Below are 72,089 nucleotides of genomic sequence, written 5' to 3' on the forward strand. Positions count from 1 at the left end.
TCAGCATCTAATGGCTGATGCATAAGTACCAGTGGTTTGGTCCTGTCTCTGCTAGAGCTCAGGCCATCAGCCTAACCAGGAATATTGGAGTGGGCCTTTGACAAATTAAAAAAGTCTTGTTTCCGGTAGTCCTTCTTTCTCTGCTTAAATTAGCTAATATGAAAGTCAGGCTTTTTGTTTTCTCTACTAAAAAAAAAATGCAGGGAAAACGAATGTTTCCAGAAATTAAATAGCAAGTTGTGTTATTTTTAGGGAGTTAGATGACAGGAGGCATCACATTTGAAAGTACTCACTTGATCAAAGAGCCCTAAAAGGATTCAGCAGCACTGAGAACTATATATCAAATAGGATTATGACAGAATTAAGGGACTGAGCCATTTATAACTTAGGGCAGTCTCCCTCTTTGAAGCCTGCCTTGATAATTGATCCATTTTTCTATAAACCAGAACCATAGCATTGCATTAAAAATCTGTATCTATTCCAAAACTATTAGCTTTGTACAAGATAATCAGGGGAACAGGTAACATTTGTATGTGACACTAGAATTTTCACTTGAAAAAGAAAATAGTCATGACATCTAAATAGAAAGAACATTCTTCTATCAGTATTACCGTGTCCAACAAATTCTCTTCTACAGCATGTCAAAGCACCAGTTGTGCATTATGGAAACGTAAATCACACAACAGAAGTGGAAACTATTGTTTTGTGTTACACAAATTGAAAAGGACATGAATGCATCAGTGGCATTTATTTTACTTCTTGGGACATTCAAATAGTGCTGAGAGGAAATCTAAAGACACACTCAAATCAGTCCAGATGCTCTTACTCATGCAAGTTGTCCTTGTTCATGGGAACACTCTCCTCAGGAGAAATCCTGGCCCTGTTCAAGTCAAGAGCAAAACTCCCAACAACATCAAAAGCACCTACAGATGTCAATAGACTACATGAAGCAGTGCCTCCTTGTTTGGCACTAAGATATCCCTATACTTGTTAATTTATTAGATGCATTAGCGTAACTGAAGAGAAGGAATAATTCCAAGCTACAGACTCCAAAACCCATCACACTTATTAAAGCACTTTGCTCAGTCAAGTCGGGGTTTTAGTGAACTTAGCGGATGAAAGCACTGCCATGTGTCTGTCTGAAGACAGATCCTACCTTTTCAGATGATGCAGATATAAATAGGATCAATGTTAGCATGTCTGAAATTCAGAGAATATTTTCACCACCTAATATAGCTGCTACAAAAAAAGTTAATAGCCTAACTTGTTCAGGCACTTTGGTTTATCCTTTGGTGGCACTGACCTTCCTTCATTGACTGTAACAGAAACCTCATAAACCAAAGTTCAGAGTTAGCAACAAATACCCCCTCCTTTCCCTCTGCACGTGGCTTCATATTAGGAAGTCACCACTGCAATTAAATCCATGACACTGTCTAGACACGTCTCTGTATATGCACATATAAACATGTAAGACAGAGAACTACACAGCTCTTTTACTGAATTATGCATTCACTTAAATTCATATTCACTTAAATTTTCACTTTTATTAATGAATACCCTTGGTATGATTTAGCCCATTATATAGGGAGTATCTCACAGCTCCTTTATCTAAAGTGAGCAGAGGCTACGCTAGAGGAGCATATTCTCTCCTGCTATTAATAGAAGGTGCACCTGGCAAATTCTTAGCTGCTTCTACACATATATTTTATGCATGCACACACATATGCACACACACAGAGATGGAAGAACCTTTACTATAAATGTTCTTGTGAGGTGGCAAGGACATATGTAGACTAATTCATAGATTAATGGCAAGTGCAGATTATCTGCAGCTTTAGATCCCACCTTTTCCGTATTAAACTGTAGTATACTATTTTCAGACTTAAACTGCTCACCCACCATCAAAGATTGTAAGAGTCTTCTCTGCTGATTTAAATAGATCCAGAAACAAGATGTTAGGCAACAGCTAAGAATCTGTCCAGTGTGTATCCAGACTGAGATGGGGCATTTCACAACAGGCAAATACTCATCTCATTCTCCAGGTCCTCTTCCATAATAAAATGCTCCACCTCTTGCTTTTGAGGCGAGGAAAAAATACACATAAACACTTTAAATATATTTAAATATGAGGAATTCTGTGGCTCCTCTGATGGATTAAATATTCCCATTTTGAAAAATAAAAAGGAAATTTTGAATCTGAATACGCCTTCTACGCATTTCTAATGTTGGTAAAAAAGGAGGCTTTGGCTCAAAAAACACAAAAAATTGTAAGCTTTCTTAATCTGTGTCTACTCATTATTCATTTGGGTTCCCAGCCAAATTCATCCTGAAAGTCAGCAAAACCCACTCAACTTCATAGACTTACACTGCAAATGAATTTTTTCACTCCTGCCTACTCAGGGGGTAAACAAACACCATTTGACCTTGTATTGATTTCTTTGATTAATTTCCCATTTAAGCCCCATTCTGAGGGGTTTAAGTGGGATATATGAGATTCATGGCATTCGTACAGGCCCTTTACACAGAGTTGGATTTCTCCCTTACCGCATGCTACCACGCAAAATTATGAAAACAATCCGTTCTTAACCATTCACTTCAGTCCCAATTACCATAGACTCCATCACAGCCGGCTGAGTTACTCTAGCAGATCCAATCTCCAGCAAAATCAGCCTAAACTTTGCATTACATGTTGTCTATGTTCCTCCCATTTAAAAATATTTACATAAGCTTGGATTTCAGCAGTATTTACAGTTACAAAATAGCAATTTCTGTCAGGACAGTTCATCCCAAATCATGAAATGCTTTTCAAAATGTCACTGAAATTGTATGGCAAAGGTTAGTTTGCTAATTCTGCGTTCTGCTTGTTTCTTTTAAAATCAAATGAAACTTGACTTGTTTATTTATTTATGTTGCAAGAAGGCTTTGAAAACAACACTAACTCTTAAAGGGAAAAACCAAGGGTTGGTTTAACTTTTTCTGAACTTCTTACCTCAAAGCTTTACATAGCAGAACCAGTTCCCACCATGTGAGCGCAGGTCCACTAACCCTAAACCCGAAGAACTGTGTGGAACCGAGCTGGACAGCTAGTTCCCATGTTAGACCACGCACAGCATCTGCAGCCAGGGATGCAGGGACACCGCATGCGGACACGGTAGCAGGCCTCCCACTCCGTTTCTCCAGCGCAAGAAGGGATTTAGGGGGAAATCCCAGCCCCAGAAAATAATAAATGAGAGGTCTGCCTTTGACTTCCGTGAACTCAGTGATGAGTCTCCTGAGTGAGATTAGCCCACGTTTAATGGGCCAGCGTTAAGTTTTGTGCACTAATATTCAACAGGAGCAGTATGAAACTATGAGTATTGCAGAGGTCTGATTCAGTGGCAAAGCTGATGCAAATTGCAGGGAAATGTTGTTATTACACTACACACAATTACACTATCACCCAGAGACTCCAATTAACAGTATAGTCTCATTGTACAGTCCTGGCTTCAAAGGGAGTTTGATTTAAATAGACAAGGCAGGTAACTGAAGCCTTAGGATATACACTGTACAACTGAGAAATGAGGCAAAAGTAATTAAGTGACTTGACCAGGATCATACAGGAAATCTTTGGCTGAGCCAGACCCTGATTCCCATTATGCTTAGCCCTTGCCTGCAGCCATAATTACAGCAGCATTCTTCTGCTCTGACCTCAGCCTAGCTGCAAGTGCACGCACACGTCAAAGGCATGGCGCCAGTCCCTTCACCCCTGCAAGCCCTGCTCCACAGCGCTAGTCAGGCGTGAGTGAGTCCCAAGAAAGGCAAAAAAACGGCTTTCAAGTGTGTCTCCACACCCGCCGATGTCTATCCTACAAGCCCATGTGCCACTGCACCCCAGTGCAGGCACACAATCCCCCCCAGCTAACATCACACAGCTCTGGGTCCCGTACCCAGGCTGGCCGGGGTTTCAGCAGCCATAAACTAATCCGACAGTTTTAGTGTGTCAAAAACACTGTGTTTTATATGGTATAGATCCAAGAAGACATGATTTTTTTTTTTTGCATTTCTTTAGTGATTACATTTTCACAGGAAGTCTACTAAAAATTATTAGCGGTGGTTTGGATGAATGCAGCCTTGAAAACATTAACTGATGCTTGGAGCTGCCAACATTGTAAATGATCAGGACCTGCTGTAATTTCAGGAAAAAAAGGAATAAAATGGTGAATTTCAATAAGTTTTCTTTTTTTCTTTTAAAAATTACATTAGAATATAGCTGACATTTCTTTCCCCAGTTTCATCTTCTGATGCTGTCTGTAAGGATGCCAAATAAACTTAATTGAAGGATATAAATACTTTCCTCCCTTTTCCTTACTGTAAGTGCTACCAGAGAAAAAGCTCTTCAATGTAGCTTATTGTTAAAATTAGTATGAAACAGTCCACCCTAAAATCTGGGAGCACCAGACCGTCAGCTACTAGAAACTGTCATAGTTCCACTAGCACTTAGTGCAGCTGAGCTCTTCCCTAAAACCTCTGAAAAATACAACAAAACCAGACCTGCCAACAGAAGGTCAGTAGTCATGTGGAGAACTTGCCTATACAAATAGCACAGGCACAGTATCTCTCAGTTCCTATGAGCTCTTTCCTTTCTCTTACTGATTTTTATAACAACAGATAGGATATGAGTCCGTGGATCAGCAGGTTGACAGAGATCCATGAACAGATAAGTGTTTTTAGCTTGTTACCTCCTGTTAAACCAGTATGAATTAATTCACAAATTAATTCTTCTGAGATAGTTGATTGAAACAGAAGCATGTTGTCTTGTGTGGGGATCTCCATACCTTTTTATTTCAGACAGTATTTCCTCTCTTGGCGAGCATTCACTTGAAAATGAAGTCCTGGTAACTGGCAGGATGTTGCACGCAGTTTTGTGGCCCAGGTAGTCAGGAAGAGAGAAGCTTTGCAACGTGTCAACCAACTGTGAAGAAGCAGTACTGGGTTAACCATGATAATCTAACACTGTAATATATCTTTTCCCCACATCTCCACTGACAGAGAACTGTTTAAAACTGCAGCTGACAACGTCTCCTCCAGGCTGGGCTTGAACACACACTAATTTGCTCGAGTTGGTGAGGAGCAGGGAAACAGAGAGAAGGTTTTTGCCCAAGCTTTTCTCATTGAGCTACAAGTTCCCGTATACCCCTTCTCTCTGGGCTGTGCAAACTTCAGCACATCAGGAGGCTGTTGAGAACCTCACCCATGACTGCATAAATCAGTTATGATCCCAGGTCTGGAAATACTGAGTACACACTACCATGCATTCAGCTTCCCCCAGGCCTGTGAGCACAGGTGTAGGTATCTGTAACCATAAGAAAAAATATACAGATCAAAAATATACATATCAAGGATTTACATTAAGAAGGCAAGCCACCTAGGAGATGCATTACATTTTTTTAAGCAAGTGAGTAAGTCATTATGAATGAAAGGCAAAGACTGCAGATTAATTATCCAACTTGCTCTTCCACTGCTGCTTAGTGAGATTATGACTGTGACTCTTGCAGAAAGGGGACACTGCAGTATAATTGTCTTAAAAGCTCTCTGTAGCTTAGTGAGATTTAGCCTGTTAGTGTGATAAATCTGCATCAAACAGAAGCAGAGAGGGCACCAGCAGAGCTCAGGTAGCATGTGCTGCCTTGCCACCTTTTCTGAGGCGCTGTCAGCGTGCAACGGGGCTAAGATGGAGAGATCCTATGGTGATATTAATTTTGCATGTTGAAGGCAAAGACAGTCTGACTGATTACGTTGCTGATTTAACCTTAGCATTCAGACTTAGCATATTTCAGGGCTATCCTTTACTCAAGCTTCTGAAAGCAGGAACTGCATAAAAATGTTCACATTTTCTTAGCAGGCAATTTTTCTAAGATTTATAGTGACATTACAGTTTGTTTATCGATTGATTCATAAAGGAACGGAAATTAACACATTGCTTCCCCCCCACACCTATGCCCAGTGCCAGGTTAATACTTTGACATACCATCAGGTGAGCTGAAAGCATAAATTCCTTCAAAACTGAAAACAAGCAATATTGCCTCCAAACTTTTTAGATGAACATTACTTGCAAAGGAACAACTACTGATTTTTTTTCAAGACAGATATTTAATACTTTCTGATTCTACTGAGTGTCGGAGAAGAGGCTATCATTTTGTCCCTGAAACCTCAGTCACTTCACTGCTGTGTTGCTGGGTTTTGCTTGAGAAAAAAGCATGTCTTTTTTATTTTGTTTTAGTACACTCCTGGCATCACGAGAGCCATGACCTCCCTGAAATCAGTTGTTTCTACAATTAGTGACTGATTACACACAACACTAAACATTGCAGACAACAGTTCATTAACTCCTGGTATCAGACAGTATGAAAAGGACTCAGGTTTAATTCAATCAGCTTTGTCCACAGAACTGCACAAGCAGCTTGTTGTGGGGGTTTGTGTGTGTGCCTGCAGAAATATTCCGAAACTTTAAGAAAGCTCCCAATCCTGACCTGAATTAAATGTACCTGGCTTTATAGGCGGCCTAACCAAACCCTCAGATCTGGACAGCATGAAACACTTCAGATGAATCCTCCAAAATCAGAGACGGATTCTGCAGCTTTGGCTGATCTGAGGGTTTCTCTGTAGAAAAGGGCTGAGGGTCAAACATTTTTCTAAGAGGAACTATTTCACAGCTTTTCTTTTTGAAGAAGAGCATCAATTAGAAATATAGGATAATTAATCCAGGTAGGGCAGCTGAGAAAAGTACGCCAGCTGTACACTTCCTTTAGATTATGATCTGGATTCATCACGTGATGGCATATGATTTATAACATATAACCTCTGCTACCAACTTGGGAAACAGAGGAAATCTCTGTATCCACACAGACTTTCAGTTATCGACCTGGGTGTTAGTAGGTCCAAAAAGATAGCGACAGCCGCTAGTAAAAAAAGCAATCGAACAACATTCATTGACAGAATTCACCGGTCCCCATGGACTGGCTGCAACTGGCAGCAACTTCTCAGTTTCAATGTCCAAATATAGTAGGGTAATCACGGAGCTGATGTATCCGCTGTCCAGTCTCCACTTATCAGCAAATATTTTTCTTTTCTTTTTTACCATGGAGATTAAAAGAATAATACCAGAGAGGAGTTCAGTGGTAGAAATAAAAGAAGGAAGAATAATACAAACAGTAGTCAGGAAGGTTTTGTTTTTAAAGAACAGAAAAGAAATGCCTTGTTCAAGCACCCTGAAGTCGGAGGAAAAATTCCCATTGACCTCTCAGGGGGTTAAATCAGGTTCTTAAAGATGTTACTAAATGCCCCAGGAAATGCTTCAAATCATTTATGATACGATCTTTCCGCAAAGAGAGGTTTAGCAAAAAAAGCGTGTATGTTGTCTAGGTAGAACTCTGTTATTCTGGCTGCAAATCAAATGTCATCTTCAAAAGTCCTAAGGAGCCTCTCTCAGGCTGCATTGAGTTACTACAGATGCCTCTTTATCCAGAATAAAATCACAGTGACAAGCCTGTTCGCCATACAAGTCAATACAGTCTTCCAAGAGCAAGACTTCATGTTGATCAGTCTTTAAGACCTTGATATTGTACACTGTCCAAATGTGAGCCCTTCCAAGGCCCAAGGGAAATCTTAGACCCACTTATAAGTAGTAATAAATCACCCATTAAGTATGTGGTGTGGATGAAAAGTGTGATACCAAATGTCTTTCGTACAAGGATCTGGATTATGAACCCACAGACCTGAAAGTTAGTCCGGGCTGTTACCATTCTCTTGGCATGAACAGTCCCATTTCATGCCTCACATACCATGGAGCCAGAACTCAAACAAAAGGCTTTCAATTCTAAGTGGAGTCATAAACAGGGGGGGGAATTCTAAAAATGGTAGTCTTCTCTCTACTACCTCTCACGTGCATGAGAACAATTCTTTTGCAATACACACACACTCCTCTCCATTGTATGCTCTTCTCCTCCCTTCCCAACCATTGATTGGTAATGAGGAAAAAAAAGCAGCACTGCAGGATTTCCACTTTTCAGTAAAACACGTTCAAATGAACGAACCACAAAACATCAAGTAGAGACAAAAATAGGTAATGCTTATAGCCCAATAACAGGGCTGTCATGTTTGTCTGTGGGACTACTTCTTCAGTGTGCATAGAAGACAGGTTGTTAGATTATTCTAAACCAGTGCCGTGATGTACTCATAATTAAAAGTCCTGTTGCCTCTAAAGTGGCTGATGAGAAATTAAAGGAGAGGTCACAGACTTCTTAAATTCCTCAGCAAAATCCTTGTGCCCAAAATAACTTCTCAGAAAGCAGCTAGCGTGATACAGAAGAAGGAAGAGAGGCATCTGGTTCTAAAATGGGGGGAAAGTAAATCAGTTTAGGAACATTAGTTGGGAACTCCATCTTTTTAAACACTTAGGTTTGTTAGGAATTTATCCTTAGACTTTAATTCCCTATCTTCCTAGTATTTTCTCTCTTTTTTTTTTTAAAGCTGTCACTTCAGAAGTAACAGGCACCCAAAAGAGAGATAAAAGTAAATTTTAGATTGAGAAACTGTATTGGGATTTATCGTATGGAAGCTGTAAAAATGGAGATGCATTTTCCAGCCTTTTTACTAATTACAACCTCTTATATAACCACGATTGCCTGGTAAGCCTGGACGTACATTATTATAAAGCTTTCTCCAACTCATCCAAGGCTATAAACCATGGTTAGCAATTAAAACTCTCACTGAAGTTTCATATTGCTTCCCATGTAAGCAGAGGGTAGACGACCTCATTAAGAATGCACATGACCTCTGGCTGAATGTGCTGCGCAGAGCTGCCGCATGCTGCAAAGGAAGACGCAGACACGGTTAGATTTCTGCTTCCGTCCCAATCTTTAAACGTTGGCTACTGTTGCTTTAAATATTTATAGCGGATGCAGGAAGTGTGGCTTAAATATAATGGAAGGGAAGAGATGGCAAGAAACTCATTCTCTCCAACTTTTGTTTCACTTTAATCCCTGGTTGCTAGAAGTCAAGAATTTTGATACGATATGTTAGTGCTAACAGTGGGGGCTGTAGATTTAGCAGGCTCTGGGCCCCTTAGCATAGGGTTAAATGTCAAAAGCAGAGGAAGAAGCTGTCTGCAGTGAATGTGAATTAAGTTTTCCCTTTCTCAGCAAACCAGAAAAAACATTTGCCACCAGAAAAAAAGCAGAAACTTCTGTAGCACTGTATCGTGATACCTAATGTCGGCTTCAAGACATCATAGTGGATAGTCATCACTGCTATGCCCGCAGTACTACCTATGAATGAAATCCAGTGGTACCATGTGGACTGGTTTTGTTTCAAGGTATTCACTTTAAATCTCATCTTGCCTTTCAAAGAGTCCATCATTTATTCCCCTCCCATTCTGGCCTTGCCACATACGACATAAATAAAACACTAATAATTATATTAATCAATTGTGATGTATCCTGTCCTTATAATTAATTCCATTCATTACAGTGGAATCTTGCATAATTATGAACGTATGTTAGCAAGTTAAGCTAGCTAGTTTAGAGCCAGTAACAACATTAGTCAATAATGATACTTCCCCCTCCTTACAAAGGGAGCATCTTTACCCGGTGAGCTCAAGCTCTTGTTGGCAGAGGAGCCCCCAGCTGTTTGCAGAGAGGGAAGCACAATGTGTGAGCACGAGAAAGGTACCCCTGACAGCATGGTACACTGGGCTCAGTCGGACTGCTAGGGTGGGCAGATGTTATTACCTGTGCTGTCTAGGGTGGGAAACTGAGGCACAAGAAGTCACCTGATAGGAACATGCTGACATGAGGGCTGGGAATAAAAACAAATCTTTCTGTTCTAGCAATAGGACAAATTCCTATACCTCAAAAGCTTTTTCTAAAAACAAATATACCCTGACTAGGCTTGACTCCAACAAGGCTGTGTTACATTATGATGATGATGGAGCTGAGGGAGCAGTAAATAAGGGGACTTTGCTGGCTTTTAAAAAAGAAGGGGAGATGTCCTCACCCTACTTTGTCAGTGGATTTGACAGTCTCAAGAACAAGTGGGCATTATTGACAACTCTTTGAGACAAGGACTCAAAATGCCAAGTTTATTTATCCTGACTTTCTGGATCGAAGAGCGAGGGTGTTTGTCTCTGGGAGTTTTGTCAGACCCGCGACACTTGGAGATGTCAGTTATGAAGGGTCAGGACCACAGGGGAAACGCTCCCTTTCTGTGGGCGTTGGAGCAGGCCTCATGACAGTATCTGCTGCTGAATTGTTCCAGATGTCGAAGATGGAGTTCAGGCTTGATTCCACGGCTCACCCTTGCCTTCTGTTTTAAAAGAGGAAAACAGGACTCGCAGGAAGATCCGCAATTACAAGATCAAACTGTGCTTTGGCTGATGACAGAGTGAGGGAGGGTATTGGGGGGAAAAAAGGTTCAAAATTTACCTGTGTGGCAAGTTTTTGTGGTTTTGTCCAGCTGTTGCTTGGGGAATCGAGAATACTGGCATGTCCATGCACATACTTTGCGCAAAAAGTTGGGAAGGTAGAAAGCATGTATAATGATATGGGCTGCACACTGTACAGCAGGGAGATGCAACTAAGCGACAGCCAGTTAAAAATGGAAAAAAAAAAAAAAAAAAAAACAACCAACAACAAAAATGCCAAATGCTTTGGAGTGCTTTCTACCCTCCATAGTTAGAACTAATTTTCACCCTTCCAAACTTTTCCACAAATATTTTTTTCCCAATATTTTTTACTTCTGAATTACCAAAAATATATTTTCCTACTTTGTTCTTTTTATTCTTTCTTTCCCCCATCTTTGTGCAAATCTAAATGATTGCTTCAAAAGGTTTGGGGTTTGTTTTCCCATTTGATTTCTTTCTTAGGCCACACATAACTTTCTCACAAAACAAGCTTTGGAAAATTACAGGATCAAAAGGAACACTTTTAGTCAAGTCGTCCTGTGAGCACTGGAACTTAAGGTGGTTACCTTCTACCCTCCCCTGGGTCTCAAATGCAAGCTCCTGAATGGATTCTCCTGCATCTAGTGAGAGCTGAGTGCACCCACACATCTGTTTTCACAAAACTTGAAGGCACTTGACCTTGACACCCATGTCATCTGTCAAATTTTGTGAAATAGGCCCCAAAATAGAAGTTGCTGGGAAGGGATGCAACAGCCATATGCACACTATAAAGAGTGATGAACAAGCCTTTAGGAAACCATGATAAAAAGAAAAACAGAAAAATGATAAAAGCGTATAGGTGATAAAACGGATAAAAGAAAAACTCTAAATTCTGAAAATTCAAAGTTCCATGTCAGTGGCTATAATTATTTGACTGAAAAATTCCAGCCTTATTTTATAGCACTAAACTTTATAAGTACGAATAAAGGGAAATGATCTGAAACCCTAGTTTTGCTCAGACCTTCTCCAAATGGTGATTTTTGAGTCAAAAAAGCTGTGCAGTTTGCAATGACAAGAAAATAAGTACATGAGGTTATAATCTGCCTTTGTTCTGCATGAGAAATTTCCACAGAAGATGAAGCTGCTGGTTATTTCCATCCTCTAATTAAGATACATAGCAATTCTGTTTGGCCTGAAGTACACTCAAAAGAAGTACAGACATGTAGGGTGTTAGAAATAACAAAGGGAACAACTTTTCTAAAATCCTCCAAAATGATACAGAAAAGAATACTCTAGTCCTCTCTGACCTACCAGTGAGCTTTCACCTTAGTATGAAAAGCCTGACTGTAAGACCACCTGGAGATCTCAGGTCACCTGGAGCCTGCCCACCAGAGACCTCAGGTCCTCTCAGCCTGGCTCTGGCTGCAGGACACAGAAAGCATCCAGCGTACAAGTTCATTTGTTTTCACCTTTTGGCCATTTTGCTGCATGCAACTGCTTGTACTAGGCATAGAAAAGTTGGAACATCATACAACTGGGTCATAAAGTGCCTGCATCAGATAAATTACTGAGCCTGCCACCTGAACACAAAGTAGAGCTCCAGGGGTCAGGGCTAGCAAGATTATAAAGGCTGATGATGTATAAGTAGGGAGAATGTCCCTGCAAATACTTAATGATGTGAGTAACCTAACTTACACACAGAAATCCTTTGAGTAGCATAAGAAGTTGCAGCTGGGTCCCTGTCTAGCATTGGCAATTCTTGGGCAGCATGTTGCATTGTTAATTTTAACTATACTTCTGTGAAGTTATATTCGTTGCTGTTCTAGGCCATTTAGCTAAGGAAAATTACATGGTAAATCCAAGCTCTTTGGGACTGTTGCTCCGACAGGTTTCTCATGGATTTCAAGGACAGAACAGATACTTAGCTCATACACGGGGTGCAGTGATTAGGCCTTGAAATGGTGAAAACATCCAAGGTCCCTGAATTCCAGTGCAGCACCTGAAGTTGCCTCTGCCTGCTTGCCAAGAGGCTCAGAGAGACCTACGTTCCCCCAAACCACTTCTGGGTTGATGAAGAAGGTGAGAGACAGCCTAGATCTGCTGGGGATGGGGACAGACAGGACAGGACATTGCATGGTAATGTGTATGCTGCTGTAACACAGGATCCTGCCCAAAGAAGTGCTGCTTGAAAGGGATTTGTCTCCTTCCTCTTCTTACAGCAAATTCATCTATATTAATTACCAAGGAGACACTGTGCACAGCTCCACTGAAGCAAAGACCCTCCACAGGCTGCAGAATTTGACTTTCTGAAAAGAAAATATTTGTGACAGATGTGCCCAGCCGAAGAGCAAGTCCTTTAGACACTGACCAGGTAATAAAACAAAAATGTTGAGCTTAGTTACAAGGAGAACCACTGAGGAAAATAGCAAGTAATGAAGTTAGACTGGAAATCTGGAAAATTCCATTTTTGTCTTCTTTGGGGTTCAGGTAAAGAAGGGCAGTAAGCCAGTGCTTCATGAGTTTAGTGCAGTTCAAAACCTTCCGTTCTGTGAGGAGGCGAGTACTTGCATTTTCTTCCAGGTGACAATGTATTTAAGTATTTGCATGTTCAAGCAAAAATTTCTACATTTTAGGACCTGGTCCCGATTTTCTCATCTGTACATCAGTGAGCATAATTAATACAGCTTGCAACTTCCTCCAGGGTCATACTCTAGTGTGTTCTTGTTTATTTGGCAGGGTTTTCTTTAAACCTCTATGCATAACCCCAGCACAACTAACGCAAGGCACCTTGTAAAACCTTTGCCATCCAGGGAACAGTGTTGTTTATCTCCTCACCTCACTGACTGTCCCACATTTTTTGTTCTCTCCCTAAATTTCCCTCTGCGCTAGTTTATTCTTTGACCTTTGTCACTGCATTAGTTCTGGGGAGATTCACTTTTCAGAATGAAACAAACAAAGACAAAATAATTTACTTGGGAACAACAGAAATTATTTAGCCCTTTTATGTAACTTTCTCTTCTAGTTTAGGGGTGTTGGGCAAGTGTTTTGTTCAGTTTGGGTTTTATACTAACCAAAGCCACCTCAGGAAGTCAGTTTTACTTTGCAAATGTCAAAACAAAATATTGAGCAATACAAGAACCATTTTATTCTAAAAAAAAATCTCTAGGCAGAGTTTTTAAACTTTTTTTTCCCCCATCTGAAAGTATAAGATAAATTTTTCTCTTTGGAAAAAACACATTTTTTGAAAAAAGGTGAAAAAAATTCTTTAGGAAGGACTTCACTGTGTCCCAAACCTAAATGACTTAAGTGTTATAAGACCCTTCCCATAGGACCAGAGTAAACTGCAAAGCTAAAACTGAGGCTGGCAAGAGCAGCAAATAAGAATTGTAGAAACACACCTCTACAGCACAAGGCTTAACATACATGTTGTATAGTGTACAGACATCACAGCCCACCAGCTATGGAACCACCACCCTACCTCTTTGGAAGCTGCAGCAAGAAAAGGGTTTCTGATGAGGAAGACTCTCCGGTTAATGATCACTCTGAGAGGCAACATCCAGAGGAAAATAACAACTGTAAGGAGAGACTGATGACTGTCCGTCCATGGGGAATTTTACAGAGATAAGCAGACAGATAAGTCTTCCTGCCCTGCCTGGTAAGCAGGCTAGGAAAAGGTCCTGGAGATTAGCGCACCGTGTTTTTTAACTGATAAGCTTTACTTTGGTAGAATATACAACAAGCCTCTAGGAAAATGCCTAAAAAGCACTAAAGCTAAAACATGTCAGTTTTGCAACTCTGTCACACATCTCGGAAGAGGTGGCATTTAATTAAAGACAACTGCTCAACTCCAGAGAATCTTAATTTCTAGCTCACTTGAGTACAGAGACTCAGAGGGGAAAAAAATTAAGGAAGGTGCTTAGAAATGTGAGAGTGAAACAGAACTCTACATTCATTATTACTGTTGTCATTCAATCTTCTGTTCTTTGAGCATTTGAGGTTGGCAATATTGCTTCCCTGATGGGCAGAACTGCTCATTAATATATGTGATACATCTGCTTCTCCATGTTGTACAGCACAAGCAGAATCAATCCTGGTTGTGAGTTTGAGTTTGGAGCTATAATGGAGACTCTATCTGACAGTAGTCTAAGCCCAATTTCTCCATTTCATAAGAAACATATGCTGCAAGATCATTAAGATGTGGTCTCTTCATCCATTCATATCTGCTGGAGTTTCACACGTAAACAGAGAGCTTTTCAACTCAAAATTCAACACCTGATATCCTGGCTTTGCTCTGCAATTGGCATTAACAAATGATCATTGATTTCAGCAGTCTGTAACTACCTTTGCTTCACTCGGGATGCTTAACTAGTGGCATCGTCTATTATCCTGCACTGATGACTGCTACGTGGTATGCTGCTGCTTAATCACACAGTCACCAATATCTCATGGTCTAATGTGCATCCACTTCAAAACACAGCAACTATTTTTCCAGTATAACATTAGTAAATTTATACTTAAGTTATTCTAGTATCCAGCAAAGTAAGAGATGACACTTTTCCAGATGCCTTGGTTATTTAGATACCCCAACTCTGCCAGTGTAACAATTTATCTGAATGGCATTCACGAGGACAAAAAAAAAAGGAACATCTTCAGTAATACTGCTGCATCAGGTATCTGGTGCTTGTAAACCTGCCTTCCCGACCTCTTGACAACAAGGGAAATCAGACATTTTCACAGCAGTGGAAGAACTTATACAATTCTGTTTTATGCAGAACTCCACTTCAGGCCCTAAGGAACTGCTTTTTCATTTTATTGTTGCCCTTTTCTCTTCACCCTGACCTGCCTCTGTATTCCCAAGTTGCTCAGCCTTTATCTCTACGTAAAGAGGGCAAAAGCCTGCTATTCGGTCCGCTATTCTGAAGGGGAATCCCTGTCACATGAGCACTCAAACATCGCTACAACCTGACAACGATATCTCCCTGAAATATTATTACTGAGCACTCAGTACATATTAAAATGCACTAAATGATGTGTTATCTGCAGAGGAGAGAGAAAACGAATAAAGGTCAATAATTAAATTTTTAAAAGCCTGCAGCCTATAGGTTACCATTTGCGTGTTAAAGGTTGCAAAATCTTCCAGGAGTGGGTTGTTGTTACTCAGATAAAAAACCCTGAATGCATGTATGTGTAAAGCCACAAGGTCAAACACATTACACACTGCTCCTGGCATGTCAAAAACAAAATAAAAGCCCCCTGAACTTCGGGATAACACATACACAAGGTTTTGAGAGAACTTCTTTATGCCTAACGTTGTAAAAGCAAAAGGGCCTAAAAAAGATCAACTCTTGGGAGCAGTTTTTGCATGGAAAGTTAGTTTACCTGTCTGTTTACCTAAACATCCATACTTCTTGTGTTTATAATGTAGGTCTACACTACTAGCATTGACAGATTTAAAGCTTTTTAAAATTTCACATATTAAATACTTAGCTGGGAAGGAAAGTAGATTTCCTTATAGGTTACTAGTCAGAGGCTGGCAAAATAGTACTTTACAAATGGATGTCGAATAAGCAGTCTGGTATGGATTTTCTCTTCCATTTCAGCAGGGTGTTGGGTGCTGCTCTTTTTTGCCACTGGTTCTTACTGTTGCTGCAGTGCCACGTATTGCTTCCAAAGTTGTTCTACATTTGCAATACAGCCCAAACCTAAAATAAAACCAGCACCAACCATTCTGCTCGCTCTAGCGGGCTCTGGATCGCAGAAGCCTATAAAAACTCCATCTCCTGACTATCGGATCAAGCTGGGATATAGTAAATCTTCACAAGCCTCCACTGGATTCATACCTGCGCTCATTTAATTCTGCAGCTTCTGGTCCTGAATCCCGTACAAACCACCAGGCACTACAGTCAGCATGTAAGCATGTGGTGGAAACATCATGACCCAGTGTCATAAGTCATTCTTTTTACACAAATAGGATCCTAAATACCAACTGATTGTTAAAAGGGCACTTACCAAGGTTTATTAAGTACATACAACATAAATCCATTTGGCATGTAATTAATTCAAAATTACATGAGCACTAAATTTGCAATTAACTCTGCGAGGAATGTTCGGGCCTTTAGCTGGCATTTACAAAGGAAGCTACAAGTTTATTAGCTAGCAATTTATTGCTAAAATACTGGCAATTCATGAGTATGTTGATTGAAATCTAACTTACTATCACTATATTGTTATAGGGCAATTAAGGGTCTAAACAACCCTTTCAAGTAAATTAAGAAACAATGGAAGTTTTATGCATTAATAAGAATGCTGTTAACCACACAACTAACAGGTCTTTTATTAAAGCCCAACAAGTGTGCTTTTCCCCAGCTGTGGAGAACCCTTTCAAATGCACTCAAAAACTTCAGCAACATGTTTCTAACCTCCAAGGAGATATTAGGGATCTGTTGGCAAAATCCCACCACTATTGCCAGACAAATATTGCATAGGACATTGTACAGTGGGTTTTAGCCCAAAAGCCACATTTGAGGGACTCTTCTAGTCAACTAACACAAAACTATAACATGAGAAATGCTCAGCACAGATGCTGAAACAGAATGTAGTAAAACAGAGAAAGGGTGTTACCGATCCCTTTGCCTGGGAAGTTCTCCTCTTGGGCCCACAACTAGCAAAGTATGTTTCCAGCTTCGAAGAGCACACTTATACACATTCTGATGAATATGCTCTTCTGGCGCTACCAGCCTGGTGCCCAGACACGCCGTACATATCAGCACTTAACTATGAGGTGCTCGCACACAGGAGAGTGCAGAATCACCCTCAGAAGCCTGGGAGCCTGTGCAATGGATGGGCCTTTGGGGCTTCCTTTCTTGCTTTGTTTAAGAATATCACCATCAACACAACTCCAGCTCAAAAGGGAAACACTAGTTTCCAAATCTGCTAAATCTGGCAAAAGTTTGGATCGAGGCCCAAGCTTCATGGCCTGGAGCTCTTTTTATGATGAACTAAATACTGAATCCGTGAATCCACAAATTTCCTGAAAATACATACTTAATATGAACTTGGAGACTAACACCATAGTCCAAGTCTATTACTCAAGTATATATACTCTCCTGGCAGGACATCCAGTTTATGATTACTCTTTTATCTCTGGAAAGCATAATCTGTCCAGAGCAATGTCAACAGACAGCCATCTGCAACACATATTTTGCTTCCAATTATAACCTCCACCCTGTGATTCTTTTCATGTAAACTAATAACCAGCTCCCATGTGCCAGTACTTTCCTGCAGTTGGATCATTGCACCCATTCTCTGCTGTAGTCATTGCATACCCTAGATTTCATATATAGAAGCCATTTCAAGCAAAATGAACAGATGACAACAGAGCAAGCTGCTCCTTTGCACCAAGCCTAGGCAGAGCAGTGTTTTGCCATCTAAGATTTCAGTAGCATCGGGCTTCTCATTCTTTGGTTTGCTTTTCCCTCAACATGAAATTTTGTGCTATCAGTGAAAATTAATCCCTCTGCATTTTGCAGTAGAGCAAAAGGTTAGGAGGAACCACAGAAAGAGGGGAGAGACAAACTGTTCCAGGATTATCTTTTAGAGCTGAGGGTCAGGATCTTTTAGAGGACTGAGACGTTAGGGGAAAAAAATAAAAGAAAATAAAATAAATCACTCCTATAAATAAGACAAGTCATATGTCCCTAAGATACAGCCAAGTTCCTTGGCACTTTCCTTTCCCTCACTGAGATCCTCCCAGCCAGAACGGGCAACATCTTGCACTCCTCTGCAGTGAGCCACATGGCGTAAGGTGCCATGGCTCCCCTGAGACCACCCGCAGCCTGATAGCCGAGATCAAAGACAGACACTGTGCAAGTTGCCCCAGAGCACTTCAGTGGGCACGTCACTCCACAGACAGGCTTCACCACCTCTGCAGCGTGTCTACAGTCATATGTAGGATATATCACCCATAATCTAGTGTTTCCCACATATTACGTATTACAATTTTTTGCAGCAACATAAAAACTGAATTTGAAAAGCCACAGATGCACTGTTTAAATCAATAAATTATATTTCAGGTTGAGTTGCAATAACTTTCTGGTTAACTTCAGGTGCTGACCATCTGACAGAGACCTGCAAAAGGGTCCACAGACTCACAGTATTTAAAATCTGCAGAGGATAGAAATAGAGCTGAAGGCTTTGCGCACAGAGCAGTCAAACTTGAACAATTATACTTAAAAATCTAATATGCATCCTCCCCTCCTACTGAAACCCATGATTAAATCCAACACTGAGGAAAAACAAGGCAAAAGAAGGAAACGTCTTTGCTGATTTTTATTCATTTCTTTACATTTCAGTATTTTGGGGGATGTTTGGTTGGTTGGTTTTTAAGGAGCTTCACCTTTTGCTTTACTCAGGGAATTTAGAGTTAAATGTAAGTTACAGAATCGAAGGGCTCCAGCAACTGTTAGTGTCTCTCTTTAGAAAATCTGAATGCAAATGTTACAGGTGACATTACTTTGAAGTTCTATTCTTAGTTCTCCAGTAGATGTTTAATGACATCAGAAAACATTATCCAAGGCAATACAATTAAGCCTACTCTAAAATCCTTGAACAAAAGGTGTCCAGTACTGAGCGCACATGCCTAGGATAGAGTAAGCTGTCAGATCCCCACGCTCACCTACATACTGGTGGGGGGCATTTCTGAGCAGACTCAGATTTTAACTTGCTTAAAGTTGACCTCATTGTGGACACCATCAATGTCTTTCTGGGTGTTCAGTTCACGCATGGATTAATCTCTCTCAATTTTTAAAGTAACAAATTAGCAGTTACCAGGCTAACTTAATAATGAGAGTTAGCAGACAGAGGCTGTGCTGGTACCTTAGAAATAATAGGATTATATGCCACACAGTCGGCTTGAACCACAGAGTACTTTCCCTGCTCTGCCTGGGACTCTGAAGAGGAGATTGCAGAGCAGACCAGTGGGAGACACAAATTGTGGTACTGTCCTAGCAATTTCCAGTTCCTATTTAAATACCATCTTGCCTGTTTACGTTGGATTTTCAGTGTAAAATGACATTCAAGCACATTAGATGTTGGGAGGGAGGTTTAATCTCAGTGTGCTGCTGATATTTTACCCAGGATCCGTATCATGCTTTGAGTAGCTGTACACCAGGACAAATAGTCTCTGCTGAGCTTTTGTTTTACATACTAATGCTGCTAATTTACATGCAATCTTCATTCGATCCTGGCCAGGCCCTATTTTCTCAACCTCCACCTGTTCCTAAGCCACAGGGCATTTGTCTCCAGTCTGGACTGATTGAACAGTGGGGGAAAAGTTGATGGGGTTGTTCCATGGAGATGCCTAACCCCAGTAGATGTTGAAGAGGGGTTTATATGCACAAATATATTCACGAACAACAACAGGAGAGCAGGATTTACTGGTGCCTGCCACTGAGTCCTGAGTTATGATGAGGACTGTGTCAGTTGAGCTATTTTCAATGTTCTTTTGTTTAGGGTTGATTAGAAGCGCAGTCTGAACTGTGCAGCTCCCACTGGCAGCCTGATAAATACAGGCACAGCAGCTTTGTTGATTGTCCTCCTCTCCTCTCCCTTTCACTCCCTCTCCTTAAAAATGCATTTCCAAAACTGCTCCATTCATTCTATAGTCAGGCCACCAAAGGAAATCAGAATTTACTGGAAGGCCTTTAGTTTTCAGACGGCTCTTTAGGGAAAGTAAGAGAAAAAATCCCTTGGGAAAATCTCATCTGAAAAAAACACAGTGCAGAGGAAAAAAAATCAAATACAAACATTAGGCATGAATATACCAACATGCCACTAAATAAAAATAATCCGTAGAGCTTACACAGAGCTTTCTGACTCTACAAAGCAAACATTAACCAATTAGTTAAAGCTAAAACACAAGCGTTAAGGTCAGCTATGCACTAAGCTGCTGCACTGTAAATCTGAACTAAGTCCATAGACTTAAATCATTGTGCTTTGGATTTCCAGTAGCATGTCTGACAGCAGAGGCTGGCCAATTGATTAAACGCAAAAGATGTTCTAAACTTCCAAAAGCCACTTTCCGTGCACATGTACGTGCCATGTACCACTGGAACTTGGCTACTTGGCTACACACATTTCTTCCGCAGACAGTCAGATATCCAGGGCGAGTTTTCCGTTACATTTTTTTTACTAAATTTTATAGTGAATAATACTTCTGGAATTTGATCACACACACACACAAATTCTTAAGTAAATACTGATGCTTTTAGAGTATCCACTGCATCATCCCTGTCCCCCTCAGCAGCTCTTTGGAGCAAGCAATTTCTTTTAAGCTCAAAGCTGAGTAGAGCTAGCAAAAGAAAAAATCTCCAAAGCAGCTTACTGAACTTCGAAGTTTTCCGTCTCTAAAACAAACACGCTTCTATCTCTTTAAATCTGCTTCCTCATAACTACAAACATGTATGTTTTTCATAAAGCTCTGGAAATTGTACTGGACCCAAGGGAAGGTACCAAGTGGAAACCCTGATATCTTGAGATTAGAACTCTACTAGTCCTGAGGTACAATGTGCTGTTTGTAACAATTATAATAATACACCTGTACTACCATTGTCAGTGTGGAGTAGCCACATGGGGTCTCATTAGTATTGTATTAGGACTGCATGGGGAAACGGATAATGGCCCATAATGAAAAATGCCAAATTTTCTATATAATAAAAATGAACTTGATTAATGAAAATCACTTTCAGGGAAAGAGTTACAGCGTTGTTAGAAATAAAAAATGATGTATTAATCCGAAACTCTTACAGATGGTCCCAACCTCCTGACAACTGCTATTCATTTGAGATGCTATTAGCATGCATAATTATGCTAATTAAGTTGTAATTAAGCACCAATTCTTCAGAGGGCTTTTTTTGTCTATCATTTAATACAACTCAGCTTCAAAGAGTGCTTAAAGCTTTACACAGTGTTTCATGAGAAAGGGGTTCCCAAGTTTCTTAGCAAAGATTCAGCAGCTGAGCTGTGGAATAGGGCCTGTAATCTTTGTTTTGGTTAAAGGGAAACCAGTAAATTGAAGCAGGGTCTGCCAATTGTTGATAAAATAATTAACACTTTCTGCTAAAATAGCACAGTTCATACTAGGACAATTATGAAAAGAAGAAAAATTGTATAATTATCAATGGAGCCAACACCAGTGGCCTATTATGGCTGCTACCCCCTAATTTGAAAAAAATCATTCATTGAAAAGTAGATTCCTGTAAATAATAATAATGGTCCTGATTCAGATACTCTTACTCATATTGTGTACAGTCCCTCATTCCAAGACTACTCCTGCAGGCCTAATTTAAATAACAGCGCAAATTGCATCAGCTCAATTTAAATTGATCTGAAAATCAATTAAACCAGAGCCAATCTCAGTGTGAACACTTCTGCTTCATTTTAACTTACACCTGTTTCCAATTGATCAAGGATTTGATCCAGTAAAGGAGTTGAGATAAAGCCACTCTTATTTTGGGATTTCCACTGTTTTAATGCAACTTTCCTGTTTAAACGAGGTTAAATCAGATGCAAAAATAATAATCCTTTTTGACAGCTCATTTCTAACATTTTTATTCCAACATTTATTAAAATGAGAGAAATCTCTTAAAAGCAAGCAGAAACCCAAGCCTCTGTTTGCAATTGCTGGCAAATCCTTTCCTCCTTTTTGGAACAGGACCGGGCAGCATTGTGAAAGCCATATTCTTACAATTCCCCATCTCCCTCTTTCTAGCACAGTAGATCTGTACTCCTATTTGGGCAAAACTCTACTGTCACATTAAGCCAAAGGAAGATTTTTATTTTTAACTGATTCAGCTGATTTCTTGTCTTGTGAGCAGAGCTGAAATGGCAAAGAGCTTCTTTAAAAAAAAAAAAAAAAAAGACTCATGATAAAATATTAAACTATGTACTGTACGTGCAAGTTGACATTGTGAGTATCCAGGCTTGGCCAATTTCCTGGGACCCAAACATTTGGCTCTAATCCTCATTTAAACAGCCTACAGGACCAAATAATTTTGCTTTCTTTTTACTACAGACCCCATCTCAAACATTAAATGCATTGCCAATAAAACTTTAAGCAATGTGGTATTATTTGCCTCACATGGAATACTAAGTGATATATATAAAAGCATATAAATATTTTTTTAAAAGTAAATGGGGAACATGCACTGTAAAATCAAAAGTCTCTGTGCTAATCTTCGGATAAACACAACTGGTTGCTGTTAAGAAAATGGCCCAGAGGGGATTATCTAAAATACTGTTACGCTGCTGACAACTTGGCTGTCTCTTTTTTATTATTTTATTATATTCTTATTTAGTGCTCTACTCTATCATCTGCTGTAATTTCAGATTGGTCTTTACTTCTCAGCTAATTCAAGTTCTCAAACACTGGCAGGGTCGTTTGGCTCAGCTTTCAATTAAAGACATAAAAAGCAGAAAAGCCCACTTCTTCTGATTGGAATGTTTTTAACCTTTGGAGTCTTCAGGAATGAAAAAGCAAATTGGAAGCAGAGGATTTGACTTTTTGTCTGAAAACAAACAATGAAATTTTAAAAGCGGGCTGGGCTGCTTTGAACACAACTGATAAACTCCACTTAGCCAGATGCCAACTAGAAATCCCTTGAACAGTGTCTGGAGCCAGACTATCAGATTCCTGCATGAACAGGTTCATAGGCAAAAGGTGCATGACTTCCATATGCATTTTTCCATTCCCATACATGCAATCTTTGTAGGGTCATCCACAGACTGAATCTTGTTGCAAGTTCCTTACAAATACAGAATCACATGTGTTAATGTCTAACATCAGACCCTGTGGTACGTACTTTTGTTCAAAAGCAAATATGGGTACTTAAAATGACTACAGGAAAAGCCATTGAAACAGCAGAATATGGGCATGTTGGGCAGTTTAGCCCTAATTATTAAATATTTTGCTAAGCAAAACACCTACTTAAAAAAAACACCACTGATTAATGCTATGCTAAATACAAAGATGGGCACAGTGAAGTAATCATCTCAAGTCTGTAACCCCGTATTCAGTATGTTTCAAGTATCTCTCATTGTAAGACATGATTAGAATTTACAGTGTGATTACAAAAGCCATCCTCTGGTAAGAAACCCAGCACCAGTACCCTTCAAAGTCTTTTTCCTGCTGGGAAAAAAATCTCAGGATCTGTCCCAAAATGCTTTGTTCATCTGTTCATCCATATAATCACTTTCCCAAATTTGTATTGGTGGCACTGACTTCCTACAGGTCACTTGTATAGCAGTGTAATCTATATCAAGGAGGATATGTAGGATTTCTTATACTTTCCTCATTCCTCTGAAATGCATTAGCACTAACCAATGCAATGTAGCGGGAACCCTGTTGTACGAATGTCCCAATCTCAGATAGTCAGTGCTTCCTCAAAGGGCTGTGTGACGCAGCTTGCTGCAAAGCCACCTGGCCTTCAGACAGCCATGAACAACATTTTACGTTAAGACAGTCAACTCCCATTGCCCTAGGAAAAAACAGGACTCTGAATTCTCTCCTGCCAGACAACTACAGGGTCATGATTCCCTACACAGGTATTTCAGCAAATCTTAACAAGGTGGGTTCTTACCAGGGGTTATTGTGGACCAACCCACCTGAACTTTAAGACCTTTGGCCAGACTCCAACAGAGTTTATTTCCTCCTTGTGCTAAGCACAGACAGCACACAAACCGGCATCGAGCCTGGCACCGCACACCAGAACAGAATTACATGCTGGAACAGGAAGTTTACCAAGTCTGCCTATTGAGACCACCACCAGCAATAAAGGATATCAGCCATCAATGAAGTCTTACTGTGTGCTTGTCTGCACCTTTAGACACATGTATTATTTTCTGCGGTGGGTTAAGTAAATAACTTCCATCATCTACAAAAGAAGGGCATGCAATACACATGATATATGCCCAAATGGAATAGAATATAGCAGCGAATGTTTGAAAGCTTTTAATTCAAAATACTTTGTGCGTTTGTTTTCAGTCTGCTTTATGCCAGCTATATTGAAAACTACCCAAACTACAAGAAGCTAGTTCAAAGACAACAAATGCAGGTTGTTCTTTCAATACAGATTATATTAAAGGAATCATGTGTTCTCTGAATGTCAACCAACCATTGAGTATTGGCAAAAAGCAATTTCTTTAATAGCAAGGTTAATTGAAATACCATTGAAAGCTGATTTCTATTGTACAATCGAAATTAGTGGCTTTATCTGAAAAATCCAATTGGCATTGAAAAAGGTTGCTAGCTGATCATAAAATGATGAGAAGAATGGTGGCTGAATGAGTGAGCTTATGGACAGGGAAAAAGAACATGAGGGTTATGCTCCGGTTCCATCACTGCACGACTTTGCTTCTCAAAGGCCCTTTCCAACCCATTAAGGATTTTGAGACATTTGGGTGAACTGCTAAACATGAATATTCTCTACTGCAAGAAAATTATAATTAATACTTGAGTCAATCATGAACTTAGTAAAAATGTTAGAAGACCATAGGAGATTTTAGATTCCCAAGGACTGGGAAAGCATATCTCCGAAATTCAGCAATCTCATTGAAGAAAAGGGAGTGGACTCATGGCTGCATGTAAAGAGCTACCTTGTCTTCCTTTCCTTTCTGGTAAGTATAGCATTTGTTTTTAGCGTTATCTGTACAATTCAAACATTATCTATACTCTTCTTACACTATAATAAGAGTTTCCAAAAGCAAGATCTAAAAAGACTGGTATGAATTTGGAGTTTGTAATGAAATCCGAAACTAACAGGTATTTTTCTTCCAGGATTTTGCTTACATATATGAAAACAGAATCTCTAACAGGCGCCTGATGCAAACCCCAAAGTCAATGGCAGTCTTTCTGTTGCCCTCGCTGGGGTTTAGATCAGGCCTATAGTGTCCATTTGTTCCTGGTTTAGGCAAGAACAGAAAAGACGCTTGATCTACTGTACAATTCTGACCTCCAGGCTCAATCAGAAAATTAGGTAGTATACAAAAAATACCAAAATCCAGGTCCAAGTCTAACTCATATCTCAAAAAGAAGTAAAAATAGGATTCCGTGTAATGTTTACCCACCCTCCATGAAAGAATCTTCTCTTGACTGTACTTGATAAAAAACGAAAACACGATTCAATTGGCTTTCTTTGAGGAACAAACAGAAAACAATCCAGAGGCTGCTTCCCTCCCTCCCCACTAGTGCAAGAAAAACAGTGAGAAATGATCTTTTGTTTTGTAGCAAACTCAAAAAGCATCACAGACCATCTCATACAGACTGTGACACTTTCAAATCAGGCCTCAGCAGGAGTAAACTCCTATGAAGAAGACAGAAAGGAATGTGAGTCAAGAGGGAAAATTTTGTAAGTATTCTTTCCACCGAAATTTCGTCCCCATGTAGTAGAAATCTACAGTGATTAAAAGTTATTCAATTTTAGAAACAAAAGAATGGGATGCTTTTTAGTGACTCATTTTGGGGTTGCCAGACTGCTGCAGAAGACACATGGGATTGTTTTTCAAGAATAAACGCTGATGTCCCTATTGTCAGGATCTATCTTAGTAGTGACATTTGGCTCTTTCTCATGGGAGAGAATTTTTTCCAGTAATGCACCAACAGAGTTTATCATGAAAAACAGAACAGGTGACATTAATATTCACTTTGAGCAAAACAACAGCTCTGATGATGTTTTGCTTTTCATTCCTACTACTGTTCAATAAGATTAACACTCATCCACTGGAAAGTTTGTTCACAGTTAAGCCAGAATGAATTTTACTCAGCAGAGCAATATGCCCTGAATACAAATGAAGCGCTTACATTTTTTGATTAATGTTATTTCATGCTCCCAGGACACTGGGACAGTATCACATGAGAAACTGGGAAAGTCCCAGTAAAACTAGAACATATGGTTACTGTAAATAATAGAAATGTACACACTGGGAAAAAAAAGTTTCATAGGAATTGCACACAGAAAAATGATTTTGCCCACACCTTTCTAGGACAGATTCCCTTGAGGACACTTACTATAAGAGCAACCAGTCTACTCTTACATTTCCAAAGCCACGGTGTTTCTACCACCTCTTCTGATAGACTGGATTTATGAGCTTCCTACACATACGCATTCCACTGCTGTTTTCTCTCATCAGTGCCTTACTACTTTAGTAGTCACAAAGCATCTGAACAATCCTCAAACAAGAATCCAAACATGTGCTTTGTTCAGATACTGGCAGGAGGGAGCATAGTCAGACTTTTACGGTATCAGATCAATACCTTCAGCAGATCCCTTCAGTTCACTCACTGCTCGATGAGCTTGGCAGTTGTGCACTGTTGCCCTACTGGATAAGGGTATCATTTTTGCAGCTTGCATTCAGAAAGCACTCTCAGCTAGTTTGGGCTCTGAGAATCAGGATTACTAATTCCTGCATTGCTCATTTGCCTTTTGTCTGATACTGGGCTAGTTACTTAAAATCTACAACTTCATTCTGTTCATCTATACAACAGGGTCACTGAGAACCATAGCAAATGATCACAATTTTTTTTTTTTAATCAAATTTCAATGGTTTTAACCTATATACGGACAAATAATGGTATTTCTTTTCACCAAATAAAATAATATCTTGGTGGTATCCTGCCTCCCTTTTAAAGGATATTCCTTACATGACTGCTTTATTTTCTAATTAATTCCTGCTGGTAAAGCACATTACACTTCTCAGATAAGGAGTCCCACATAAATTCAAAGAACTAAATATTTGGTTTCCTTTTTTAGAAGATCATTCAAAACATTATAATCCTTAGCCATACAAAGGCATAGCAGTTCTACTGTTTCCAAAGCAGACAGTCATCTAAATTCTTATTTTCTTCAGTTATATTTGCACACCAAATAGGAAAAAAGAAACCAGATTAAACACTGCTAAGGGATCCTGACAAAGAAAGGGAGTCAATTGAGTGATCCGCACAGAAAGCTCCTAACCATGCCTGCCACTTGACCTACAATTAACAGAACTGCCAAGTTTAAGAGTAAAGTTTCCTCAATGCAAAAAAGAAAAAAAAAAAAAAAAACACAAAAAAACCCCAAGAAAAAAACCCTCTACCTTTCTTTTCTTAGTCACTCCTTCAAGGAAAATCCTGAAGCCAGTATAGAGTTTGCACAAGGTTTTAGTTACAGTTAATGTATAAGCCAACAATGTTTACTCAATATTATATAGGCTTTGCAACACACCACAGCAGTAAATTAGCTTGATATGTTAGCTCTGTGCTGAGAAAATGAGACTGTCTCTGAGATCTGTAAAGCACTGCAAGTATTTCCCCTATGGTACAAAGATGAGTTCAGGTCACAGCAATAAAATCTAGGCCAACGTGCTGTGCGGCACACAGAAGAAAAACAAGCTCTAGGATCCTTCCTGCCCTCACGTACACATGTGGAAAACATCCACTGACCACCACAGTGGCAACACTTGCCAACCATAAGGATAGGCCTTTTTCTTCTTCTTCTTCCCCTTTTCATCCCTATACCTACCCCAAGACAGTGCTCTATGGAGAAAAAAAGCTGTACCCTTCCTGTTCTTTCTCTTCCTTCTGATTTCCGCTAAAGATAATTTTCTTCTGAAATGGAAAAAAAAAAAACAAAACCAAAACAGTCTGTGATGGGAAAGGAGGATTAAGGACAGCAAGATCATTTCAAGTATCTCTTATTTTCTTGGCTGTGTCTTTCCACCTCAAGTTGCTTAGAACAGACCTGTTTTGCTCATCACCGATGCTTCCAGTCACATCCTTGCTTACAGGTAAATAACAAAATGAAGCTGAGGAGTCAGGGTCTTTCCATAGGTTTCTGATGTAAATGCAAACATCCTGGCACCTGTCCTATGTACCAGCTGCCTGCTACAGGGATACCCTCCAGAAGTGATAAAGCTAATCAGCCATTTCCACGTTCTTTTCTTCTGTATACCCATTTGCAAGATGGGAAAGTAACATTTCCTCGGTGCACAAGAATGCTAAGAAGCTTAAAACAGAACTATGTGTAAAGTCTTTTGAATTATTGAGTAGAAGGTATTCTATAACAGCCAAGTACTCTTAGCAAAGCTACAATTTGAAGTATGTCCCTATTTGCTGACAAAGACCCTTGTGTTACCTTCCTTTTAATGCTCGTGGTTTGTCATTTAGGTGTAAAGTGATGAATGAAGGAACAGCTAGCCGTTCTTTTAAAATCCAAGACCTTGGACTGAACAGTCACTTACCTCTACTGTTTAACCAGAGGAAAGAAAACATTATAACCAAATCAAACACCGGTCATGTGATGCTCACTATTGTACAACGATAACAGAGCAAACAAAAAAGATATCTGGAAGGATACACAAGCACTACAGCTTCCGAGAGGTAAACTACATATTTTGCCCAACAGACATCTTTTCTATTGGTAGACTATCTCTGACACTATGATAACTAAGTACTGAATAAAAGTATTTGACTGCTGGCTCAAGAATTTTTAATTGCTTCTCTAACTCAGATGGCATAAATCCACACTAGAACATGGGGTAGGTGAACTCTACATTTGACAGTTGATGAGTGTTTTATTACATTCTGAAGTACTGTATATATTATCCCACAAGCCTAGTGTCCTGAGGGAAAAAAGCGTGTGCAATACAGAAGACTACCATTCAAACATACAGCCTTTACAATGACGCTGCTATCTTCAGCAAAATCATACAGTGTTTTGATTGTGTCATATTGAAAGCTATCGTTAGCAAGGTTGTAATAGCTCCCATTTGACTACAGAACTCAAAATGTGTATCTGCTGAAGAAACAAATGCTGCTGGATTCTTCCACATTCATGTAGCATGAACTTAGTAAATACTAGCATAGTATTATCCAGGTACAGAAATTTCACTGAAGTTTGGTTACTGATTTAAACAGGTGATGAACCACTTAGGTCAAAAGGATCTACTTTTTTGCTCATACCTTAAATCACAATTTTAACATGACTTTTTACATGTTATTTAAAGTCACCCACTCTCCACCTTCTGCTCTATATACTTTATTCATTTATTGAAAAATATCTTAGTGTGATTTGTTGGAAACCAGATGCTGCAGTGTGAATATCAGAGCTGGTTAAGTGTGGACATTTTTTAAATAGTAAAAACAAAACCTGACTTTTTAAAGTAAGAAAACTAAAGTGTAGAGCTGAAAACAGAAACAATGGAAAATAAAACATTTGGGTTTGTTTTATAATTTTCTACTGAAAAAATATTTATGAAAAATGTCTCCATTGCTGGAAACAAACACTGCTATCAAGTAACTCAGTATAACAGTTAGGGCATCATGGTCAATTAGCACAAGTTAGCTATGCTGTCCTCTACTATCAGTCCTATACCAACCAGTGCAAGACCAGGATTTTTCTGGGTGCAGCTTTGGTTCCCACTGAAGCCAATGGTTGGTAAGGACACTCTTTCCCTCTTCAGGTGAATAGTTTTGAAAACAGACGTTAAGATGACTATGACTCAGACACATCTGAACATTAGATATATGTGGATCTTGTTAATGATAGCAAGTAAGTCTTGGTGGCTGAAGCTAAAACCATGTGTCGCCAGGTCTTACCAGCATATGAAACAGTTTCACCTTGCACTATAATCTGGGACACCATTCTTTTCATAGTCTGACCCTGAGCAGCGCTCTCTTTTTGGTACTACTTGTACACCTGTCCTGGTAAAAATTTATTGCCTAGTCATTATTTTAAACCATCAGCACTGCTCAGTGAGAGGGTTAAAACCCATTAGCACAATATAAATAGTACCAGTGCTAACAGCCTCCTATCTTTTTCATCAGTAGAGAAGATACCAGATCTACTGTTTAAGGCAAATTGGGGTTATTGAGGAAAAATAAGCTCCTGCCCAAAACCAGGACTTAAATGCCTAGGCAAATAAATTTAGAGCTCAAGGAGGAGACAGAGAGGGGTGACTAGAACATTAGCTAAACATCCCAGAAATGGTCACCTGAAACTGCACTGGGGGGTGTATTTTTTCCTGACAAGGCTTACCATGACAGCACTAAGCTAGTAGGTGCCAAGTGTACTCCCTTAAAGATCATGCATGGAAAGCTTCTACTTGCTTGGGTGTTATAAGCTGATCTTAACCGAGTCTTCCTCACAAATTACAGGGTAGAGCAGAGGTAAGTAAACTTACCTTTTCTCCATTCAAAGTTGCTGAGAAAATCTCACCAAATACTAGTACAAAGCCAAAAATGCATTCAAAAAAGTGAGAAGTCATGAACTATAATAATTCCAAATAAATTTGCAACTAGGAAAAACGGGGGGGGGAGGAGGGGGGGGACGGGACACACGACACACAAAGTGAAGTTGTTACCTTGTTCTTGCAGTTCTGGCGTGTTTAGTATTTGAGTTCAGCTGATCACACCATGTTACAAGGTCCATAGAACTTGTTCCTGCAAAGAAATTAACATGCTTTTCAGTTTACTACACTCCAGTTCCTCAAAAATATATGGAAAGGAGAGTTTTGTACAAAATTGCTTGCTGGCATGGGAGAGGAGCAAGTCTTCTCAAATGTTGCAGTTGCCATTCACTTTTGGAATTAATACAGATGGAATGGGAACAGCAAATTCCCACTTGTATTTTCATGTGTATTATTTTCATATGAAAATAAGCCATAGCCTAACTCTTGCTTTAAAGGGCACCACACATGCCCACACAGGACATTAGTGTGATACATTCTGCCTTCACGCTTGAAATTACCACACTGACTTCTGCGTATAGGCAAATCCACAGAATTACCTCCTTAGTGATATGTATAGATGGTCTGAGTAGACTAGGTCGAATTCTGCACTTCTTGCAATTAATGGCAAAATTGCTACAGACATCAATGACTGTCCAACAGCCCTTGTTTTGCTAATTAGAGGATTCATCTCTACAGGGTCAAAAAAAAATGCTCTGCTCCCATTGAAATCGATGGGATTGGAAAACATTCAACATACTCTGGACATTCTGGCCCTTCCCACAGTACCACTCTCCTCAACTCCTTTTTTTCTTGATGTATAGCAATCCACACACAACTCCAACTAGTATCATTAGAGATTTCTTAATATGTACTTAGGAATAAATGGATCTTTACTGATTAAATGCTAGGATACAGGAATAGTACATTTATTGTTTGTTTTTCACTAAGCTGTAAAAATCCACAGGGAAAGCTTTTATTTAACTTGTATGCCAGTGGGCCAGTCAGATACTCCCAGGTTAGCACTCCAGATCTTGTGCTCACATCTGCTCTCTGCAGTCTTGATGAAACCTGAACAACAGTCCAGATCCAGAAAAGGCAATCTGACTGCCTCTTTTATATCTTTCATGTGCAGCTACCATGGCAAGCATTAAGTGAAGCGATGCAGATTTTAACACCTAGCTCACTGCAGGTTTGGAGAAAGTACGATGATGTACATCTCCATTAACTGCAGCATAGCTGTACGTACTTCTTATTTCACGTTTATATTGCACTGGTATCCAGAGACCTCTGAGGCCTCTCTGCAGCTCTGAAACTAACCTGAAGTGTTTTAGGGAGATGTTACTGGAAATAGGCTTTCCATTTGCTTAATAGTCTCTTCTGTTCTATAGTTACTTTGAAGTGTTCATAAGAGCTGAGATTTACAGAATACTGATATTATTATGCAATCATATAATCATTCTCTGGTTCTAAACTACATTTTTCCTTGACTATATAAATAACAATAATAATTAATCAAATGACTGTTGCTTCCATGTTTACAACTAATTTTACATCTAGCATTCAGGGCAAGCTTCAGTTATCATTTTTTAACCTATTTTTATCTGCCTTTTTTGTGTACTTTTTATGTACTTTTTTTAATATACACCTTAAGTCGTGTTACCGAAGAATATATTTGAGAAGGCAGATACTGCAAGGGCAAAGGCCACTGAAAAAAATGACATTAAGTTTAACGTCCTTTTGAGGGGACCTGCTTAATTAAAAAAGCCTTTGTTCCACGAGGTTGCATAAAATATCATTTCAATGGAGTACTTGGGGAAACTTTCCCTGACTGTGACAGTGCTGCTAAAATCTAATTAGAGATTCATCTAGTCATATATATCAATGTTATTGTCTGTCAGGCAGCCACAATGTATCATGGTTAAGTGGATTTTTAACTGTCTAAATCAGTCTGTCTAAACAACATAAAATAGGAAACAAATCAAAAGACCAGTTAAAATCATGGAAGTGACATGTATTTATTATAAAATACCATTTGTTGTATTAATCGATTTAATGGCAGGGAGCTGGAGCCAGGTGTGTCAGAGCAGTGTTTGTCTGCACAAAAAGATGATGTTACTGCTAATATAAGAGACAACACTCTCCAGCCTTTACAACTAATAGGACTCAATAGGCTTTTCCGTGTTTCATCAACATCCCAGCATGGTTTTAAGGGGCAGTAGCTGTCACACTACTGGGCCTTCGATGTGCTACAAAACATGGTCTTAGAGATCATCATGTATACATTACAGTGCCAGACAAACTTCACCTCGGCCACAGAGGAAGCCACTTTCCCCTGGGAGAAAGCCCTGTGCCAGGTCTCTTCAAGAACTGCCACATAGTTGCATGCACACCCTGTGAACAGCACAGCTAGTTCAGGACGATTTAAGAACAGTGCCTTTATTTTAAACCCTTTTATTCTTGACTTTCCAATCTTTAATTTGTAACTAATATTTCCTTTTTAAAGTTATGCTTTAATCACCCCCTCAGCTGTTCAAAAAGTAATCATGTTCTTTTGTGGCCTCTAAGTCACCTCTAAGGGAGACTCTCCACCACCCTCTTGCCCAGCAGAGAGATGAAGCTGCGAAGGAGCTGATAGAGACCAGACATGAACTTCCTAAACACTGCTCCTTGGCTCCATAGATATGACATAAGAATAATCAGCACCACCTCCCAGCTGAGGCTGCCGCCTCTCGCCCCTGGAAAGCAAGCGGAGGAGCCCAGGTCGGTGCAGGTGCTTCCCAGTATTGGCCAGAAGGCAAGGCCTGGCATGGCTCAGCTCTCCTCCATCCACCCCCTGAAGTTTTGGGGTTTTGGTTTTGGCTTTTTTTTCCTCAAATCAGCATTTTTTCCCCCACTATCTTTGTGCCTCCTTATTTGTTCACCCATGAGGTTGGGGACCACTTTTACATCATGCTTGCACAGGGCTATGCACGAAGCAGATTTAATCTATGCCTGTAACACCCATGCAGCAGTACATTATGACTTTATGATAATTTTCCACCACATGTACATTGTTGACAGAACTATTTTTTTTCCTCTCTGTATAAACAAGGTTTAGAAACTGAAAAGTTTCAGTATGGAAAGCTTTTAACAAGGAGATTCTTATATATCTGTGAGTCAGACGACTATTCACTGACCAGCCCTGTTGCTACTCTAAGGGATGATTTATGTTGAATACAGACCCACAAATACCATTGACTTAGACATAGAGACCATCTGCAGGAGAAAACCACGATCAACCTACCACCTAGAATCTGAGGCTGCCAGTCACTGACACAGTGTTTCACTCAGTCACAGCAAGGAAGGATTTTGGTTCCTGAAACTGAAAACTAAGTGGTTATCAGGCTGGAAATCCTGCATTTTAAAGGAACACATTCATTCTTATGCAATGACATGTCATGAATTTTGCATGAGGCATAGCACTTGGTGTCAGAAATTATATCAGCTCCAGCTAGGGGGACAATGATACATATGTTTGTACAAAACACATAATATGTTTTATTTAAAGTGTGCCATAAATATTTTTGCCCTGAAGCAGGGTTTAAAATGAGCTCCGTAAGGTGTCATAGCAAAATGTATGTTCAGAAAGTAGAAAGAGGTGCATCTATTCCTAAATGTCTAACTTCATCTGAAAAAAATTGCTGGATATTCACTGATAAAGCTGCCACTCCATTCTGAGATGGCTGATACTAATAGTAAAACATACAAGGCCACGTTTTCTGTCATGGCTCACAATTTATGCATCAAACCTTTTCTCTCTCAAGAGCCTGAAGATAGCACTGCACTGAGAAAAGCAGCAAATCACACCACAGACTACAGATGCATGACATTCAACGCTACCCAGTGTGAGAAAAATAAAATCAGTAGCCTAGTCTACAAGCAAAGAGGGTCTTAGAAGCAGCAACGGTGAACACATTGGCAGGTCCCTCCACCTACCCATACAGGTAGCCCTTGCTGTTTGTCAGGGTTGCTATATCTGGGCCAGACCCAGACATAGCTAACCAGTGTCTCAACAGGAAGGGTCCTCGTAGCAACGCATCTCTCCTCTGCTCACTGCTGCCTTTGAGTACCTATTGCAATTGCATTTATGTCCTTAGTCAAGCAGATAATGGAGAACGTGGATCCTGGAATTGCTCTCGATTATGGGGCACAGAATATGAGGCCGACTTGTGGATCTGTATCATTACTGTAGATTTGTCCAGCAGAAATTATTAAAAAGAGTAATTCAACCACTGAGACATCACATCTACTTACAGTACTTAGCTATCTCTAGGTAGATCATTGGTTGAGCAAGGAGACTGTGTTGCTTTCTTCAGCTCTGGGGTGAGATTTTAATTTGTATGGATGTACACACACAAATACACACATACAATGAGCAAAGCAGGAAACAAAGCCAAAATAGCTCAAGGCAGCCTGGAGTTGCACTCCATTTAACACTAAGTCACTCTTAATAAATCAGAATTGTCTGTCTCCTTTCTCCAAGAAATAGTTTTAAATGATTCCAAAATCCTAATCCAGTAACTAACCCTGCTACAGCAAACTGCAAAAGGCAGATAGTCTGCGCGCTTTCTCGTCACTAAGAAAAATTAAAGTTAACACTGAATGTGCAAAAGCAAAATAAGTCCACAATAGGATGTGACAGGGATAATATTTGGAAAATATTACTTTGTTCACACTTGTAAATGAGGCCAGACTTCAAACTGTGGCCAACCATTTCTTTCTAGGTGTCCATTTTCCAACACATAGGTTGAGGTTTCACAAACGGAGTAAAATCAGCAAGAGCCACAGGCCTCACGCTGCTGATCTCAACCCTCTTCTATCACTGAGGGAGGTCTAGGTGTGACTTAAGATTTAGAACTACCAAACAGCACCAGAAATCAATGATGGTTTCTAAAGAGCTATGTATGGGCTTGCATTTTCCATTAATGAAAAGGCTTAGAAATGCTCTCATTTTATACCTGTCCCCAGCCAATATCTGTTTGGCTGAGCTATAACTATCTGGTTAGACAGGCATTAGAAACAGAAGCATTTTGTTCACAGTGATTTGGAATTGCCCAAATGCCATCATCGGGAGTGAAAATTATTGCTGGTAGATGGGAGGTTAAGTTCAGACCTGCTGTCCTGAACATAAGAGCATACAAAACCACTGATGTCAGAAGCAGGTGCAATTTGCATTAAGGAAAATTACAAATTGAAAAAAAGAAGAAGAAAAAAAAATTCAAAAACTAGTACAAAAAAATGTCAGTAAAAGCCTGACAAGGTTATAAAGCTCCAATATCAATCTGAAAAAAGAACCATATACAGGAACTAGAGGGGCTGAATCAAAGTCTTCCATGTCCATGGACAGAAAATCATGGGAACACACCCCATGATTTTCTGGGGTATGATAGATCTGTCCTGTTTGACAGAAGGAGAAGAATTCTCTTTTTAAAGCATAGGAGGTGGTAGAAAGAAGGAACGCTCCTCCATTTTGACATGAAGCGTTCCCATTGATTCTGAACCATCTTCTATTAAATCGATGGCAGTCTTCCCATTGACCTCGATAGAGGCTGGACTGGACCCACCGGGGAATCAATCCCATAGGTAGTAAAACAAATGAAGGCAATGGATTTCTTCATGAGCTAGTCACCAATAGAATTAAGCCAGTCAAATAGAATCAGATAATGATTTAAAATTCAAAATAAAGTCGTCCTTCTCCCTAGCCCACGCTTGTCTTCCTCAGATATATAGACATTCAGGATCTAAGCCAGCCTCATTCAGTGCAAGAAACCTAAATACTAGAACCCCTGTATTTTTGTGTTAGCTAACCTAAAAACACTTGGTCTAGGTGGAGACTAACTGAATAAAATAAATATTCACAACATTGGGAATTGGAGCTCAGACAGGTCTTTAAAAAACCCAACTTGTATTTGTATTTTTGATGTGCAACCTAATTAGACCAGAGCATCTTTAATTAAGTGTGTCAGCCCCAGTGGAAGCCACAGAGTTCAACGCTACTAAAGCTGATAAGGTTTTTATTTTTCAGACTTAGTTTATTTAATGCCTCATCCATGTTAAGCCAATCTGTAACATATGGGCAGTTCTCCCACTATGGATTTATCGTTTGGGTGTTTCTTTTTGTGAATTAATGCAATCAAACTCCTGCCAGTGTTAATTATTTTTCTCCAAGAGCAAATCCCAGAATTGAAAACACACACACCTGTTATTTGCTGCATAAGCCATAGCATAACAACTGAAAAATAATTTCAAAGATGCTGGGAGAACCCAGAATGTTACTGGATTGTATAAAACAGATTTGGAAAAAGTTCAAGAATGTAGTATTTATATTTCCGGCCTTATAAGACAATCAGCAGAGGTGCAACAAAACCCAACTCTATATTTATGTAGAAAGGAACAATTATTTCAGCCTTTAAAGATCTCTCATTTGCTATCTCTTTACTTAAAAGGAGAGAGTGGGAGAAAAAGCTAACTAATTATTGGAGCAAGTTTTAAAGTAATGTGGCAAATTATTTATGTTTTAGACTACCAAAACCTTCTTTTGAAAAGGTGTACTTCGGTTCAACTACAAGTAACAGAACTTTAAAAGGAATCAGTAGTGAAATTGTACAGCTTATGTTACGCATCAGAGTAGGCAGTCCTTGCTGCCTTTAAATCTATGAAAGGATCTTCCAGCCATACACCCCTGGGCAACGTAATGGTGGTCCTGGATACTCACCTAGAGTCAGCAGCTCTCTGAAATCTCAAATCTCAATCTCTCTCTCATCTAAGCCATAAGACTGGGAACATTAAGTGCTAAATCTGAAACATGATTTCACTGTGTTTGGACTTCAACAAAGCCACTGATCATTTTCATGGCTCATTTGTGCAGATTAATTGGTTAATATCTATGCAATGTTTTGGAGGTGGAAAGTACTAAACCATTGTTCTCAGTCCTGATAACCCTCTGTTGCAGTCTCATCCTCCCAGCTCTGAGCTCTCCATCACAATTTTAAATCTCTTCTGTTCCATACTTCCGCCCCTTGCAAGCAAGCTAATTACTATCATACATAACAAAGAAAACATCCCTTTATAGGGGGAGACGAACTAATAGGACTTTTCATTTCTAATTTTTAGCATTCCTTGATTACCAGAGCTACAAGAACACTGAATGCAGAATTGTTCTTTATGTTCTCCAGGCATATTGGTAATGCTGCTAGTAGACACACAACTGTTCATTGCAATATTTGCAAAACTTCATTGATTCCTACTTCTCACAAAGCTCCTGTATGTCATGTGCCAAATAATGCCAACTCTACCTTCCCATATTCCCTGCACTAAGCAGGTGCTATTCTGCATGCAAAGCCATTCCTGAACTTGCCTGTAGACTCTCAAAGTCTTACTCAAATTCCTTCTGAAAGCTCAGTTCTTCTGTGAGGCATGCAGGAAGCCAACAAAACCAGAAGAACCTATTTCTTCACGAACACTGCATACCTTTGCTGAGGAAATTCAATGCCTTTCTGCCTTCCTGGCTGCTTCTCTGTCCATTACTTCCACCCTTTTCTTACCAGCTAGCCATCCGTATGTGGTTAACTTCATCTGCACATCCTGTTTGTCACATAAGGTCTTGACCGAAACTTAAGTTCCTTGTAGCAGGGACCTTGTTCTCTACAGGTGTCGACAGAGCATTCCCTCCACCTTCCTAGAGCTGTAAAACAATCTCATTCCTATAAATGGCTACAGTGAACTCCACAAGTCCATGATCTGCTGGGTCCCAAAGTTTAGCCAAATCATACAGGATTTTATTTGTCTTCACCACCTTTTCAAGAATCTACTGCAAGCACCAAATAGGCAGTATTGGCCCACAGCATGGCAGCAATTTATTTAGGGTTGCTGCTGTTAACAGTGGTTCTCTGTTTTCTCCTTTCACACTATGACAGCCTGTCAATAATGCAAGTAGTTAAAAATCTGTTTAAACCCAGGTCTGTCCACTGATATTTATAAACCCCAGTGCAACCTCCAAAATTGACTTCTATCATTGCTGTGAGAAGCACAGCATCCTTGTATTTAAATTTTTTTTTACTTATTCAGTTGCTGGTCATCAGAGCACTTTGCATCTGCTTTCTTTACTTAAATCGCAGAGATTCACAAAGGAGGGGAAAAATGTCTTGTTTTCAGGCCCAAACAGGATCTCGCCTCAGATGTAGATTCCATCTTTCTAGGTGCATACAAGTACAAACTGCTGTTATGAGTGACAGAGCTGTATAAATTTACTATCCTCTGAACCTAGGATTCTCTACAAGGAAAGAATTGGGCTCACACAGGTTAACTGCTGATACTGTTTTAACAGCAGGGATATTACTACACCTCTTATTATTTATCTCAGGGATTCTGAAGCAAAGCAGCTGAAAAAAATAAGTGCAAATACAAGGTTAAAAAAATGGAATGAGGAAAGCACGACCGCTGTCTTAAACTGTGGTTTAACTGTTTCCATGACCTTTTCAATCTCCCTTTGGAGTCCTGCTTTTTACAGTCCAAAGATACTGCAAAAATAGAAACTATTTTATTTTGCTCTGCCATTTTTACCCCTAAAATGAGAATGTTATTTTAGAAATTGTCTTTAGAGGTCTTGATTAGCTACACAATGACACTAAAAGCTGATACCTATACCTTTATATATTTATAAAGGCTGGCTTAATTTAATATTAAAGTATGGTATACACTTATGTTATAAACACTTTTTTTTCAAAGTAATTTGAGGAATCAGGATAAAAAGTTGCACTGAAGGACAGCAAGGGCTACAGTCCTGAACTCTCACATTTGAAAAGTGTTCCCTCAGAGCTTCTGAAAAATCAGTGAACATGAAAACTCAAACACGTATTAGTATCTGTCCCTTCTGAACCATGTAGGAGATCTTTCAAGGATCCAACGACAAATCACCCAGACAATCTTCTTGGGAAGTTCTTTTTTAAAACTCTCTGTCTTGTATGTCTGACCTGTCCCCTCCCAGCCTTCCCAAGACATGAAGGTATGTCTGAAGCCCACTAAAATATAGAGTAATAGAGTCTCCTCTATAGGAAATTTAAGCAACACTGGGAGCTGGAAGTCTCTGAAAATCAAATAATCAGTTACCACATTACTGAGAATTACTTCTCTCCCATTTGAAACAGAAATACAGGGGGAAAAAAGAAGGGGTGGGGGAACCCCACCAAACCCTCAAGAAGTATCTCACAAACTCAAGCCCAATATTTAAAAAAAAAAGAATAATCCATTTGGAAAAACTGGTCCAACTGGGGAAGTAGCCCGTAGGGAGAGGGCTTTTATCACTGGCTGACACAGGCACAGGCTTCTCTTAATGCCAGGACCTGAGAACGCTTTATTGTGCATGAAGTTGTTACTTTTAGGGATTCTGTTTATTAAAATACTCAATCAAATTAAGATTTTTCTAACAACAAAGCACAGAAGTCAATACTGATGTTACTAAAAAAAACAGGAAGGGAGACGGAATGAAGCAAACACATACATAAAGGACTTCCCCAACAATTCCCATACCTGTTGGGATTATGCCATCCAGGATGATTCTTAAAGCTTTAGCTCCTGGAGTCCTGCTACAGCTGAGGATTTCAGCTTTCCTTTACCAGTGAAATATGCTTCTAACTTGAGTGGTTCAAGATGAAATCTCATAAATACAAAAATATACTAAAATTCTCCAAACAATGACAAAAAGATGTTTTTTAAATCCAAGTTTATAATGTTATTGGTGAACAAACTATCGCTTTTACTGTATAGGATTAGCAATAGTATTTTATACAACCAACCATAATCATACATGGAGTAACTAGAACAACAGTCCTACCTCTATCAGTACAAATAACGACACTCCCAGTCACTTTAGCTGGAGCAAATGTCTATGGTCCCCAGACTTACGTGGAATCACCACCTGCCTTCAGGAACAGCCCTAAAACTGGGGGAAAGCCCCAATTTCTCAATCCATAAGCTTACCCAAACTAAGGGTGAGAGCAGCCTCCAGGACACAGCAGACACACCTACAACAATCCCTCTCTCTGCCTTGTCCTATTCACCCAGACCTGCTCTGAAGAGGACAGCACGGAGAGGTCGGAAAGCAGTTTAAACCACCTCTTGCTCTTCCGATTCTGTTCCCTCCACATGAAATCTTTGCAGTAACAGAAGGGAAGGAGGGCATATGAGCTTTCGCAAGTATTAAGGGTTCCCAGATGTGCTTTTTCAGTTTGCTGAGTGGCCCTGCACAAGAAACACAGCTGGTCTCACGCAGGGACCTCACAGGTCATGTGCGCAAGGAAAAAAAGGCAAGATAAACACAGCGCCGAAACATCCACAAGTGCGCAGAGCGGAACGGGGGAGCCTGTCAAACCACACAGCAGATTTCAAGCTGTCTGTGGAAACGCTGAAACGGCACACATCTAGAGGAAAACGCAAAACCGCTCTAAAGCTCATCACTCTCCTGTAAACAGGGGTCCAGACAGCTGGTTAACAGCATATTGGGCTTCCTCCTATGGCCTTGCTGCCCAATATGCTTCTGAGCATTGGAATACTTTTTTGTAGTTGTTGTTCATAAACAAAAGGCTGCCATTCGCCATATGGGCTGAGCCAGCAGAGTCCCTCAAAGCCTGAAAAAAGTCCTATTTTGTATGGCATATAAATAAGCGTCTTTGAGTACTGAGGTCTCCTGGGCTTGGTCAGACCCTGTCTCCTGCTTTATCTCAGGGTAGGAGAGTCTGAGATTTCATTTCTTGGCACTGTACCATAGTTTGAGCCAGATAAAGCTTACCTCTACCTACATTACACTCTGATAGTTATGCATCCTCTGCCTGCATTACACTCTGATAGTTATGCATCCATTAATCAAACAAATTAGGATGTGGCTGTTCATATTATTTGTTTACTTGCCTACGAGTGGCCTGTAGTTATTTGTTTTCCAGCACACTACAAGTTCCCCCTCTATGTACACGCCACCATCCTTTTTCATGACGTAGCTATGTATTTAGGTTTCCTGCATTTTCACACTGACAGCGTATTGCTTGCCAGTTAAGAATCACATTAGTCCTAAGATACCATTCATCTAACATTACTGCTTCCATTAGTGCGGACAGTTCAAACTGGGCAAAATACAGATCTCATGCATAATTTAATGAACTTCATATAGTGAGTCAAAAAGTGTTAGTACAACAGCATAAACCCCAGACTATTTCTTGGGAGACTCATCACTGGGAGGTACTGAAACCAAGGCAACTGCTCCACCACAATATTAGTAGTCGTCTCCGCATGGAGCAGCGGTAAGAAGTGGGTTGCACACCACCTTTGCCTTAACTTCTCTGAGATGTTCCACCAATATGCTGCAAAGTTTTTCTGAACAAAAAGCCATCCTCCTCTTTCATCAAAATCTCCTACTTTTCCTTCAGAAAGTCTTCACTGTCTAAGTATCTCCAGGGCTTCTTGCTTTTGATCCCAATGGTTTGTATCTGGCTGATACAGAATATAAAACTCCTCAGGGGAGCATCTTTTGCATTACGATACATTTTTTGCTCGTTTGCTTGTTTAAAAAAAGAACTAACCTTCCACACAGTCTCATAACTCATAAAAATATATAAATCAAAACCAGAATCCCATGCAGAGTTTTCCTCCCAGATGAGAGGTATGATAGGCAATCAACAAAATTGAGCAGGGATAGCATTTATTATTTCACCAGAATCAGTATCTCCATTGATTTTACCCGAAAACTGCTTATGTTTAACAGATTGACAGAGCAGTATAGCGCCCTAAGACAGATGCATTCATACTACTCCACATGCAGTCCTCAGTCGAGACAGGCTGAATCATACCCCTTCGATATGAACGAGAGCTGCTGCAAAGCGTTAGAGGCTTTGCCTCGATACACATGGCAGGCTGTGAGCCATCACCATAGAGGGAAGGCACGGCCATGGGAAGAGGTGCTGGGACCAGGACCCTTGTGTGTTCTGATCTGCAGTGTGGTCTTAGGAAACTCGCACCAGCTTCTGTTCTTCTGTTCCTCCTTGCAACGCTTTGTCTGCATCTTGCTACAGATGGCACCCAAAACGATGGGGCTCCAGGCACTGCTGGCTGCTGTTGGAGCAGCAGTGTTACCGAAACCCCAACTGCCTCCAATCACTCATTTGATTTGCTAGATTGCTTCTTCTGCTTTCTCACATTTTCACAATTTTATCAGGGCTTCTTACACACTAAGAAAGTTATTAGCTAACTGTCTCTAAAAAGCTCAAGTACCTGTAGCTAAACAAAGAGAGAACAGAGCAGTAATTTCTGTACCTTTATCTGGGATGATTCACACACTGCAGCCCAATTCTTTTGTTACTTTCCTAAATTAGTAATTCAGAAAGGTGGGTTGGTCACCATTCGATTCCCCTTACTGCTACTGGAAAATCATCCAAATATAGCAAGAGGGAATTACTGATAGACTATGACACAAAGGTGTAATTTCACAAATTGTCATTGACTTACCCCATTTATCATACCCATTTTTCCCTTTCAAAAACACTCCTATAAATGTCCCTGTGCTGCTTGTGTGAAGCTGCACTGAATTAACAGGACCACATCTCTTCCACTTCATGCCTTTCCACTGCTGCTCTGGTCTTACCCTCTGCCCTGACCGTCCACCCAAATCTAGGGTCGCTTTGACCTCTAGTACTGAATTGCTCCATTTAAATCCCAGAAGGGAAGAATTATCAAGCTGTAACGACCAGTTTACAGTCCAAGTCTCAATGTCATTGTAGCACAGAAACTACCCCCTGTAATGGTCCTGATACATGGCTGAATAATATTACACTTGCCCATTCTGTGCCTATGCTTCCACTGATCTGCTTTCTCTCTCTAAGCAAAGCACCCATCTCAGTGTCGCAGTTTTGCCTGGGTTAAATAGAGACAACCAGATTTACCTTTTTTGAAAGGCATTTTTAGACCCTTAGGAAGAAGCTTTAGGTGAGACCTGAGTGTTAAAGAAAAAACTGCCACATAAATTTAAAAATCAAATAAACATGAGTTGTCATTTCTTCAAAACAAAACAAAACAAATACGCAAAAAAACCCCAAATAAACAAAAAAACCCCCACCAAGATAGTTCAATTTTTGAGTTTAAGCTCTAAGACAGGACAAAAGATTACCTAATACCTGACAATGAGAAAAGGAAAATTATAGTATTTTCAATACTGAAAATATCAGGAGAATGAGAGAATGATAGCAGAGCATGTCACAAGCTAAAGGAGGTCAAAAGAGAAAAGAAACAGTTGTGATCTATAATCAAATGATAGGAGTTGGGATGCATAATGTATAAATACATGTAATATACTGTGTGCTTTCACAGTGCATAGATTTTTTTTTTTTTAATTTAAATTGCCTTACAATAAGGCAATATTCTTCCCACCCATCCATGGAGAAGGTTCACAAGGCTAACGTGAGTGATCACTTATGAGACCACTGGCCTCAACTTTAAATGAATGCGACTTAGGTAATGATTTCTCTCCAGCTTCAAAGTCAAGACTCTTCAAAACAGCCAGCAGAAACAGTACAATAGATCTGTTTTGAAGACAGAAAACAAGAATCACTGTTCATGCACTTTTTTTTGCAGTCTCCCAGCTGCCAGACCCATTCATATGAACAATGTTTGAAGTAAACTACCAGCCCCAGATCAAGTACACTTGATGTCAAAAGTGACTGGCTGAGGCAGACAAGTAACGCTTGGTGCCTGAACTCCAGAGTCACAGCGGGGTTTAAAAAAGATCAACTGGAATGGTGGTGGACGAAAAAAAACACAAGCTTTCCTTCCTGAAACCATCCAATGTCTCTGGAATCCTTGGAATCAATATTTCTTCATACATGTGAAGATGGACAACTGAAACCTCTTCTCAGCAAATTAAAGTCCTTGTAGGAAATGCATATCAGTCCTTTTCTGGTCCTAGCCAGGTCTTGGTACCCTGTAGTTAATTTACAACAATTTGGAGTTTTATGGGATTTTTTGTGGATCAAGGAAGTCAACATGAATACAAGACCACAGAAATTGGTCAGAAAGAAGTGCAGTGCAGGAGGAAAGTACTTTGAATTGATTACACAATGGTCAAGGAAGCTTTTTTACATATTTACAATCACTTTCCACGATGCTGAACAGCAAGACCAAGAATGTTCCTGATACAGGGCAATACTTGAATTTCAACCTGAGTACTTTCCAGAGGAGGCAGATTACTCTGAAGTGTCAGGTCCTCTGCCTTTAGGTAGTAGCCCTGGATGGGAATCCTGCCTGAGAATGTTAGACATTAGAACAAGAAATTACAAGCACTTTGTCTTCTGAGTGACTTATTATGTTCCATGGAAGCAGTGAAATGCTCATGTTCTCTGTCCCAGACACTCTAGAGCAGGATGTTTTATTGAAGTGCTACAGTGTTTTCTTTCTGTGATTTATAACCTTACATATTCCCACATGTACTGAGAGACACTCAAAATACACAGGCAGTCTCCTGTTTAATAAAAAACAGATCCTATTTCAGCTCACTGTATTACCTGAACAATCTCCATCTTAAGAACAACAATGAAACCAAGGGAAAAGACAAAAGGTAACCCCTTGCAACCAGAGGATTAGATGACCATCTCAAGTGTTTTTTCAGATCTCACCACAATCTTGCAACAGGCTGCCACAACTTAGACTCAATTAGATAAATATCACTGAAGCTTTCATTTAAGCTCATCTGTGACCCAAGATTAGACCACCAGATAAACATTAAACCAAAGGATACCCTTTCCTTGTGTAGCTCAGAAGTATAAAACCAAATAACAACCAACAAAACAAAAAAAGCAAGAACTAGTGGGAGAGCGTCCATATAGAAAATGTACAATGGGTTACAAAAGGACAAAAAGTATTACCTTAAGTGTCCTTTACTGTAAGTGTTGTTAAAAGCTTGAAATATTTTTTAAACCCAAAGAAAATCTACCTGAAAAGGGTACGCTATGAATATTACTCTTATTTTTACAATTGCAAATGAAAAAGAACATGGGGAACAAAGAAATAATAGAAGACATTAAAACAGAAGTATAAAGCCTCTTTGTCTTTCAGAGCTGTGTTATTGTAGGGCACTTACGGTGTCTTCCCCTACAGGAAACATTGTTTTAGAGGACTACAGTACATATATGGCATAACTCTGAGCTTAAGGTTAAGGGGAATTAAGTATCTTCTAGTGAAAAGCTCTTCAAAAAAAATACAGGAGAGGCTTCTCTCCTTACTCAGTTTGATAATAGCCAAAATGAGTTGCTAGTGGATAATCATTAGTAAGCATATTTTAGAAGGGTTTTTCTAACTTTGTGTCACAGAACATTTAAAGAAAATGAGACATTTCCAAAGGAACGCTACTGGCCTTGTAAGCAACATAGCCTACACCAACATGAGCTCATACTCAACTCTACACCCACCCTGCACACACCCTCCCAAGTTAATCATCTCATTCAGAGAAAGGGGCCTTGCAAATGCACCACTGAGAGCTGAAAGACAAGCACGGATAAACATAGAAGCCATGCCCAAGCCCCAAAACACACCTCAGCCATATCCTGCCAGGGAATTATAATGAAGCAATTTCTGCCAGAAGTTCTTGCTATTGCCCTTGTTTATGGGTTTGTTGGTTTGTTTGTCGTAGTCCCCCCTTTCTGATAGGCATCCAAACAAAGCAATCGTCCTATCTAATTACCTAGGCATTTCTATTGCTTCATCACTGGATGATCTCAGCACCTTCAACTCCAACTTTATTCTCACAGCTCCCCAATAGCAAAGGAGTATCATGATGCTATCCCACAGCTGGGAAATGCAGACCAAAGGGTCGAATTAATTGCCTTTGGTCACAGATGATGGCTATGAAAGAGCTGAAAATTGAATGCTGAACCACAAGAACATGCTTCATTATCACTAATAGTTTCTGCTGGGTAAATCAGCAAGGTGCTGAGCATCTTCTGAGGCTCAGTGAGAGTGATCCCTTTCCAGCTAGACTTCGAATGCATGAAACTCATAGCTTATAAACCACACTGTAAACATTTATTTAATTCATTATTTTACAATGTTTTTATATGGTAAAGCAAAGAAGTATTTCCACTTACTTTTCCATAAGATTATAATTAGCTGCAATTTCATATGCAATATAGAAGACTCATGCCTATGATTTCCTTTAGTCATACACACCCCATTTCATATACAGTCAACAAAATAAACGTCAATGTCACTGGGGGGGTTGTGTTTTTTTTAAATTAAAACAACAGGAAGAGGCATATTCAAATTTCTTCTTAGTGCACACAGGTTTATGTTCAGAAATCCCATTAAAATCAATGCATAAATCAAGGTACAAATATGTTCCCATGGGAATGATGGTAAATGACAAAAATGGAGACTGTTTAGGATTTAAAACTCTTCTAGCAGCTGAGCACCATGGGGCACATTTCAAAGCTAACTGTACATGAATTTTATAATTAAGTTCAGTTCACAGCCCTTCTCCTAAAGTCACATGGGGCTCCAAATGAGAAGGAGATGCAACAGTGATATGACTTGAGAGCCCATCAGTTACACCCATCAGAGGAGGGGTGCATGCACTGAGAATCAGCATCTTCAACAGCTGTTCACTGCTCATGACTTAGGAACAACACCTAGAATGAAACAATAACTGAGAGCCAGGAAATGCATAGTTTGAGAATTTTCTTGGCTGTTTGGCTATCCTGAACATCTCCCAATGCCATTAACTGGCTTTATTAAAGAGTTCAGATGCACCTTTCCCTAAGATGTTTGGAGAGCAGAATTCCCGAAGATTTCACTGGCTATGTGTTGTTACTCGCACACAATGCACAGGTGTACAGAATGGAAATGCACTAACACTGTCCTGTATGACTAAGGATCATCCTCATTTATTCTTCCTCCACAAATCTGATCAGACCATTTTATTTCAATGGGAAATATAGATGCTCTCCATTACACCAGTTTCAGAAGCTAGTAAATTCATGGGTGTCAGCAGAATTGCAGCTGTTTTAACAACTTGCATACAGAAGACAATGAGCCCTATAAGGTGTTCAGTGCATTGCAGGATCACTTCTGAGCATGATATTCTAGTGAACATTTAAAAAAATAATCTCAGTTGCAGTAAGCCACTGAGAAAAAGAGTAAGAAAAAAGAATATTTCATTTATAGAAGATTTTCTATAAGGGTGAATTTTATCCGTGTTCCCTGGGATTTGTACTAGCCATACAGACGGTAGATTTACACAGTGGATAAATTTGGCCTTTCTTGCATATATGCTTGACAGTGAGGAAAACTGCACCAACACTATTAAGTTGCACAGTTCGTCCTAACCTATGTTTTATTCTTTCACATACACCTCAATTTGAGGGGAAAAGAAATAGATATCAGATGTGACAAGTGTATGGTTTTTTCCCCTGATATCTGACTGTTCATTTTGCCTTGGAAGGGCTGGAGCACCTTTCAAAAGTTTTAGCCCTCTGTTTCTGAGGAACTTATCCTTGTGGCATGTCTGTCAGTTTTCACAGTGCTCAAGCAAGTCTTTGCAATTTTCACATAATGGCAGTTGTTGACAGGTTGTTAGGGCTGACAGTGAATATGTTTGAAAAACTGTCAAGCTGGTGAAAAAAAATTAGAGGGAGAGAGGGAGCCTCCTTACATTTGTAACAGCATGTTAAACTGTAAATGCATTCTCAAAATGCATAGGCCTACTTCCAGTCATGTTACTTGCTCTACAATGACAGCATATGTGAATATATGATCCTTAAAAATTAATGTCAGATTGTCACTTTATAGGTCATGGTCACATTACTACAAAACTCTGTTTACCTTTATAGAATTGATTTTACCTTTAATGCTCAATAATAGCTGCTTCAAGCAAAGAAATTGCTAGAAATACGGTGCTATTGCTGCTAGCTTTTAATTAGCTTAACACTGCTTTTGCCAGAGATATTATTGGCCCCTGAGAGCCTATGGTGATGCATATAACCTGGCTTCTGTCCAAATGCCTTTTCCGGCACTGTACAGAGGTGGTATGGAAGAAGGTCTTCCAAAGCTCCTCAGCTGAAGAAAGGTGAGTGACCAACAGCAGCTGTGGCCAAGGCCCAGCCTTGAATGTTCTTCCACAGACACCAGTATCAGGTTCATTGAGAGTCTCTTTACTCAAAATTGTGAGAGTGTCTTCAGAAATGAATCACTATGGATGGTAACACCTTTATTTACATTGAACAGTGGTGTGCTCCAAAATGGTCCCTTGAACAAAGTGGGCCAACATGTAGAGAAGCACCGTCAAGGTGACAGAAGAGAAATTATTTTGTCTCATCATTTTAAGACAGATTCTGCTCATTTTCGTGACCTTGCCATAGTGTGGTCAGTATCCAATATTAAGGAGGAATTTCCTCTCTTACATGTTTGCATTATGCAACAACTCAGCAAGACTGATTTTTCTTCTTTAACAACAAGTTTTAGAATTCAACTTATTTCTGTGAAGAATGAACTTACTGTGGTCTGTCATCCAAACTCTCCTTCACATAAGAGATTTCTTAAAATAATTTTTATTCAGATTTTAAAGACTTGTTCTTGCAGTCTTTTTATAGCACTGCTTTGGTTTGCATTTCAAGGGGATCACTGTAGATCCTGAGCATCCAGTGTGAGGCAGGTCTACTTTGTCTAATTTTGGAACAGACTAAAATAACTGGGAGAAATAAAGGGCAGGTTAGTATAATAACAGCCATGAAATTATTATAACCATGATAAAGCACTATGTACAATATTCACAACAAGAAAACTGGTCTAAAATTTATCTTGAGTAGGAATTTGATAAGGTCAACTACGTAGAAGCAGTGTTCCAGTAGACAGCAGTTAAGTTTGCAGTAACATGTCCAGCAGAGAAATAAAGCTGTTAAAAAGAGGGAAAGAACGGGACTGGATAAATCAGTGAAGGAAGAGAATTGTGAAGGTGATGTGGAAAAATTCATGGATGATATATCTCCCAGGATTACATGCAGCATCAGAAAGTAAGTATGCGGTAACCAAAACAGAATAGTAAAGAGGAAGATTAAAAATGAATCATGTAAGAATGTCTAGATAACATGACCAGGAAATATCAAACTCTGTACTATGGAGAGGAAGGAAGGTCCATGAGGTTGAGTGTGGGTTGGCATCCCAGACTGAGCTCAAAACTTGATGGGTCACAGAAGACTTTTTCCAGCTCCTGCTGAAGTCAAGAGAAGAACTCCCATTTATTTGAAGAGAAGCAGGATTAGGTCCTAATCCTTCTGCCTCCCTATCCAGTAAAGTGAGGATAATAATTGTATTGACAGGTAATTCTGTCTCACAGGAGTATTCTGAGGATTACGTAGCGTCTGCACTGTGCTGTGAAATGCTAAGTGCTAAATATGATTATACAGGGATTTCCATCCAAAGATCTCAAAGCACTTTCCAAACATTAATAATTGAAGCTTTTTAATACCCTTAGGACTGCACACGTAAAGAAGGCAAACAAGATTCAGGGCTCAGCAAAGCGGGCAAGGATTATTAGACTTATTTTATAGTGGATAAACTGCACCACAGTGAGATTAAGTGACTTGCCCAAAGTAACAGAACAAATCAGTGACACTTCAGAAAATGAGCCTAGAAGGCCAGACTCCTCCTCACCTTGCACAGGAAAGGAAAGATGCATGTGGAATGAGAGGGTCAATCAGCTTTTGGAAAGAGTTGGATGGATCAGGCCACAGCAGAGAAGTGGAACACTGAGAGAAGACTGAAGAGAGCACAAGGAAAAAAAAAAAAAAAAAGAAAAAAGAAAAAAAAAAACACAAAAAACCAAAACTCCACTTTTTTGGAGAGTGGCAGGGTTTGTTTATTTTTAGGTACACAGGCAAGAACCAATAGAAGACAATGCCTTAAAGCAGCAAAAAGTATAGTTTATTGGCAGGAGGTATAGCCACTACTAAGAAAAACATCAATTCTTTGCCTCACACATTCAACAAAGAAGATACAGAACACATGTCAGGACTCAGATTAATTTCCCAGGGGAAGAACAAACACAGAAGGAAATTAAAATCATGTTAGAACAAGGAATCAAGAAATCAGAATGACTGAAGACTGGGTAAGACTTACAGATGGAACAGACTCCTCTCAATTTCTGGATCCTTCACAATCATTTTGGTATCAGACAGTTATGCAACCTAATCTGACACTGAAATGGACTTGAAACTCAGGATGGCTGGGATAGTTTCAGGAAATCACAGCAGTCTTGACATATAAGAACTAACATAAATGTAATCAAAGACAGCTTCTGAGAACATTTAAGAATTCAGTTTTGTACATGCTGACAAAAGAAAGATCTTGTCTAGCAAATATGACTGAATATCAAAAATACGACTCTGGAAGTGAATTTGCTTTGACTGTGTTACAGGGTTTGAACGGGGCCAACCAACCACATTACAAAGTACTGATATTCTAGTACATTAAAAGTCACCTTCACATGACAGCCAGCAAGACTTTGGAGCAAAGGACTCTGGTATAGTGCTGCAATATTCAGATGAGGCATGATGCTGAACAGAAAAGATGCTGAACATGCTGATGCATGATGCTGAACAGAAAAGATGAACAGATGCTGAACATGAAAGTTTGTTGTCAGGACCAGCATTTGGAGATGAAATGGTTTCTCTCACAGTGTGTGTATGTACAAATCTCTCACAGGCTTCTGAGCTAGAGGGAATGTAAAACCAGGTTTGGAGGAAGCAATAAATGGAGCCCACTGTCAGTGGTAACCTCAACATTGAGAATTCTCATTTCATTGCAAGAGTGAAAAGAAGAATATTTTCACCTCCTTGGTGCAACACACAGAAAAAGTGTTTTGCACAGACGAAATGAACACAAGTCCAAGATCTATCTGTTTTAGCTACTAGAAAGGCTTAACGGAAATACTATATATCTATACAAGTACAGATTGTTTTTATAAACAAAAAGGAAATTAAGAAAAAATACATTAAACTCAGGAGGAATACAGAAGTGTTACATAGTTATGTATCTACACAATTGCACACAAAATCATGGAAAAAATGTTTTAAGTATTTGCTGAAAAAATGATACTGAAATAAAACTGCTAACTTACAAGTGGGACTCCAGAAGTATTCTTGGCTTCACTTCATTTGTTTTTAGATTTTGGTAAAGGAAAAAGCATTTCCCTGGTAATTTCATTGCAGAAAACAAGCCTTGAAATAAATACAGGAGAGCAGCACCTGAGAAATGTGAAGTGTTGTCTTTTACCCTCATTCCAGTCTCTCTTCTGTATCAGCTTCTCAGTTTTGCTTTTGCTAATTTTTTTCTTCTGTCTCATGCCATGTAATGCTGGGCACTTAGCTTGAAAAGGTAACATCTAGTAATTACTTGAAGAGTGTTATGAATATACATGTTTAACACTGACCAAAAGGATAAACTCCAGAGCAGTATTTTCTCTCTTTACTGGAATTAAAGTAGAGCTGGGCAATAGGATTTGATACAGACAGGAGCCTCACGGCCAGCTTTGTTACAAATACACTATAAACACTTTTAGTTAAAAATGATCTGAAATGTAGACAATTTAGTGTTTTCCTGCTTAAAAACCTTTTAGGCTCATTGTGAAAGATACTAGAGATCTGTAGAAAACATTTTGAAAGTACTCTGAAAAGTCTCAGATGTTTGAGGATCTGAGTTAATTTCCCTTTAAGTCAGTGTCAATGTTTCCATTCATTTTGAAGGAATCATTGTGAAAGACACAGATACAAATGAAGTTTATATAAAGAAAGATGAAATCTCCTTTTAATCCTGATTTCCTAAGTTTCCACACTTCCAACTGAGTTAACTGGAGTTTTGCCACTGACTTCACTAGCAACAGCATCAGGATCAATATTTTCTGATACAAAATGATAAACTATAACTCAGTTCTTTTGTTTCCTAAATAAAATTTAACATCTCCATCATCCAGATGCTTTTTTGAATACAGTCTATTTGGTAAGAAGCTGATGACCTCTCTTTGACATACAAAGGCTGTTCTTACTCTAAATAGGCTGCTGTAAATTCCGTTTTGATAAAATCTGACTCCCTGCAAGTGAAGAAACGTACCAGATATCAAACCTTCATTCTTAGACTTCTTACTGACATGTGAGATTTGCCAGATTAAGGAATTTTCCAGCATCAAGACCATGGAATTTTATCCATTATCCTTTCCTATATCCAATGCAAATAACATGTACTATTCTTTTTGTATATTAAAAGCACAATGAAAAAAACAACCAAAGGAGAGTAAACAAGAACAGTCTCCAGTTTGTAATGGATTTCTGTTTTGAGACTAAGTTACACAGGATTGGACTGCAGTGTTTTAAAATTATAGATTTTCTGTATTTTCACAATACTTTGGAAATTAAATCATTTAAGCTACAGACTGTATTATCCTCATATTGAAGGAAGTTTAAGTACTACCAGCATAAACCTAGAATACCTGACTTTAGCCTGGATAATTCCTGCTATTTAGAGTAGAAGAAAGAAATTGGCTCAGTTAAATGTAAATACTTGTATTATGAAGTGACTAACAAAAGCAGTGCATTCACCTTCCCAATACATTTGTTCCTTGATATTTCTGCAGTATGCGTCATGTCTGGCATCACTACTTAGTTTAGATCCCAAAAAAAAGCACAAACATTGTGTTCCACACACAGATCCCTAGCTCTGGTAACCTAAGAAAATAACATTAAGAAAATTTCTAAAAATTATATAAAATAAGCAGCTTTTTTTCCATTCTGAAGTAAGCACATTTTTTTGCTATTCATTGCCATTAACAAGGAACTTGTGATCTAATAAATGTCACAATCAGTTTCATTTAATTAAAATAATAAATATTATACAGTAATGCAGATTGACATTTATATCTTCATTTACGTGAAGTTGGATTTATGGTCAATGCTTTATTTGATGGAGGCCACAAATAATGGCTATTAAACTGCCACAGGATGGACACAAGATCACATTAATGAAATTAGACAAGGCAAGGCACTGATATATGGAGCCCTCCTGCTAGAAAATAAAGTAAGTCATGTCCGAAGCAGATGTTTTCTTTGGCTGCAGTTTAAGTTTGCTAAATTTTTAGTGGGCAGTTTAACTTCGTATACACAAAGGTGGAAAGGAACAGAACTCCCAAGACAATGCCTTTCAACCTGTACCACAATTAATGCAGCACATGAGCTCTGCCTCCCTTGTCAAATACATTCATGCGAGAAGGATTCTTAAGTGTAAAGAAATGTCTAATATAATGCTAATTATTAAACTTCAGTTAAGAAGCCTGAAATAAGGTTTTTGTGCTTATTGGTGGAATAAATACCTCACCTCTCTATTTTGCTAATTAAACATACATCCAGGAAGCTAACTACAGACACATTCAAGTTCTTGATCTTTTTTCCTTTCCTTTTTAAAAAGATATATCAAGACCTTCAGAATATTGGTGTAAGGTTATTACAGGGCAAGTAGAAAGGATCAGAGGGAAAAGACATTTCCACAAGGGAGGGCTCTCCTCTTACCTCCGCCGCTGCACCCTTACCAGTTTTTCTAGCCCATCCTGGAACATGATGCACTGGGCGATAGCTCATTGCTTCTCACTCCGAAGTTTTCCATGAAAGACAGTACTGCAGTATCTATCCTTACAGTGTTTGCTTAACAAATCAGGCTAGTCCATAGCTCTGCTGCGGTGAATAAATAATCCCAAGTAGCAGAACATTGTGAAAAATGAAACAAACTTGCCTTGTGGGCAAATTATCTAACTGGATGCCGTGTGTTAAGTTCAGATAAACATTCAGTTACATGGAACAGCATCTCAAAGTTTGATATTTATCTTTGTGGATTTATTTTCACCTCAGGATCTTCATATGCCATGCTAACATGATGCCACACAGGTTCAGGAGAAAAAAAAAAAAAAAAAAAAAATCGGGCACAGTCATTTTGGGAGGCAATACAGACAATAAAAAGACCCGAAACAATGAAAGTCATTATATTTTCTGCTTCTGAACTAGACAAATGGTTTTTAAAACTATGCCTTCTAAAGAATGGTTCGGTTTGGTCATTTATGCTAAAACTTACGCATTACAAGCCTAAGGGTCTGGTCTAAATAACAATACCTTCATTAATCAATTTATAACAGCTGAGATCCTATTTCTGGCTCTAGAGAGGAATGCAATATAGTCAGCTGAAATTTGGCCTCACATTCCTCAGGCTCAGGTGAAAGTGACACTGCAAATAATTTAGACATCTCTGGACAATTTATTCAATAAATTGCCCACCTTCTTGATCTATTTATCACAGGGGATGGAGCTGATTTAACTAACAACTTTACCTGCCTTATTCTAGAATAATTTCTGCATTCTGCTTCAAATTCTCTCTTGAACAAAATTAATTTCCATATACAGATAAATCTATGCTTAGGTTCCTTGAGAAACCAGCCGCAGATAAATCCAAAGCCTTAGGCACTTCTACTTCCACACCACAAAAATCATGCAGTGATGAAATACTGTTGGCTCGACTCGTGACTTTTAGCCATTGTCGGATGCAATACCAGGTCTGAAGAAGATGCAATCCCTTCCCAAGAGTCCTGCCAGATGGGCTAAATATACAGACTATGCTACTCCCCTTGTCCTGCACAATGTGTTCTACCTTTCAGAGCAACGGAGCTCTGCAGGGTGATACAGACCTGGGCGATACTACAACCGCGCTTCTCACTCCCTTCTTGGTGCAGGCAGTCACCAAGCAATCTCTGCCTCACCCAGAAGACCACAGACAGGTCTTGGGTCAACCTTCACAGGCATATGATGTGAAATGTTCAGATGGCCTAAAGTAATCAAATGGCTGCCTTGTTCATTATCTCACCCTTCAGGTCTGTCCTTGGAGCCTAAGGGATTCAGATCTCTGATACTCTAACTGCAACACCCAACCTGCCTGTGGCCCCAGGGAGTCCATCCTGTGAAAGAGCGTAACAAATAAAACAAGCATTTTATCAGGGTATTTCCTTTTTGCTCTGTGGCTGCCTTTATCCCCCTGGAAAGACTAAGGAATGCTGTGGGTGCAGTACACACCTGGTTTTATGTGAGGTACATGGAGTACAGCAAGGGGTGTGCTGGCCATCTGCATGCACGTGCTCACGCGCACCACCACCAGCTCCTACGTCCCTGCACCGGGCTGCCCGCCTCGGTGGGGAGGAACACGCAGCACACCCTACCACCACCACATTTTCAATGCCTCACTACGAAGCACCACACAAAGGTTTCACCACTCTTTCAAAACTGTGCTTGAGAGCAAACAGTGTGAGAGAAGTTAGCAAAAAGTTCATTAGTTGGACTAATTTGTTTCAATTTTTTTTATTTTCAAATGTGCTTTTTCAGCATTAAGTCAAAGGACAGACTGTGATCCCTGAGGCACACCCTAGGTCATCATCTCTGCGATGAGCACCCACTTTAAGGAGAATTGCTACCTGGCTCCCTACATCAGAGTCTCAAGATTTCTGAGGACGAGTATTACCCAACTGGGGACCAAGGGCACCTCAAGCTTTACTCAGATCAAACCTATATGCAGTACCCACTTCTCTGACAGCAGATGCAGCATCTTTTCCCTGTTACCAATACTTTCTAGGGTTGTCTCCCACATCTTACTCCTCCACACCGAAGGCTGAAGTGAACAATTTCCATTGACATGCACTTCTGCATTACACACATTGCACTAAAATCCTAGAAATGCAGGGCAAATATGAAAGCAGAAAAGCCCTGGGACGTACATTTGAAAGCAAGAGAAGAGCAGCTGGAACACCAAAATCACACTGATCTTAATGACTGAAGGACTGAGCCCTTCATTTTGGTCAGCTTTCTAGGTAAGTTAAGATGTGCTCACTGCTACATTTTTCACATTACAGGTAACCTTTGTCAAAAGGAAACAAGTTTCCTTTGGTGCACAAAACCCATCTCACATTTCAACAGTAAGCAACGTGTAATCATCAAGCGTATAGCAGACATCTCACAATATACTGTTATTTTATGCATACACATAATTTTGATGAAATTTAAAAACCAGCATACCAGCTTCAGTAAGAGAAGAGCCCCAGACACCTGCAAACGCTGTTCTTTTGTTCTCACACATCTCTCACACGACATTCTGCTAAGTCAACCCTTCAGGAAAGGGCTTCACAACGTTACGTGTTTTATCAGCTCATGCAGATGAGTCATTAAAAATCGAAGGTTTGTTGTCAGAAAGCCAAGCATCACTCATTCCTTTACAGATAGTGACTTCTGGAAAAAATAATAAAAACCTCGCCTGCATCAGGTTTCTGTATCTGTGACCTTAGTCATAAATATGCATACACAAAGCCAAATTACAGTCCTGCTGAAATCAAAAGAAGTTTTGCCATTGTAGTGCCGAGTCTACCAAGTTTCAACTCAGTCATATTCAAATCAGGCTACCAAAAAGACAGGGTTCCTTTAAACAAACCCGATTGCCTTCACAAGCTACACTGCTTTCCACTTTCCTTGTTTACCATGCGAAAGTTAGGGCAACATTCCTCCTGTCAGACTGCTCAGCATGAATAATAGATATGTCATTTTTTAACTGTCAACAAAGTTATCTGTAAGAGGTGCACTTGGTCCTTTTGAATATCTACAGCAAACTCTTTACCTGGCATTACAAGGAGCTCATATTTTCCAACTAGCAAAGAAATTACTAAAAAAGACATACATGTTAAACCACAGAAATAATTTTACTCACACCTTATTATCCTTATGTAATATTTAATTATCTCCTCCCCTACTCCCTTGCTTCAATGACAATTTGCTCAATGATGTGTCAAGGAGATGGAGAAAACAAAACAAATGAGGTCAAATCTGTGCAACAATACACTGGTGCTTATTTACTGAGGGCCAAAGCCTCAGAGGCTGCAAATGGTACGACTCCTGTGCAGGCAGTTGAGCTCTGCTGACTTACACCAGCTGTGGACTGAAACACAACTGCTGAGAAACAGATTACATTTCTGTAATCTTAAATGTAAACCAGGCGATATTTCAGATACAAAACCTAAAGACCTTACAGGAGAGCTGAAGCTGTATTGCTAGAGTGACAAATACTCCCAGACACAGAAAAGGACAAGTTTTCGAGTGGTCTAAATGGCCACACTTCCCCTGGAGCTCAGCTCAGGACCACCCAGTGTTTGTGTTGCTGTGGCCTCCGTTACTTCCTGTGTAACAATTAGTCTCACTTCTCCTATCTTCCCTTTAATAGTCCATTCAGATAGCGCTTCAGAATCTCTCTTCTGCCAGCAGCACGTCTGATGCATTTGGCAGACTCACCCCGCTGCTCCACCCTCTGCTGCCATTCCCTCTCCACCGCCGCATGCTGGAAGTGATTGTCCTCTCAGTTGTGCCAATCTGACCATTTCCATGGCCATGCTCTAAATCAAGTATGAGAAATGGTACACTTCAAGAATAAAATATAAAGACTGTTGGAGACTTAGAGCTTGACCACACAAAGAGCTGAACAGGAAAAGCAGAGCAGGCAGTTGGAACAGGAGTCACGAGTGATGGTGGGAAAGGAGGAGCCTCTGAAATCAGATCTGCCACAACAGCCTTATTCAAACGTCAGCAATAAGTCACCTTACTTCTCTGGGTTATGGCTGGGCCTCAAGGGCCTCAAATTTTTGAGGTTTCTATCATGGTTTATTCCAAGAGCTACCTGATATTTAAAGGGTAAATACTTCCATCTCAGGTGAGGATTCATCACAGTGGACACTGTCAACATTTAAAGCTTTACAGCATATACACAGATACATAAGTAATCAGCAGTTACTGATGTGCCATAGTATAACAATTTGACAGTATCTAAGAAGTGGTTGGTGGCAGAGCTGGGATCAAAACACCCATGTTCCTAACTAGATGACAGCAAACATGCCAAAAAGTATCACAGCTGCCTGTGCAATGGCCCGCACTTGCCCCTCGCGCTCTGGAAAGAGTTCACTTGTGTGTGTTCAGGCTGCCACATCACTCTCCCAGTTTGGATGGATCTTTTGATTTCCCTCCAGTGTTATTGCCAAGAGGAGCAACAGTGGGCACGTAGCACAGTGATTTAGGAGTCGCATGCTTTTGTTCTGAGCAAGGCAAGAGGTCCCTTTAAAAAAACAGCCACCCACTTCCCACCATTAGAGTTTTCATTCTTGATAGCACCACTAGAGCTGAAAAACTGATAGGAGACATTGGGGAAAATTAGGACAGGGAAAAAAAAAAGAAAAAAAAAAGGAAAAAAAAGGAAGGAAAAGACAGCCCTAAGAGTGATGATACCATTACTATAACTTGACAGACCATTAAAAAAAGGTCAGTATCCACTTTAAATATATGAACAAATTAACAGAATGCACCATGTTCAGCTACATGTTAAGAAGCATTAATGAGAATGAGAATAGCTTGCAGTTCAGTTTACTTAGCTCTTTAAATAAACATGGGCTACTGGAAATGTTATACAACAACGCAAACACTGTAAGTGTAGCTCCAACTCCTGTCATTCCTGCAGATGAGTTACAAATCTACAAGAACTTGTCTGCTCCATGCTTCAGCCACCGCTAAACTTAAATTAGTAACTATGTAGGCCTCTTCCAAGGCATATCAGAGACCAGCTGTGCAAGGACCTGTCACCTTCTTGTCAGTGAAAGTTTTCTGTCCAAAGAACTTTCGTCATCCCTCATTCCTCAAGTAGCTGGATGTCACTTGAAGAGACAGCTGAAGTCACTTGCAATGAATGGTCTCAAATCAGAGCTCACTGCCCTTGTCACAGAAAGTCTCACCCCGCAGCTAAAACTGTCACTGATCATGTTTAGATATGTACGCTGAGGTATCAGATTAGAAAAGAGTATGCACGAGATGGGAGTTTAAAAGAGGCCAAGTTGCAAGGAAAATCTTAATAGGGAGAATCGAGGGCTTGAAGGGTTAGCCCTTTTCCAAACCCAATTTATATTTCCCATCAAATACAATAAAAAATATCTAGCTTCTAAAAACGGCATGTTTCCAACCAACATATTCAAGAAGAAGCTAAAACTTTAAGTACTTTGGCCAGAGAGCGTGTAGATTGCTAGGATATTAGGGCATCTCTGCAGCAAGTTACTTCATTAATAAGAAAATATCCAAAAGGCATATTCTGACCTCAAGATTAATGCTCAAAATGGTGGATGCATATGCTATAGTTAAAAAAAGAATGAAAAAATGTATTAAATTGGTATAGTCTTAAGGCGCTCTTGAGAATATTATAGTATTTGCTGTTTGTTTCTGAACCTCTTGCTTACATTAGCAATAGGAGCATTGCCTCCTGGTTATGGCAAGAGATGGAGCAGTCCAGGCTCCACAGTTGCTTTCCCATCTCAGGTACTGACTTTTAGGTGACTCGTTTAGACTCTCACTAACTTCTAGGAAATCCAGCTTAACCGTTGGCAAACCTAGCTGTGTGGGCTTGCCAAAGAGCACTTGAGGACGCATTTCTAAAACTGACCTCCACACTAAAAATAGCAAAGTGAAGTTGGGTTGCAGCTGCTAGTAGAAAGACAAAGAACATGGAAACATCCAGAAGATGCTCATCACGTTCTACATCATTTCATTTTACACTTTTCTTCTAAGATACTGCCGTACCAATACATCATAGGAGCTAGATCCTGGGGAATGCTCCGCAGATTTGCCCATGCTATGCTGCAACCTCTGGTGCTCCTCAGGGCCAGCCCCAGAGCAGTGCAGGAGCAGCAGAAGATCTAAGATATGATATTTCCAGTCCAGCAGCTCCAGAACAAGGGTTTCTCTGCTATGCATCTCCTCAGAAGGCGAATTTTAGTGGGACAGTTAGCTAAAGGCAGAGGTAGCGGCTTAGTCAACAGCTCCAGAAGACATTCAAAAGAGAATGCAGGAGTGCTTTCTCCTCTGTACACAGCACCTCCTTGAGAAGGGGGAGGCAGCCAAGTAACCCTTGACAAATCTCGAATCCTGGTGCAGCCTGGGAATTGAGAAGGCATGTTTGAGCTTTCACTAGTGCCTGCCCAATTCTCCTTCAAGGCTTTGAAGGACTTGAACATAGTATGTGGGCTCATGTCTGTCTTAGAAGTTGAATTAGCCAGTACCTTATTTTCCATATATAAAATAAAATGTAATCTTCAGTCAGAAGAATCATAAGCTTATTTTCTTTTGCCCTTGCACTGTTGGCTTGAAAGCAAAATAATTTGTTCCAACTACTTATTTGTAAAGACTATTTGCTTTGTTTCTGCTTGAAAACATGGCCAGAGAAATTTTACTGCAAAGTTCATGTGCCAAAATTCTCTCCACAAATGAAGCTTGATAAAGTGAAGGGAATTAATTCCTTTTTTTTTTTTTTAAGTATATTTGCTTTGTTCTTGCCTGAAAACACAGCAGAGAAATTTTATTCCAGAAAATATGCAAGAGTTCTCTTCAAAACAGAAATCCAATTTTAGCCCAGGAAGTTTTATTCCTCACCTTCCAGGCTCCCCAAAAATCACAAGCATGTACAGAACAGAAGTACAATCCAAACTGAGTCTGCAACCAGCATTTACAGTTTTTGCTACTGAGAAGTCCTTGAAATACCGACTGCACACTAAGAACCAGCAGGAGCTACCACAGTCCACTTCACACTGAAGAGGTCCCAGTAGGATACTGTGACCGATCAATGAACCCCTACCATGGAAGGTGGCTCAGAGAAGACAGGCAAGGATGACGTGCTCATGAAGCTCAGAATGGAACACAGGAAGTGACCACAGCTACCTTAAAGGAAGCTGAACTTATTGCAACACAAAGGGGATCAGAGGGTGGCTTTTGTTTTAGGCAAAGACTGTATCACTTGAGTGGGTCAACTGGCAAATGGGCTTCTTTAAAATAATCGATAGAGAGTATTATCTTCCTGAACGAGCTAGACCAGCATGGGGAAGTGTATATGTGGCTCAGCCCAGGGTATAAAATTGAACAACCAAAGTGAACTTTGAAGAAAGCAGCAGGCTTGAGCTGGCTTCAACCCACATATTCCTTCCCAGAGACTAGGGACGCCCAGCATCATGATGGTGAGCGTGTAGAGACCAGCAAATTGTATTGTGATCCAGCTGTAGGGTGAAATCACTGTATTGTTTGTGTTCTGATTTCAGACTATTACTGTATCACTCCACTAAATCAAATCCCATGCAACACCAAACACCTACAAATAAGAAAGTTTTACATTAAACACTAAACCCTCCTCATATGGAATATCTAGAAACCTGTCCAGAGAGTATTGGACTCTAACAGGTATAACCACTGACCCCAAACAGGAGCTCCTGGATGCTCAGCCCTTTTGAAAATTAGGCCACTGCTTTAGAAATCTAAGCATAGGCTAAGGATCCTAACTGTAGGCTCCTATTTTTGAAAGTCCTTGGTCTTTAATTTTCATAGCATGGTAAACAAAGCATCTTTTTTCTTCCCCACTAGAAAGTACTCCGGGTTCAGAAGTTTATTGGAAACATAGCTGACATCCAAATCAACACAGACTGCAAAAACAACAGGGCTGACAAGACAGAACACTTTCAAAACATCACACTGATCATTAGAACAGCAGAGCAAAACATTAATATCATAAGCTTTTGCAGTCAAGGACTCTGCTCTAGCTGGGTATAGCTCTTTCAGCAACGGAAACCTGGGAAAATAGACTTTGAAGATAAATAGATGGATTTGCTTTCCAGCAAACAAATACAGGATCAACAAAATTGAACATGATGACTATTCCATAGGCAACAGTGATGCTGCCATGCAGATTTTCGGAAATGTCACTACAGCAAATAAGCTTCTGTTTTGCTCTTGGGAGGTACAGAAAGTGAGAAAGAGTAGATAGCAAAGGACAATTTGGCAAAAAATAATAAATGAAAAATAAAGAAACTCTCCCTATCATTAAGCTCCACTTCCAGTTGATTCAGTCTCAGGTCTGGGGTGGACGGGGTTGTAGCTTTAACAAAACAATATATTAAAAAAAAAAAAAAAAATCTTCAAACAGAGAAACCATTATTTCAGCACTATGGAAGAGAGAAACAAACCCTCAAAAACAGTAATTCAGCTGTAATAGAGGAGGGTCCTATTTGCAAAAGATGTTTAGGAGTGAAATCAGCCCTGTCCTCCCTAAATTCAAACCCGTTCCTGGATGAAAGCCTCATTTTTCTGATCTAGACTGAAATAAATGGCAGCTTTTTACACTGATAAGACTGGAGATACATTTTTTGAACACTGAAGGGTTATTCTTTTCAAGTTCTACTTGTGATATAACTCCCTACAAATATGAACTTCATACATTTTAGTGACACGAATGCTGTAGTCCTTTCACAAACAGACCTACTAATGATCTCAATGGGAGTTACATGCATAGAGAATCAATACTGTTGACACCGAATTAATGGTGTGCAGATATACTATGTTTGATACACGAACATAAGAAATAATAATTCAACAGTTTGGTCTTCAAAGTTGATAACTTTTACTGGAGGTGCTGGGTCCTTCACTATTTATATTTTTTCATTATTGCATTCTTTTTTGGAGCAATGACTTTGACATGGCAAACACCTTTTCCTTGCCAAAGTATGTATATTTCCAACAGGGAAACTAAAAAGCATCATTCCCGTAATGTCTACACAAGACACTTTGGCAGTAAAGCATATCTTTATTATCGTGTCACACACTGTGCCGTTACAGTTAAATGTCTGAGTTTGTCAGTATTTCCATTATAACCCTGACCATAAAAGTGTGGTTTGAGTGAGACTTACAGGTCAAAGGCCCTGATTCTCCTCTCACTTGAACTGATGTAAATTAGGAGTTAGAGCACACATGGTATGCATGAGAAGGGGGAGAGACTCAAGGTTCGGGGGGAGGAAAAAAGGATGCTTTGCATACATGATGCTCAATTTGCAGACATCCGCATATACGAGGGTGAGCCCATTTCAGCCCCATTCAGCTCATGTATTAGTTGCAAAAGCATTTGCGTGAGTTCTATGCATAATCTTTTCCATATTTAGCAAATACAAATATGCTGTGCTAACTCTAGGCTTACCTGTCTCTAAAAAAGTATAATAATATTAGTAGGAGTAAGACTCTGGTTTAATTGAACAGGTCAAGTTTGAAAATTGTGTTTTCAATGAAAGGCAAATCTGATCCAGTGAAACAAACATGAGACCATAAAGACAGGAATTTCCAGATCTTTATCCCACCGCTGCCAATGATTTGATGAGTCACTTTATGAGAGTTCACTTACTGTTTAGATTATCACACATTCACCAGTTTTTAACTGAGGATACTAGCACTTGCTTACTTTTCATATTGGGTTGTTGTGAAGATTCAATAACATTTCCACGTGTTAAGCATTAGAGAAGTGCTAAGCGGTTATAGTGTCTGATTTAATGCTCCCTTTTCTGGAAGCTGGGATAGAGTTACAATTTTCATTCTAAGCTTACCTCATATTGCTTGTCTTGGTAGAGGAAAGGTCTCTCCTTAGCTACATATCACACAGCATATATTCCAAAACCAGAACTGGCGAGTTTCAGGCCAAAAAAGAAAAGCTTTAGATGGCCATGATGTGCATGCTAGTGAACTTTAAAGAACAAAACCAACCTCACACACCACTGTTTTATTCTTACCTTATTAAAATTCATTAATTTTTCCCCCGCATATTTTTCCATTTTTGCTGCCTGAGTTATTCTGTCCATCTCCATCCTTCACCAGACTCACTGGCTCACCGAGGTCACGCTGCTGTATATGACATCACACATCACAATCCCCATGGTAACCGTCGTGTTGTCACAAACAGTATCATAGAAGGAGGAGGGGGAATAGAGTTAGAAAAGAGTATTTACACACAAATATCTTGGCAATCAAAAGGACTGGGAAAGGAAATGCACAAAAAAGCCTGTGACAGCTTAATGAGGTTTTGGTAACATGCTGTAGTTTTTTCCAACTGTGTTCAAGTGTGATCTTGGTTCTTAAAATCTGATTTTCCTTACTTTTATGGACTTAAAAGAACTACATCCATTTTGCTCAGCACAGCAATCTGAAAGTTCACATCTGATTTTATTATTTAATGTGTAGGAAGAATTGCATTTCAACGCCTGCCGAAGAAACTGCCTTTTATAAAGACAGTCTACAGAGATATGTTTGGAATTTTAAATCCTGGTGTTTTGCTTTTTCTTTAATCTTTTATTAATGGTTTGTGTTCCCATTACTCCAAACTGAGCATTAGGTTGCTGGGGAAAAGCGCCAATCAAATGTGTACAGCAACTGGAACTTATCTGAAAATAAAGGAGGGTTAGCTGATCAAAATCAGTATCTCTTAGATTTAGGCCTGTGATTGAAGGAAAAAAAATAAGAAAGAGGAGAATCATTTTGACAGCAGCAGGTCAGGAGGCAGCAAGAGAGACTGGAAACCGGCTCCCATTTTGCTTCAATTCTGACTGATCAATCTCAAGAGGTTACGACAGAACCAAATTCAAATGCTATTTACTTTTTTGTGACAGAGATGGGCATAAATTAATTCTGCCGGCTGACCTGACCACAGCTCCTCCTGGGGTCCCTCCTTGCAGCTCACTCCTGCAAAGGATTTGTGTAATTTGTTTGAGTCATGAGGGATAATGGCCATGATTTGCTTATTCGAACTCAGCCTATGAGAAAAAGGAAACCAAAACTTTTTCTGTCAATACTGACAGCTAAACCTCCATTTCCTGTCCTTCCTCTGGAAAGCTAAGCAATTACTTGCCACTGGGTTATAACTGTATGTCCAAAGATTATAGAAAAAAAATTAAAATAGAACTGTGTGGCAGAAAAAGGCTACTTTCACATACCCACCTTCCCTTCCCCAAGCACAAATGCAGCCCTGGTTAATTGGGTTGTACAGTAACCAAGATCCTCACTGTACACAAAGTCCCAGGATAAGAGGCAGCAACTCATTTGCTTTTTCCCTGTGAGAAGACAGCACAGAGCAGAGGACAACTTCCCTTTGCAACATGCCCTCATATTTTAGTGGGGATGCAGGTCTACCCTATGGGGGTGTTTAGTAGGGCTTTCCAGAACTCTGTATATTCAACTGCTATTACCACCATTAGAGCACGCTATCCTTCCTTCTCCACAGATTTATTATTATTAAACCACCTTATAGCATTTAATAGGAAGTTTTATCAGGAATGATAAAGAATTCTGGATTTAAAATTACGTACAATGGTCATTTTAACCTGGCCAGTGACAGTGCTCACTATGTCTTAATTCTAAGGTTGCTGTTTTAAGTAATGTTAGCAAAATATTAACACTTAACTTTTTTCTTTTTTTCACCTGGGGAGTTGTGTGGATAGCACAGTGCGCTCCACATGCAAACCACACATAAGCATAACTTTTAGAAAAGTAATTAAAACAGAAGGAAGACAGCTGGAGGCAACATCACGACGTTCCCTTCCTCAGAATTCACATGAAAATAGCTTGTTGAGGTGTTGGTCAGGGTGCATGGCAGGCACTTGAGAGAGGGAGGCAGGGTAACAAGTCAAAGATGTGCATAGTATTAAAAAGAAAGAAGCATGAAATCAAGGCCATTATGTTCTGAAGAGGACAAAAATGCTCACAGGACCCAAAAAAAAAAAAAAGTTACCAAACCAAAATACTGAGAAAACTTTAGGAATAGTTTAGCATTTGAGCACTAAAAAAAACTCCACCACCCAAAACCCAACAAAACCACACAATCCCAACTCTTCTTTTTATCAAGAACCTTAAGTGCCTAGGAAATAAGAGAGATATGGCATTCCTGGATATTTGGTTTTAATCGAAACGTGGATTACAAGTCCAGTATTCACTATTTACCACATCCTATTTATGGATCTTCTCTTAAAACCTACCCTGTGTCTTTGTTTTAAAGATACATACTGTACTGTAAAGCAAAGTATCAGCTCATACTTCACAGAATTGGGATCTCCTGAACAGCAGCATATAAAATGTTTTTAAAACATTTTAAATGAAGAAACTGGAGTGCTTCACACACACAGTAAAACTGGAAAGTATAAAAACAAGAGTTTGCTGTTCATCTAATTTAACTTAGCTCTGTCTTTCACTATACATCTAACACTGCCTGCTTCTAAGACACACGGGTAGCCCAAGTGAAAAAACTGATGATAAATATTGATCAGATAAAATTTAAAATAGCACATGTGGAGATGTTATGATGCCTCCTGCTTTCCTAGCTAATGTCTTGGTATTTGAGTTAAAAGTGAGTAAAAACAAAGTGTCAGAAGTAGTACTGTAGCAGTAATGCAGTGTTTCAACACTCAGTTGAAACATTCTTTATTACGTGCAACCAACACATGATTGATTAAACACTACAAGATAGATACTGACAAAATCTTAAAACTGCAAGGAATGACAAACATACAACATGAGAAAATCAAAATGATTAATCGAAGATGAGGCGTGTTGCAATAAAAAATGGCCTTTAGTTATATCAGCAAAATTCTACAGGAGCCATTTGCAGCTTAAAAACACACTCCTTAAACACAACTAAAATGTATTTCTAATAAAACATTATTAAAAGCAGATATGCTCAAATTATTCCTTTTTCTCATTTGGTAGTAGGATCAGCTCTCTGTTCTGCAAGTCTTTTCTGCCCATACAGATAGGCTTATTTCTCAGTGGTTCAAAAACAATGCACAAAGTGCTGTAATCACACACAGAATATATCAAATGTGATATAGGAGCCACAAGAAGTGTAGTGAGTTCCAGCTATTCTACACATTTTCACTGTTGAGTTTAGCTGCTCACTTAACCTCACTTTGCTGGACAGTTGCTGCTGGTTTACTTTTGAATCTTCCCTGGATTCAAAAACTTTGTAAGGGTTCAGTCCCAAACTCTAGACTTTGCCTACTTATACACATCTTAGAGTGCCACATAATCTTGTGAGCACACTTTTCTCTTGATCATGTAAAGTATCCAAACATGTCCTTTTAGATCCCCGTACATATAACACACAGACATTGGTTTAAAGTGGTATTAAACATCCCAAGTATAGATTTTAAAGCAAACTCAGAAGCAAGTTTTCTGTTCTGTAATTGCCAGTACACTTAAAAGGCTGTGGGACACTACTTTGCAAGAGTACATCACATTTAAAGCAAACTATTTTGATGTTGTGATACAGATTTTATTCTGCATTCACCTACATAACACTGCACAGGAAAATCTACATGTTGCAGACCCAGAGCTCAGAAATTACACGGTCTATATCCTCGCAGGTGCAGAAAGCATTTCCAGTGGAAATGCATCTGTCCCTCAGGCAAAAGAGAAGGATTTTTAGGAACCGAGACAGAAGATGACACAAGTCAGCTGGTTTACTGGGGGGTGGGGGAATTCTGGCCAGGGGAAGAGCAGGTCAGAGGGGCAAGGGAGGAACTCTGAGCCCAACAGACAAAGAGGGACATTCTGTGGGTTTTCCCCCTGGGAATCAGGACGAAGACTCTCTGACAACCTACGCTGCATAGAGTGATACTGGTCTACGAAAATAATTAATTTTTAAAAAACCTCCACTAAAATTGTTAGTTGCACAGTTGAACAGACAATGAGAGAGTACTTTATCCAAAGAAGGGGTGCTTTTCTTCCTTTTCTTTTTTGACTTCATTTTGGGTAAATCATCTGAAAACCTTTTTTTTTTTCTGTATATAACGTCCTTCCCCTTGCCCACAAAATGTAATTCTGCACACACTTTTTTTTTTTTTTAAATTTGAAGCTCACTGGTTAAGCAGTTCATTTTAAAATACCCGTGCGAAATTTTTACACCCAGATGTTGAGACAGGTTGGCGTGACAGGCATTTCCCTTGTTCTGAAGGGATGATCACATCATATACAGACTCAGACTTCCACTGTAACTCTTTAGGAACAGTAACTGGAAATATTATCTACCAATAGCCAAATATCTCCTCTTAAAAATCCCTTGCATCCATGAACTTCCCCAAACTGATATAGTTTGTGAGAGTATTCCAACAAAATAAGAACAAAGTAACCACACACAGATCAAGGCTAATTCATGTAAAAGACAAACAAGTATTCACTGTAACCTTCTGCAGTATTTCTCCATCGCTTTCTGTCCAGAAATGGATCCTAAACTCCTGGTATGAAGCTCTCCATTAGGACTGCCTTTAGAATCACTTTCTCACACTCCTGTGAAATGTCACCCTGTGTGGTACAATTTCTTTTTCCCATTGGAAATTGGCTGAATAAAATGAGGCCTTTCAAAACATGTAGGCAAACTGACCCAAATATATTATTTGGGACAGTCAATGAAAGCCATGTGCAGCTGAAATAAAATACTGTATTCTTAAGTAATATTTTAGTTCACTCTAAGAACATGATAATGGTTATCAGTGATTTTGTCCTCACCTAAAAAAAGGGAACTTGTGGAACACCCTAGTGAAGAGACTTGCTCAAGACCAGACACCACCAGCTAATTTTGACCTCCTAAATCCATCACCTCTGTGCTCTATCCAATTGCCAACAAAACTTTGTGCAATAACTGATACTGTGCTTCCCATTTAAACAACAAAATCATGTCTGATGTTTCTGAAAAGCACTGCAGTTGAACAGTAACTTTTGCTATTGCAAGAGATGGAACATTTTCAGGTTGTCTTGTGGCTTATTGCTTTAATCACCTATGATATTTCTGTGATTCCAGGCAAGCAGCTTATCTGTAATACACAGGACATGAGTCTCTGCTCCACTGAGTCCTTTATTGTCTCACTTAGCTGAAGATTATGGATAGGCTTCCCCCCTTCCTTTTTGCTTAGTTAACTAATATTGCTGCTTACTTACAATTCTCTAATTTTGCTATATATTGAGCAGTCCTTGAGTGACCTATGCCAAACAAGAGTAGTCGCTCCTAGGAATTCACGGCTCTAATTACAAAGGAAACACTACCATCTGGTGGTCTGTTTGAAAAAACTTTTACATTAAAAAAGAAAAAACAATATAGTGTTCTTTCCAGCCTAACACCTTACAAAAATCCGGTTTCTTTGCCTAGGACTGAAGAAACCTCAAATATTTGAATCAGAGAATCATGCATCCTCTATGCAGTTTCACCCTCTTCCTTCCCTCACCCCATCCTACAAAAGATTCGATTAAATCCTATCCTGAAATACTGGGATAGCCCATACCTTGTACAGTTTCATTCATAGAGGTTTTTACTTGCATGTCGCACTCACTCCACAATGGAGCAAGTTATAAAGGTGGGAGAAACTTGCCTGATGTGACAAGCTGTCTTGTCACTCTCTTGTCCCTCGACATCATGAGCAAAGCAAGGCTTCAGCAAGGCAGAGGTTTCTCTTCGACAGATGGGGCTGAGCTGGAATGCTCTTTCCAAACCCTCCCAGACATACAAGATTGCAGGCTGCACTGCTCCAGTCTGAACTTCACCAGTGCCCTCTACCATGACAGTTTAGAAAGTAACCCCCAAAACAGATTTAATATGAATGCAATTTCCCATAGGATATATGACCCAGTTCATTCAGCTTTGGTTCTGTTGCCCCGTTCACACTACATAGCCCCATTTGGGGGCTGGAAACTTTTTCCACTTCAAGAAGCAACCTTTGGCTGCATGAGGTTTTGCAATTTGTTTCCTTTTAAAAATCTTATTCTTTCAAGTATACAAGGTATGCAAAATTCAACACCACCTGTCAGTACCCAGGGAATAGCTTTACAAAGACAATCTCCTTAGATAACATAAAACCCTATTGTTTCTTTTCTTTAAGCCATTAACTATTTTCATACCCTTTACATCAGCTGGGAACTATATATCACAGACAAAGACAATCTCATTTGTTTTAATGGCTAAGTAAATTCAAAATGGAAATTACTAAAGCAATTTCTTCTGCTGCTTCTTTAATTTCAGTCCCTTCACTCCCCCTATCTCCCTCACCACCACCCTCTACCCCACCCCCCAAAAAAATCCTTTCACTCAAGGACTAGACTGCTGGCAAACCACTGAATTCAATATAAATCAGGTTTAAGCAAATCAGGGATTTGGCCTCAAAAGTTCTTCAGCTTCCTAGTACTAAGTTAGGATGCTTTATTACTGGCATTCTTCATTACAAGCCTTCAAAGTTCATCTTTCAAACACTAATACCTTCTGTAATGGCCAACAGATAAAAGAAAAGTGTAAAAGACAAATAATTGTAGTGGTTGCTGTTAAAGCAATAGTTGTATCAGGTGCTGTGCAGGCAGATATAGGTCAGTCCCTGATGGATGTACTACTTTGCCATTTAACTGGGGCACACTAATCCTTGGCAGGTAATTATCAGTCATCTGCCATTCCTACACTTGAGTTAATCTTAATCTGCATTCTGCAGTGAGTGACTCCAACTGGACTACCATTTGTTTTCAACACTTCTACATACGAAAGTACTTTAGAAGACAATCCAAATAGTAGTAAGAAGGAAAACACATTTTTATTTCATTATTTAAAGATTCAAACATTTTGGACACTGACTCATATCATTTTGTTAGGCTTTGTTTCCTTCTACAGAAGCTTCTCAAGGTCTCAGGCACATGATTCCTAATATATCCAGGCCTCTGGAACAGCAGATACTCACTTCATTCTTTCATTATTTTCAGGCTACTTGGCACACCTTTAACTTACTGTGCACAACATTTCAATCCTGCACAAAAAAAACTGTTCAGAACATGCCAACAGTAGATTTTAATAAAAAAAGTACATGAGAAGTATAGAGTATCTCAGAAAAATACTCTTTCATTGTGATATAAAACACATGTCAACCGGTTTTTGAGAACAAAGCAGTGGTCCAGCCCTCTACCTAGAAGTCAGACAACTTTAACAGAATTTGATGCAATTTAGACTTTGCCCTAAGCCTCTTACCATGAGATGCACAGTTACACGGCACTGGTAATACGGTGCTGCACCGTGTTCCACACAGCATGGACTTAAGCGTATCTGTTCATCTGATTCATAACCAAACACTGTTTGTGTACAGCTTTGTATCAACTAAAGGAACCAAATTAGGCTTTAATCCAATCAGTATGTATGCAGAAGTAACCAGCATTCATTTGAACCTAACACAACTTGGTATCCTTAATATGTTTCCAAGCAGCAACCAATACTATTCACTCTGCAAATTGGAAGGGGGGGGGGGAAGGGGACGACAACGACAAACAAGAAAAAAACCCAACAGTTTTTTTTAATCAAAATTAGTCTACTTTCACTGGAGTTCATAGACTTTAACAGAGTGAAATTCAGGCCGAAAAGCCAAAGACAGGAAAACAAAGTGTTAAATGAC

This window comes from Ciconia boyciana, chromosome 9, assembly GCF_034638445.1.
Source record: "Ciconia boyciana chromosome 9, ASM3463844v1, whole genome shotgun sequence".
NCBI lineage: Eukaryota > Metazoa > Chordata > Aves > Ciconiiformes > Ciconiidae > Ciconia > Ciconia boyciana.